The sequence below is a fragment of the Dama dama genome, chromosome 9 (genome assembly GCF_033118175.1).
Source record: "Dama dama isolate Ldn47 chromosome 9, ASM3311817v1, whole genome shotgun sequence".
NCBI lineage: Eukaryota > Metazoa > Chordata > Mammalia > Artiodactyla > Cervidae > Dama > Dama dama.
In genome coordinates, this window is record NC_083689.1 from 42,849,900 (window position 1) to 42,913,435 (window position 63,536).

At 47.3% G+C, this 63,536-nt stretch overlaps 4 protein-coding genes, 1 long non-coding RNA gene and 2 other non-coding genes across 14 annotated transcripts in view; 2 read left to right on the plus strand and 5 right to left on the minus strand.

Annotated features, from left to right (window-relative positions):
• The window catches only part of TRIM41 (tripartite motif containing 41), a 10,525-nt gene extending 7,919 nt beyond the window's left edge, over nt 1-2,606 (plus strand). The window contains exons 4-7 of one of the 5 annotated variants that reach the window (XM_061151103.1): nt 257-279; nt 476-603; nt 1,014-1,195; nt 2,177-2,606. In XM_061151103.1, coding sequence (XP_061007086.1) covers nt 257-279; nt 476-603; nt 1,014-1,195; nt 2,177-2,278 — 435 coding nt within the window. In that variant the 3' untranslated portion in view covers nt 2,279-2,606. Of the gene's footprint in view, nt 1-256; nt 280-475; nt 604-1,013 lie in introns of those variants that run through there. The other 4 variants (XM_061151104.1, XM_061151105.1, XM_061151102.1 and 1 more) reach the window with 4 other exon arrangements.
• A 745-nt stretch (nt 2,607-3,351) lies between these two features.
• On the minus strand, nt 3,352-8,116 carry RACK1 (receptor for activated C kinase 1). Its single transcript, XM_061151128.1, has 8 exons — nt 7,895-8,116; nt 6,561-6,732; nt 5,888-6,035; nt 5,540-5,635; nt 5,036-5,146; nt 4,493-4,633; nt 3,853-3,963; nt 3,352-3,467 (listed from the first exon to the last, which is right to left on the minus strand). Exons 1-8 carry the CDS (start codon nt 8,001-8,003, stop codon nt 3,402-3,404), a joined length of 954 nt encoding a protein of 317 aa, XP_061007111.1. The 5' UTR covers nt 8,004-8,116; the 3' UTR covers nt 3,352-3,401.
• Nucleotides 6,189-6,267, minus strand: LOC133063005 (small nucleolar RNA SNORD96 family). The gene has a single exon (XR_009694319.1). It is a non-coding gene; the product is annotated as a small nucleolar RNA SNORD96 family (small nucleolar RNA).
• On the minus strand, nt 7,589-7,656 carry LOC133063014 (small nucleolar RNA SNORD95). Its single transcript, XR_009694325.1, has one exon. It is a non-coding gene; the product is annotated as a small nucleolar RNA SNORD95 (small nucleolar RNA).
• A 125-nt stretch (nt 8,117-8,241) lies between the features above and the next one.
• TRIM52 (tripartite motif containing 52) lies at nt 8,242-21,823 on the minus strand. 3 transcript variants are annotated; one of them, XM_061151126.1, is made up of 2 exons: nt 20,691-21,823; nt 8,242-8,982 (listed from the first exon to the last, which is right to left on the minus strand). In XM_061151126.1, exons 1-2 carry the CDS (start codon nt 21,498-21,500, stop codon nt 8,899-8,901), a joined length of 894 nt encoding a protein of 297 aa, XP_061007109.1. In that variant the 5' UTR covers nt 21,501-21,823; the 3' UTR covers nt 8,242-8,898. The 3 variants fall into 3 exon arrangements, with proteins under 3 accessions (XP_061007109.1, XP_061007107.1, XP_061007110.1); XM_061151124.1 differs by lacking the exon at nt 8,242-8,982 and adding an exon at nt 13,817-16,119; XM_061151127.1 differs by lacking the exon at nt 8,242-8,982 and adding an exon at nt 16,308-17,590.
• LOC133062297 (uncharacterized) lies at nt 8,990-21,490 on the plus strand. 2 transcript variants are annotated; one of them, XR_009694139.1, is made up of 7 exons: nt 8,990-9,893; nt 10,078-10,146; nt 14,006-14,085; nt 18,136-18,194; nt 20,153-20,204; nt 20,861-20,993; nt 21,363-21,490. It is a non-coding gene; the product is annotated as an uncharacterized LOC133062297 (long non-coding RNA). The 2 variants fall into 2 exon arrangements; XR_009694138.1 differs by having other exon boundaries at nt 8,990-10,146.
• Nucleotides 21,824-29,718: 7,895 nt separating the features above from the next.
• LOC133062820 (H-2 class I histocompatibility antigen, Q10 alpha chain-like) lies at nt 29,719-53,371 on the minus strand. Its single transcript, XM_061152190.1, has 9 exons — nt 53,268-53,371; nt 47,044-47,387; nt 44,730-44,837; nt 39,776-40,036; nt 38,459-38,734; nt 32,878-33,153; nt 32,667-32,765; nt 32,221-32,346; nt 29,719-32,085 (listed from the first exon to the last, which is right to left on the minus strand). Exons 1-9 carry the CDS (start codon nt 53,369-53,371, stop codon nt 32,078-32,080), a joined length of 1,602 nt encoding a protein of 533 aa, XP_061008173.1. The 3' UTR covers nt 29,719-32,077.
• Between the last annotated feature and the right edge of the window lie 10,165 nt (nt 53,372-63,536).

A 63,536-nucleotide genomic window follows, 5' to 3' on the forward strand; every position in this document is an offset into this window, starting at 1 on the left:
GGATCAAGTCATATTGTGAAAATTCTTTTACTGGGGCTGTAAATTCTGTTGGGCTTACAGCAGGATGAGTTAAATTAGGCATAATGAGTCATATGGGTGATTGAGATGGATGCATGTTTATTGAAGGCCTTGTATATGTTTTCTGACTCACTGTTCAGTTCTTTCTCTGGCTGGAATCAGATGGGGAGACGGGAACCATCCCTGTGCAGCTGACTCTCTGTTTCTTTCTCCCTCTCCCTCTTTTTGTTATTCCCAGGACATCAAGGAGACTTTCAATAGGTGTGTTCTCACCCTTTATCCTTTGTGACCCAATGGCATCTGGTTCCCCATCCCTGCATCTCTTGGATATCCCGCTCCTCTCCTTCCTTCCCCAGGACCTGAGTTTCTGCCTTCTGGACCCTCTCCTTCCCCTCAGCTTCTGCTCTTCCCTCTGGGAATATCATGGTCCCACCCCCTGCCCGGTCCCCTTCTCCAGGTGTGAAGAGGTACAGCTGCAGCCCCCAGAGGTCTGGTCCCCTGACCCGTGTCAACCCCATAGCCATGACTTCCTGACAGACGCCATCGTGAGGAAAATGAGCCGGATGTTCTGTCAGGCCGCCCGAGGTAGGGAGGTCACCTGTTCGACCTTCCTTTGCCTTTCCCGTCACAGACCGGAGGCTGGGTTCTGAGGGGAAGTGGGCCCTGGGGAAATGGGTGCTGAAATGGGAGGATAAAAGGCAGGCCTACTGGGGCTTCAAGCCAAGAGCAGCTTTTGTTCTAGCCCAGGTGGGTGTTGGGGAGTAAAAGCCAGGACCGGAGGGAAAACCTGTCTGGTGCCCTGAAAACAGTGGGGAAAAGAAATGGAGCCCCTAGGAACGTGAGCCGACTCTGTTGGGGCAGGGAGCTGAAGACAGCTGGATGGTGGGGCGAGCTGATGAAGGGGGAGGGTAGCAGGAAAGGCCAAACTTTGGAGTTAGCCACTAACAGGGAACAGTCGTTCCAGCCCTGGCGTATTTGTCCTCCCTCCTCCCAAGTGGACCTGACGCTGGACCCTGACACGGCTCACCCGGCTCTGATGCTGTCTCCCGACCGCCGGGGGGTCCGCCTGGCAGAGAGGCGGCAGGAGGTTGCTGACCATTCCAAGCGCTTCTCGGCCGACTGCTGCGTGCTGGGGGCCCAGGGCTTCCGCTCTGGCCGGCACTACTGGGAGGTAGAGGTGGGTGGGCGGCGGGGCTGGGCGGTGGGTGCTGCCCGTGAATCAACCCATCACAAGGAGAAGGTGGGCTCTGGGGGGTCCTCTGTGGGCAGTGGGGATGCCAGCTCCTCTCGCCATCACCACCGCCGCCGCCGCCTCCACCTGCCCCAGCAGCCCCTGCTCCAGCGGGAAGTGTGGTGTGTGGGCACCAATGGCAAACGCTACCAGGCACAAAGCTCAACGGAGCAGACACTGCTGAGCCCAAGTGAGAAACCGCGGCGGTTTGGCGTGTACCTGGACTATGAGGCTGGGCGCCTGGGCTTCTACAATGCAGAGACTCTGGCTCATGTGCACACCTTTTCGGCTGCCTTCTTGGGCGAGCGTGTCTTCCCTTTCTTCCGGGTGCTCTCCAAGGGCACCCGCATCAAGCTCTGCCCTTGATCAGCCTGCCACCCGCATGGGCCCCTCTGGTTAGCACTAGGGGGGCGGGTGGTGGTGGAAGGTGGCCCATAAGTTTGGGGGCTAAAATGCTCCTGTTCCTGCGTTGCTTCATGCTCCTTTGACCCCAGGCCCCTGCTTCTACTTCTAGGAGTCTAATACTCTCCTAGCCTCCAGCTCAGCTTTTTCTCACCTACTGGGTCTGTTCAACAGGTCTGCATGGGTCCCTGATGACAACAGCTGCCTGGTGTCCCTTCCTGTCTGTCTGCCCAGGGATCTGAGTTTTTCAGTAGGGGATGAAGGGAGGTTGTAATCTCATTACTAAACTTCCCTTTCCCCATTCCTGTTCAACTTTCATGTCAGTTCTGAGGCTGGAGGATTTGGGCAAGACTCACGACAGCCCTCATTCCATTTTCTGATGCAAATTTTAGCTAAGGGATTTGGAAGCTTTTTACGGGGAGGCAGGCTGGGAAAAGGGTAGAGCTGGATAATCAACAGTCTACTCTCTGGGGGAAGTAGGAAGGATTCTAATTTTCCTTCCATCCCCAATTTCTACCTCCATAGACTGGCCAGAATTTAGCTTCAGTGAGATCTGGAATGGTCGACACGATGGAAACTACATACATCATCCAATTATTTCTTCCCCCCTTCCTTTTTCAGCACTAATCTAGGAGCAAGGCTCCTCCCCCACCCCAATCCCTCAGGTCTTCTCACTGCCAGGCTCCTTCCCTTTTCTGTAAAATCCCCTTGTCAGTTTCCAGCCTCTCTTCATGTGCTTCGTCCCCTCCTTTTGGTGAGCCCTGGAGGGGGGCCTTGGGACAGGGATTTGAATCCCTAGGAGAGCCTTGGGCAGAATCTATTTTTCTAGTAACCCTTTGCCTTCTGTCACTTATCAGCTTTTGTCCTCTGCTTTGATGGCTGAGGTCAATTTTATGCTCCTGGGAGAAAAGGAAGATGGGTTGTGTTGTGGAAATAAAAACTATTTGCTGCTTTTGTGGAGTCCATTCCTTTAGAAGAGTAAGGTGTTGCTAGTGGTAAAGAATCTGCCTGCCAATGCAAAAGAAGCAAGAGATGTGGGTTCAGTTCCTGGGTGGGGAAGATCCCCTGGAGAAGGAAATGACAACCCAGCGACAGGAGCTTGGGGGGCTATAGTCCACAGGGGTTGGAAACCAGAGTCGGACATGACTAGAGTGTGCATACACACACAAAGGAGATGCCATAGAATGGAGGCGTGGTTAATTAGATCTTCTTTGTCAGGTGTGATTGTTTCAATAACCCTCCATCTGGATCCTCTGCCTAGCTTGTTATTGGCAGGCTCCTCAGGTCTACTTGAAGATGATCTGCCACTTTTTTTCTACCACTGCTTGAGACTTTGGTTTTCCTAATAATCTCTATATACTGTGGCCCTCATGCCCAAGACACAGGCACACTACATCTCCAGTCTTTTTATGTATCGTATCTAGTTGGAAGTCAAAGAAGTCTCATTGCCATTATGAGTTGGAGGGTATATATACAGGAGACCTTCATGTGCCACACATCTGTCATTACCTGCCACCTGAGGAAAAGCCACCATCTCCAGACCATTACACCTAATTTTAAATATCTATGTAAGATGAGTTCGAAGGAGTCCTTGCCTTGAAGGACTAAAAATCTTTTTAATCAAAGCCCCAGTTTGATGCAGATTAAACTAATTTGATGAGTTTCAAGAAGTTTTCAGAGAAAAACACTCACTATAAAAGTCAGAAAACCAGTATTTTTTTTAATTTTTAAAGCTCTGCCATGTTTGTTTCTAGCGGGTGCCGATGGTTACCTGCCACACTCGCACCAGGTTGTCCGTGTAGCCAGCAAACAGTGTCTGCAAGGGAGAAATGACAACATTGTTAGAGCCATGCAATTCTACAATCCTGTTAGTGCCACAAAGATGACCCTTCTTTTAAGATGCCCACTCTTCTACTATTCACAGGTGATTATGTATTCCTAGAGGAAGCAACAGCTGGTCATAAGGATTCACAGGTTGTAAACTGATCAAGTTAATCAAGGTTTTAATTGAAGACAGGTAATCACTGTCCCTCCACAATCTTCCTACTGACATTAGCACATGAAGGGTAGTATGTGTTCACTGGCACAGTTATCCAAGTCCTGCCAAAGGCAATCATTTATGTCACTAGTTTTGTAACTGGCTGACGAGAAGAAAGCAAGAAAGGTTAAAAGCTGAATCACCAGAGGATAGACCCACTTACCTGGCCATCAGCAGACCAGGCCAGAGAGGTACACTGGGGAGGCTCTGCCTTACTGCTGGTGCTGATAACTTCTTGCTTCAGTTCATCTACAATGATCTTGCCCTCCAAGTCCTGGGGAAGGGATAAAACCAGGGTTAAGGACACTGGGCCCTTTCATGCTATTATCAGTTTTTAAAAACCAAGACAGGTCCCTGCTCAAACGCCCCTTTAATTGTAATTCAGTAATTTTCAGCAGAGAATTACTTTCTGCCTCTTCGGGGACGCTTGGCAATGCCTAGAGGCATTTTTATTTGTCACTACAGTTTGCTACAGGCATCTTGTGGGGAGTAGAGCCTGGGATGCTATTAAACATCCTAAATATTAATGCACAAGACTGCCTCCCCTCCAACAATGGATTACCCAGACCGAAGTGTCAATTGCACTGAGGTTGAGTAGATCACTACAATTGGTCTTCCTTTTGTTCCCAATCCCAAGAAGAAATAACTCATCCTTCTTGGGTATCCACTGATGGCATGATAGTTCTGTAGTTGTTTAGGAAGTTCAAATCCCAGCAGTGAGTCAGAAGACACACTGAAAAATTACAACACTGCCAAGGTTTGCACAGCCAGGTATCTAGCCTCAATTGTAGCACACAACTCACCCAGATCTTGATGCTAGGACCCGTGGCAGCACAGAGCCAGTAGCGGTTGGGACTGAAGCAGAGGGCGTTGATGATGTCCCCACCATCTAGTGTGTAAAGGTGCTTGCCTTCATTGAGGTCCCACAACATAGCCTGCCCATCCTGGGTGACAGGAGAACACAAATCAGGGAAATATGACTTCTTCCACGTTAATCCCACCCATCTTGCCTCAAGATACTGCCTTTATTCTTAACTGCCTACCGCAGCATCTTGACTTTACAAAAATTTCACGAATATCAACAGTTATCTCTTTATGTAAGAGATGACACTTCACCAACCCTACAAAAACCTGACTTCAAAATGCATCACTGTAAGCTCCAAAAGCACAGCATTCTAATCTCATCAACAGCTTTAAGAAACCAGCCTCACATAAGACAATCTCTTTAACACCTTAACTATGTCATTTTCAAAATGTTTCTGAAGAAACATTTACCCCTGGATTGCTGTCCCATTAAGTATCCAATTGTTCTCCATTGATTAGAGGACTCCTGTGTCTATGAATACCTTGCCTCCAGAAGCACAGAGGGATCCATCTGGAGAGACGGTCACAGTGTTCAGGTAGCCTGTGTGGCCGATGTGATTGGTCTTCAGCTTACAATTTGCCAGGTTCCATACCTAAAATTGTGGGTCAAAGGTGAAGAACCTGGGCTCTGGATCTATCAAGGTCAAAAGGGCTCAGGTCAAATAAAAGGCATGGCATCATGCTTAAAAGGCATCCCTGGATAGGACAGCCAATTTCCATTCTATCAGTGACAAAAAAGTCAAAGAATTTATCTTGGCCACTTAAGGAAAAAAATGCTTTCTGTGTTGCCACCTTACCAGGGACGCTGGGCTCCCAATTAGCTACTATAGACCAAATATCAAAAATTAATGGCCTGTACTGAGAAAGTATCAAGAGGAAAATGGTCAGTTAAGGGACAAAGCATTCAAAGTTGATTATGACCAACTGGGAGGCAGTGGGAACACATTCTGGTTGGTAAAGGCCTTACACCCTGGCTCCAAGCTCACCTTGACCAGCTTGTCCCAGCCACAGGAAACAATAATGGGATTACTGCTGTTGGGCGAGAAGCGGACACAAGACACCCACTCTGAATGGCTTTCATCCTGCAGATGGAAAGGAAATAAGGAGAAACTGTCTTGTCTCATGAAACTCCAGACCCCCACCTTCCCCCTCAGTTATGTGGGATATATATTCAGTGTGTTGACAACCTGTATTCACACTTCCAGAACCCAAACCTTTAAGATAGAATCCCTTTAGGTTCCAGATGAGGCTTGAAATTACCATATAAAAGCACCACTTAAGAAGGATGGGGGGAAATGTTCAGCATGTGCTCCCTGCATGTGCCTTTACTTTACCTGGACAGTATATTTGCATACACCCAGAGTATTCCATAGTTTGATGGTTTTGTCTCGGGAGCCAGAGACAATTTGCCGGTTGTCAGAAGAGAAGGCCACACTCAGCACATCTTTGGTATGGCCTACAAATCGGCGAGTGGTGGTGCCCCTGAGAGGGAGGACTTCGTTACTCTCTAGACAGACTCTGCAAACATTCTTCCACAGTCACACTGTTTCCCTGGCCTGGTTCCTCACCCAATGGAGCTGTGTTACCCACACAACCCTGGACATGGCTTTGATAAACAGCAAGCCCTTGGCCGAGAATCCCTTCAGAATTGCAGGACATGTCCTCACTCCCACGTCGGGATTGGCTGACAATGTCATCTGTCATCACCAGGATCCTCCATTAATGCCTGACCACCCAAGACTGAGCTCCCAACATACAACATGTTCAAACATGTTGCCTACTCCCAAGTGCAATATCTGATAAAACTGCTCAAACAGACCACTCCTCAGCCATTCTGTGTTATCTAATTAAAAGCAATGGGGAGAGAGGCCAAACAACCACAAATATCTTCTCCAAGTACTCTGCCTTACAGTTCCCATAAGTACCCAATCACTACCCTGGGAAACCTGATGGTATCTACCTGCTTTCTACCCAGCTTCCCCCCAGTGCCCCAGAGCAGCTACTTGCGTTGTGAGATCCCAAAGGCGAAGGGTTCCATCCCAGGAGCCTGAGAGGGCAAACTGGCCATCTGAGGAAATGACCACATCACTAACAAAGTGGGAGTGACCTCGAAGAGCACGCTGTGGGATACCATAGTTGGTCTCATCTCTGGTCAGCTTCCACATAATGATGGTCTTATCTAAGGGCAGGTAAAACAAAAAAGAAGACCCAGTGAAAAAACCCCACAGCTCACCATCTGACCTTCTGGATCATAAATCAAGGGCATTTGGGGTAGGGAAACTACCTAAAGGCTGAGAGAGTAGTTATTAGCCAAGTCCAAATAACTCTAGTCAAGAGTCAAGCAGAGCTAAGCAGCACCCTGAGAATTTAACTCAGGTGTGTGAAACTTTACCAGGTTATGGATGCCCCTTTCGGAAATCCAAAACGATTCCACATCTATTTACTGGGCTTCCCTAGTGGCTCAGATGGTAAAGCAGATGTCTGCAATATGGGAGACCTGGGTTCAATCCCTGGATCTGGAAGATCCCCTGGAGAAGGAAATGGCAACCCACGCCACTACCCTTGCCTGGGAAAATCCCATGGACGGAGGAGCCTGGTAGGCTACAGTCCATGGGGTTGCAAAGAGTCTGAGCGACTTCACTTCCACAATGCATGCACACAGCAGGCTGGATGTGGAAGACTAGCTGTGGGCCTCCTGAGACTACTGCTAAGGGATGCAAGAAATACTAGCATTAGAAAAATCACTTTAGGCGCTAAGGATTGGATGCTTTCACTGCAATGTGTTCTACTTAACAAACTTTCCTATTACGTGCCATAAATGATTGTAGCCTCAGATGAACTATTTTTAAATAGCGTGAACGCAAAAAGCAAGCGACAAAGTCTCCAAATACAGTCAGGTACAGAGAGAATGAAAAGCAAAAAAAAAAAAAAAGGTGAGGGGGCGGTGAGAAAGGGCTGCCCTGAAGTAGCCGAGAGACTAGACACGAGGTCCTCCTTGGAGTCCACTTTTTATAATAAGCAGAGGGTCCGGGCAGCAGCTCAGAAACAGCCTCTGGGTTTCAGCATAGGCACTCAGATGGCATGTTGGGATCATCACCGCGCCGCCCGACCCGAAGGCTCCTGGGCACACAGTCACATACATGGGTTTGAGAGCTAGAGATTAAAAAGGCCCCAGCCTTGCAACCCTCCCGGCAGTCAGCTGTTTCGGAGCGCGCAAAGTGGGGGATGCCTCATGGGTTTCTCCGCGATGAGGCACTCACAGCCCACCTCGCGGCCCACAGGCCCAACCATGTGACGCGCTCAACGACCCCTGCCCCATAATCCAGCACCTCAGCCCGTACCTCGAGAGGCGGACAATATCATGTCCGGGAACTGGGGAGTGGTAGCGATCTGGGTCACCCAGCCGTTGTGCCCCTTGAGGGTGCCACGAAGGGTCATCTGTTCAGTCATGGCGACGGAGAGTGCGGGTGTCGCCGCAGCGACAAGGATGGAACTGGATAACTCAGAGAGGCGACCCGCACACCCGCTTCCACCGCGGCCCTGCAGAGGAAAAGAGCGAGCCGCCCACGCCGGAACCGGAAATACCCGCCCTCCCGAGCAAAATGGCGCCCTCCCATAATTCACTTCTGCTCAAGATGGCAGCGCCATGTAGTTCAAAGGGAGAGATGAAAGAAGACTTCTGGTCCAGACCGCCGTACAACGTGATTTGGTAGCACCGTACAAATCCCCTTATTAAACTAACATGCCCGAGTATTTTAAAAGGTTCCTTATGGTTGGGGCATGATGTCTCAAAAGCGGCAGAAAGGAAGTACACGCCCCAGAGCCTAGTAAGGAGAGCCTAGTGGCTTCATTGGCCCTACGTGGCACAGGCTGAACCCCTCCCTTTCCGCTTGGTGGCTCGGAGGGCATCGCAGAGGGAGCTTAATTTCATGGGCACAATTGTGAGTAACGGTGGGCAATGTGATAATACTATATTAAATTTTCAAAGTAAACTGCGTTCAGGTGAACTATTAAACCCTAACAGATTCCATGCGCGGGCGGCGACTCTTCCCTCAAGAGGTTTATTCACTAATGGTGTTGGGTGAGGAAAGACAGTCCACCCAGGACTAAGGCAGGAATGGGTTACAGAGAGGAAAACCGGGAATGAAGGATAAGTTAGTCTGTGGGCTGCTGGACAATAAACCCCGCTCCCACCTAAGCAGGAGCGTGGAGAGCTCTCGCAGAAACTGAAAGGCCCCAAGAGGAAAGCTGGCTCGGGTAAAACCACCTCGTAGAAAGGTCCTTGGGTCTGGGCGGCCAGGCGTGCGCAAGTATTTCTTTTCTGTTTGTCACATGTATTATTTTCTCATGAAATGAGATCGGGAATAATAATACCTACCTCACAGGGTGTGGAGAGTATATCAGATAGGTAAAACACCCAGAAAGATCCCTGGCAAAGTAAATGCACAGAATTTAGCGAGCATCTCTTGGCTACCAGACGCAATTTTAGGTCTTGGGAACACAGCTGTGAACAGGATAAAAGGAACCTGTTCTTTGTTTTTTGAGCTTACATCCAATGAGATGGGGAAAAGAGAGCTCAAGGGGGAGATTTTTAACAAAGAAAGATATGGGAGAGAGCCTTGGGGATTTATGGGTGGATGTTCCACTCCGAGTAAAGAATTAGTGCCAAAGTCCGGAGCTGGAGCGTTGAAGGCCCTGGGGACCAAACCAATGCGATGGAGGTGGGGGCGGGGGTGGCAGTTGACCGAGGGCTTTGCAGGCTGGAGGAAGGACCTAGCAGACTACTAGAAGGCCTGCCTTTGGGAAGGAACAGCGTGGGACAGGCAAAGCTGCTACGGGCTATGGCTACTCAGATTTGTGAAGAAGGCCAGAATCCGTCCCTTGAAAGCAGCTACTCTCTTGGTGCCTCTGCCTTCCTCCACAGCCAAGTTGGTCTCACCAGGAACAGCCTTTGCTGTGTTCCTGCACAGCCTAAGGATTCTTTTAAGGGTTCTATCATCTACCTTCCTGGCGCCCCCAACTGGCTGTCGTGTAGTTTTTCCAACACTGAACTTTACCCCTGCCTATGCTTTTTTAAAAATATATATATTTATTTAGCTGCATCCTGTCTTAGTTGTGGCATGTGGAATCTAGTTCCCTGACCAGGGATCCCACCACGGCTCTCCTGTATTGGGAACACAAGAGTTTTAGCCACTGGACCACCAGGGAAGTCCCTACCCATGCGTTTTGTTTCTCCTGTGATGGTGGAAGATCCTTGCCTTCACCCATCTTAGTATCCAGCTTGCTGCCCACAACTTGGGCCATGACTAAGCCTCCTTGGGTACTCAGCACAATGGAGAGGTGAGTGATTCTATGGTCATCTCTGTGGAATGTGATGTGTTACACAAAATTTCCTCTGTCCTCAAGAACACTTGCTCCTCCACCTCCTACCTCTGCTCTCCAAAGACACCCTCACTCAATCACATTATTATATTTTTTTCCCCCTTGAAAAACCTCATTTGGCTCTTTCTTGAATTTTGTCCAGGGTACCCCTGTGGAATCTGCATCCTTGAGGCAGGGTGCCAGGAAACGAGGTTTAAAAGAAGCCTGTAAGGTCACTCATACTGGCTCAAAGATGGGACCTTTCTGTAACACCAGACTGTTTTCCAGAAGCCTCCCAGAGGATCCTTGCCCTCCCAGGTTCCCAGCCCTCCCCTGCCCAGCCCCTCCCAGGGCCTCCCTGCCCTGTCTCTGCTCTGAGACAGTTGAAGGTGACTTTCTGAACCTGCAGGCTTCTCCCCACACTTGTCTTTAATCTTAAGATGATTCTGGCAGTAGCCCCTCCTATGCAGTCAAGGAGGGAATTTGGGTTTTGCCCTGGTGCTCACCAGGACTAAGCTGGCAATGCCAGTAGAGGAGAGAGATAAATGGGATGTAGTGGCCTTCCCCATTGACCAGGGACCCTGAGGGATTCAGGCTTCCCACTTCAGAGCTCTTTTACAGCCACCACCTGGTCTCTCCTCTCTTGGAGGGGAGGCTGGCAGGCCACAGTGCCACTGAAGGACAGCCTTTAGCTGAAGGAGGCCTTGCCCTGACCCTGGGAATGCTGGGGACCTCTTTGGCTTTGGCTCTGAGTAGAGGTGGGGGTGGAGTGACCTTTGCAGCACAGCCACATTCAAGCCTGCTTCCCTCAAGGGCACGCTGTGGCTCCCTGCTGCAGTGGTTCCCACCTTTTTGACACCAGGGACCGGTTTTGTGTAAGACAGTTTTTCCATGGACGTGGGGGTGGGTGGTTTCAGGATAATTCAAACACATTACATTTATTGTGCACTTTATTTCTATTACTATTACATCAACTCCGCCTCAGATAATCAGGCATTAGATCCCAGAAGTTGGGGACCCCTGGCATGGAAGCCCTCACTTGGCCCTGGTTAGGGGTCTGCCTGGACTCCTCACTCCTGTTGAGGAGGCTGTAGGTTGTTTTGGTTAGCAGAGGAATCCTGGCCCCTTCCAGCAGTGTTGTCCCTCAGCTGCTGGACAGTTTGAGAATCAGCTGCGCCTTTCTCAACAAAGTCTACTTACTACACTGGCCAGGTTGGGCCAGACCTCTTCCTTCTCATTCAGGGCATTTCTTCTCCAACCTCAGGGAAGTGGAAGGCGGCTGGAGGCTCTCATCTGCCCTTTAGGGAAGACTCGGCTCTCCTCCAAGCTATCTTCCCACTTTTCCAGGCAGCCCACACTCTGTAGGTAGAACCAGTTCTGGCTCCAAGCTTACTGTTGTCTCACCTACTTATTGTCTCAGCCCCTGGGCAGCCCCATCTTTCCCCTGTCCTCATGGGCACCACCTCTAGTCCACACAAGGTAAGAATCCCACAGAAGAAATTGGAGATGCTCTTCTAAGGAAGTCTGTCTCACCATCCCTTTCCTGAAGGAAGCCCCTAGGACCCACACAGCTGGAAAGAGTCCTCCAGATTTCTTGTTGGAGGCCCATGATCTCCAGGAGCAGAGGCCTCCATCCCCTCCTGCCAGCATTCAAGAGGTGGGAGAGGTCTTCCCTTGAATGCTGAGGTGAGGACCTAAGTGAAAGGTGTATGGCTGGGACTGGAGGGCCTGCTGACTGCCAGCCCTGGGCAGATGGCTTCCCTTTGTTTTACTGTCCTTCTGCAGACTCCATGTGGTTGGCTCTGGCATACCCCATACTCCATTGTTATGACAACATTGGCCCCCCCTTGCTCCTCCAACTCATCCATCAATTCTCTCCCATACAGAATATGCATTGTTCTGTCTGGAAGGCCCACCATGTCTTATCACCACCACCACCTCTCCCCCCTCCCCTTAGTTAAATCTAAGCTTCCTTCAAGTCTCAGCTCAAGTTACCACATCTGGGAGGCCCTCTGTGACCCCCAGGTGTATGTCAGGCTCCTTTATTTAATGCTGTCCTACTAGTGGTGCAGTGTGTGTTGGGTCTCTTAAATTCTGCCAGCCTCTCCTGTGAGTGCCCTAAGGATAGGGATTAGGCTGTTTCTGCTCACATTTTGCATTCTCAGCACTAGATAGAGGGTTTCGCATGTGGAAGATTCTAACTTTGGTGGTCAGCCTCACAGGCTGAGTAGTTAGGAGCAAGTAGTTAAAGGCAGGACATTCTAGGCAGAGGGATCAGCTTGGGGAGGAAATATACAAACTTGTGCATGGTTTGCATGCACAAGTTTGAGGATGATTATTTCAAGAGAGAAGGCAGAGTGAAATCCAAGGTAGGCAGTTCACCCTAGTGATTTTGTCCTGAAGCCCAGGACAGTCTCTTAAAGATTATCTCATCCCTCTCCTGCCTACCTGCCTAACCTTGATCTTACTGAAAGGCATTTGTTGTCAAAGTGGAGGCTAGGTTGGAGGAGTAAGACTAGAAAAAATAAGAATTCAGAAGCTGAACCAGAGGGTCTCCTGGAGGATCATGAGACTCTTATAAAGGAAGGAATAGAAGATTTACCAAAGGTCTTATGAGTGAGGGGTTGAACATCTCTTCCAGTCCATCTCTACCCTGCTTCCTCCATTCCAGGGTCTAGAGTCAGGTTCTGTATACAGAAGCTATGTAATGATTGAGGCCTAAAGAATTAAGTTCAAAAAGGCTGAAGACAGGGAAATGTGAGACTATAATTATAGGTTCTGTTCCATTCTTCCTAGTCAGAGGCAGCGATGTGGCATTAAATCAATGCTGGAAATAGATTTATAAAGAAATCACATGCCATTTTTTAATCTCTTGAAAGGTCCCTTGTTCGTCTTAGGCAGAAATCCGAGGTCTAACAGTCCCCCAGAAAGCTGCTAACATATCCTGTGGGTCTTCCCTAAGAGATGGACTGGCATTCCCCAGGCTCTGGGTACTTTAGCACAGTGGTCCCCCACCTTTTTGGCACCAGGGAACATTTTATGGAAGACAGTTTTTCCACGGATGGGGGCAGGGTGGGGAGGTGGTTTTGGTTTCTCTCATCACTCACCTCCTGCTGTGACCCTGTTGGGGACCCCTGCTTTACCAGATGTGCAGAGTCACAGGCTGTGAAAGTGGGCCTGATCTGGGCAAGTGGCTATATTCCAGGCAAGACTGTAAGAAATGCCAGCAAAAGGCAAATTTCTTTGCTTTGTTAAAGGATTTAAAACAGCACTCAGTGGTAGGGAGAAACAAAATGTGATCCAGGGTGCTTGTTCTCAGCTTTTTACCAGGAAGAGAATTTCATATGAACCAGGGTCAGGAGATCGTGTTGAAATGGAAACTTGAGGCTAACCAGCTTACTACACGGAGAAGGCAATGGCACCCCACTCCAGTACTCTTGCCTGGAAAATCCCCGAGGAGCCTGGTGGGCTGCAGTCCCTGGGGTCTCTAAGAGTCGGACACAACTGAGGGACCTCACTTTCACTTTTCACTTTCATGCATTGGAGAAGGAAATGGCAACCCACTCCAGTGTTCTTGCCTGGAGAATCCCAGGGATGGGGGAGCCTGGTGGGCTGCCGTCTATGGGGTCGCACAGAGTCAGACACAACTGAAGCGACTTAGCAGCAGCAGCAGCTTACTACAAAATATGAGGGCTGAGAAGCAGACAGCCCTCAGCCCATGTAACCCTTCCCTGCTCACACCTGGGTTAAACAGCCAGAGCCTGCTGAGAAATTCCATCCTTTGCCATAGAGGGAGAGAAGGGATTTTACACACCTAGGAAATGGTAGTCAAAAAGGGGGTGTGACCTCCAGGGATCTTCTTGCAGACCACCTGGATCCTCCTTTGTTTTTGCAGGGCCCTGCCTGATGACAAGTGGAACTGTCAACCAGGAGGCCCTGACCAACTCTGGATCTGAATCTTTTAGGATGGGGGAAAAGGCAAGGAAGGTCTCAGCCTGAATGTAGCTAGGAGGAATAAGCCTCCTTGTTCTTTAAGGCTATTTCTAATTCAAATCCCTAAGGTATCCATTTTCCCCCTTCTTTGGAAGCAGGAGAGTTGGGGAGAAGAGTAGCAGGTCTGCTGATAACAGGAGCCTTGTGGCATCTCCTCCTATACTTCCCACATGCACAGGTGAGCTGTTGCCCCAAGGCCAAGATTCTCTGAGGGCTCTGATTTGTGGGCAGACACTATCATTAAAAAGTTAAACCAAATAAAAGCTTATTTATACTTAAACTTGTCTTGTTTTGAGGTTCTAGCCCCAGCTCTTTTGGGAAAGCAGGTAATAGTTTTTAGCTACTTTCCATTAGAATTCTCCTCTGTCACATCTCCCACATGTGATCTATATGGATCACAAGTGTAACTGGCTCAAGGCCATTTTGGTCAGATTTAAACAAATAAAAAAAAAAAGCCGCCTTTTCTCCTTTTATACCTAAAACTATAACCTTACAGCCTCTCTCCTGATTGAGAAAAGAAAATTGTCTTTTCCTTTTGCATCTTCCATTTGGACTTTACTACTCTTGAGAGTCCTAGGAAGGATCAAAATTCAACCTGTTTCTGTATAGAACTATACAGTCCAACGTGATTTGATTCCCTTGTAGCTCATTCAGTAAAGAATCTATCTGCAGTGCAGGAGACCTGGGTTCAGTTCCTGGGTCAGGGAGATCCTCTGGAGAAGGAAATGGCAACCCACTCCAGTATTCTTGCCTGGAGAATCCCATGGACAGAGGAACCTGGCAGGCTACAGTCCATGGGGCCACAAGAGTCGGACATGACTTAGCGACTAAACCACCACAAGCCATATGTGACTATTTAAAATAAATGAGTTGTACTAATCACATTGCAAGAGCTCAGAAGTCCTATGTAGTCAGTGGTACCTGTACCATATTGCATAGCACAGATTTAGAACACTTCCATCATTGCAGAAAGTCCTTAGAGCTGGTATAGAGGGCTACTGTCCCTGCCTCCTCTTTGTAACCCAAATTTATTGGTCAATAAATACCTGTGATAATTTCACTATTATAGGATAGCTTCCAAAGGGGGTCAGGGATAAGGGGTGGGAAACAGCACAGAATCTCTAGGTCCTATAAAGGCTTCAGGAGGCATGGCACAGGGACCAGAGGTTGATGGCCAATGGCAGAGGAACCTTAGGTTTTAAAGAAGTGCTTTAAGGGCTGATGGATCAGTCCAGGGCTACTCCCACTCTGACAGGAACAGAGGCTCTGGTATTAGTTCTGAATACTTAAATACTGCCGAATGGCTCTGCTGAAACTAAGGAACAGCTGAAGTGATTGCCTTTTATTATTCATTGTTTGTAGATCTTATTTCATATACTGCTTTATGTTAGTCCTTGATGGCAGTGATATAGGCATCTCAGTTTTAAAAAAGGCCTGTTGACCCTGTTACCTGTATGCCAAGAACTGGGAGAAGTAGGGGTCTTAGTTAATCCATTGATGCTATGACTGCATTTAATAAAATTCCAGCTGGGTGAGGCTATTCTTCCCCGAACACTTTTAAACCTCCTTGCCAGGTACTGACTATATGGCCTAAGTGAGGCTAGTAATGGCAGGTCTGCAGATAGGACTAACTTTTCCAAGACTAAAGCAGTGGTTCTTAACCAGGGATACTTTTGCACCACTCCCTCCAAGACATCTGGCAACATCTGAGACATTTATGGTTGTCACAACTGGTGGAGGAGTGCTACATACATCTAGTAGGTGGGATCCACAGATGCTGCTAAGCATCCTCAAATGCATAGACTATATCCCACCCCCCAAAGCAAAGAATTATCTCATTCAAAATGACAGGAGTGCTGAGGTTGAGAATCCCTGTTCTAGAACACAACATGGATCAGTTCTTCGTGCCAAGACTGATCTTGAGGTACAGGATCAGAAGGACAGTAAGTAAGGCTAGCAAATGTCTGATAAATGGGGAAAGGAAAAAATTAGGAGTCAGTGGAACAGTGGCCTCCATAAAGATGAAGGGCATGTATAACTGGAGTGTGTTTAACTGTACTAGAATGCGAAGAGCTAAGTTCATGGTACAATTGGAGTTCAGGATTTCAGGTGTGTAGCAAGTCTGTGTGAAGAAAAGGTCCAGGGTACAGCCACAGTAGAGAGGAGCAAGTTTAAACAGTCTGACTTGTGATACAGCAGTCAACAGCTGAACCTAGTAGGGAAAACATTCAATAAACAGATGAGCATCTGATGGATTTGGATATGTATCAGTTTTTCTTAATGTTTTTGTAACCCACACCTTTTCTTTCCATATACCTTAACACCTCACATTCTCCTTCCTTCAATGTTATTTAAAATTACAAAATTAAGTTTCATGACTAAAATTAATCAAAGCAATGATAAATTTTGGAAGGCAAAAATTTATTCAAATGATATAATAACCATGTCACTGTTAAGCCTTAACTTTTCTTTCCTGGATGGTGTAGAAAATGCAACAAAACACAAGCTGCTTTGACAACACTTGTGGTATTTTCTCCCACAGTTAGTTATACCAATTTTAAAAAAAAGCTTTTAAGATATAAGGAGGAAAATGGAATAATGTAGGATTAAAATCTGAAAATTTCTAGTCAAAACAATCCAACTTTGAGTTCCACAAACTCCTAAAGTTCTTCTAGTGAGAAATGAACATTAAGTGTGAAACATGAGACATTCTTCCCAAAGTTACCACAGGTAGGTTTTAAGAACAAGGTCAACAAAACATCACCCAGAATAGTTTTAGATTTTCCCTTTTTTTTTTTCCTGGAAATAACATTCATGAATCTGGTTCTTGAAAGATTAGCCAAGAAAATTGACATTTTTCATATGAGTTTGCCATTTGTAGAGATTTTTGGCAAGTGCTTAAAGTGCTCATTTCATAACAAGCAGTGATGTTGGTGTCTGTTCCTTGACATTTCAGGGTCAATGTATTTTAAGCTTCAATGTGTTAAATTCTGCGTTAAGTTTTAAAGTACAGATTCTTTATCATTGGTGTCCCAAAGTAGTTGTTCTGTCCATAAGAAGTTCAGTCAGGTGAACCAAGTTTTCTTATCAAGGAAACTCAGTGCGTGACAGGAAATACTCTGAACAGCATTCAGATTTTTGAAAACCAAGGCAAACTGGGATCAGATGGACTACTTTTCACAACAGTTATGCTGACAGCAAGGCTTAAGATTTCCAGTAGATTATGGGCAGGCTGATGAAGTCAATGCTTGGTGGTGACTGCTACGGTACATCTCTCCAGTTTTCTTCAATTTCTGACAAAGACCCAGATCTAAAACATGCCATTGCTGTAGCACCATTAACATATACTTCTCTAATTTTTTTCTTCCAACTAATTTCATTTCATACAACCTCAAAAATACTGTCTTTAGTGCTAGGCTTAGTGAAAATAGCATTTCCAGAGTTTTTAAAGCCTTACTCTGAACAAAGCAAAGTACAGTTTTCTTCATCAGTAGATTAATCTCAACTAAGAGCAAAGGATAAGCTGATGTTTGTTTTGTTTTTTAAACCCGATGTTTGATAGGCTCAGTCAATGAATTCAGATGCAGAAGTTGATGAAGAAATTCTGGAATTCCTCAATTTCCTCTCAAAGTTATGGCAGCACTCGGGATGCAAGGTTTCACTAGTTTCTCCATTTTTTTCTCCTTTGCAATTAAAAGAGTTATTTATTATTTAGTATTAGGCAGGCATTCATGGCCTTTGAAGATTCTTATTAATATTCCAATACTGTCCAATCTTAAAACTGCAGAGAATTGTGCTTTGCAGAATACTTCACTGTTTTTAGTGGCATAACTTTTAACAGTGTTTGGCATGTGTCACTGCCCAACACTTTCAGATAACTCATCTGAAGGAGCTGACCCTATCTTCTGCATCATTCATGAATACAAACTTGATAAAAGCCTCAAAAAATTTTTTGGCTGCCACCTTTAGCTACCTCAAGGAAAAGAACAGAAAAACAGGAGTACTGATGATGGAAGCCTCTGGTCCCTCTTGCAGAGCGATGAATGATTTTACCGGCGGCAGCTGGGTGGCAGGGCAATACAGGCATCCAGTTATGCCTGAGCCTCAACAAGTGAAATCTTTGTTCATTTTCTTTTTATACACCCATCTGCTGGCTAAAACCTGACACCATTTAACGGTACCCTTGGTCAATCTAAACGATCTTACTTTCATAATCCTCTGATTCTAGCTTGAAGAGTCAAGACGAACTCTAACTCATGGGATGAACAAAATGGAAGATGTAAATAAGTAAGTGTTTCAGAGCTAAAAAAGCCTCTTATACAAAATTAAACATTAAGGAATAGCAGTATGAATGGTACCATATCCACAACAAACATCTCTGGGTATCCAGTTTGTTATATACCTCAGATTATAGGCTTTACTCTGAATACTTCTTGGTCTGCCTTTGTATTCCCACCAGCCAAGGAGTTCTTTCCAATTTATTTCTTATATTATGAAAAATTAAATCTTTTTTTCTTTTCAACATTACAATATTAAGTATGATTTCATAAACTATAACTTTCCTCATAACCCGGCAATGCTGATATAATGTGTGAAGGGAGGAGGACAGAATGCTTTCTTTTCTATTTCTGAAAATCACTAAACTGTTCCCTGAGTCTATGAGTAACAAATTCCTATTGTAGCCCCTAAAACTAAAAAAGCTTGATCACCTCCAAAGGAGATTAAAATTTTGGTGAATTAATAGCTGACAAGAGAGAATTTAATGTAACCAGAACTGTGTGGTGGCTAATGTATAGCAAATTAAATAAACCATTATACAAAAACAGTTCCATATAATGTTAAACTATTATTGTATCATAAGATTCTAAATCATGCTACTATAAGACGCACGTTTACCAATAAAAAACAAACTATAAACCATATAAAGAAGGCCTACACAATTATTACCTCTTCAGTGTAATTCCTGTGTTTGGTATCACCATCAACCTAAGTTCTGGTATATGTTTGAAAAAAAAAGTTTTATTTTCTTTTAAATAGTATATATTTTGAAAGGGATTATCTCCAATTTAACTTGATTGTGCTGTTTATACTTACAAGTGTGCTTTATAAGTAACTTCCGAGGTTTCAAATGAGTGTTAGCTGGCTTCCCAAGATAAAGAGATCACCTCTTTTTCTCTTGTCTAAACTAGCTTTCAATTAAAATTTTGGTTTCAGAAATTCTTTTCAGGAAATCCTAGCAGAGGAATGAAAGGTTACCTCCTCTCCTTAGCTTTAGGTACTAAACCCCAGAAGTACAGGACATAGTTTCTTCTATAGGCAAACTTAATTATTACCCTGGGGGGAAAGCAGATACTAGGGTTTATCCTTAAATCATATGAATATGATGGAATTAGCAATGGTTTTTAATGAAGATTTGTGTCTTAACTGTGTACTTACCAACAGTTAGTGTGAAACGGGGCGGCGGGGTTGCGGGGGAGGGGGTGAGGGATGATAATATCTAATATATAATACCTATAGGGCAGGGTTCTGTTTGTGTTTTGACTGCAACCCAAAGTAAGCAATATGTTTTGTGGCCCAAGTATACACCTGTGTACATATAATTTAAAAGTTTCATAAAACAATACTGACCCTTACTATGCTCCCATGCACTCGATATTTTCTCAGTTCATTTAAAAATAATGCTGGGCATGACCCATTTAAGACCCACTAATTGATCAAAACCCACAGTTTGAAAACCACTGCTGTAGAATATGAGAAAATACACTTTATAAACTGTAAAGCACTACTGAGACATGAGCAACTGCTACTAAGACTTCTATGGACCTGAAGACAACCTTTCTCTCCTTTGGGTACCGCTAGGAGTCATATCCATTTAGGCTTTTTGACAGTCTTCATGCTGTCACTGAGATAATTCTCTAATACTCAGATCAGAACTAGAAAGCAAGGTTTTAACCAAATCAGAACCCAAATAAACTAGAGGAAACTAGAGGAAAGCCAAAGAAACATCTGTTTAGTGCTTTATGGTTTATAAAATACTTTCATATAAGATCTCTTTTCATCTTAACAAGCCTAGGGGAAAAGTAAAGCTAAGAGGTTGAGGCTTGCCCAAGATTAGACAGTAAGTTTTAGAGCCAGGTCATCTGATTCTAAATCCTTAACTTCTTCTGCTATGATAAAGTAACAGGTAAGGAAAATGATCGGGGCAGGTTTATTCTGATGTTTATGTCCTCTGCCTTTCTCTACAGGGGAAATGGGCCCCACTGAAGGCAGGAAAGTAACTCCAGACTTATTAGGCAGGTATGTCCAGCTGCTCTTATTAGCAGGAACCACACCCTGGCTTTTTGGTCTACCGATTAGCCCTCAGTTTTGACACTGCTTGTGCTGTGTCCTAAATGTCTAGTTATCTATAAGCACGATGGCTTTCCATTCCTGTGTATTAAGGGTCCTGGAGTCTTGGTCAGGTATAGACTCAGTACTTATATAAGTGGGAAATTAAGTCAGCGAGTGGGGAGGAGGCTGTCACTTGTACCCCCTTATACTTGGGCAAATTGAAAGGGAGTAAAGACAGTGATCAGCTCCTGATCACTGTCTTTAGTCTTTACTCAGTTTCCTCTGGGGAAGCCAGTCAGCCTCAGCCAATGTTTCTTTTCTCCACATATGTCCATCTCTCTTCACCCTGTGCCTCATCCCTCACAAAAAAAACAGGCTCAGCTACAAAGTACCCAGCTGCCCTGGTTTCTCCTCCACTTCCTTCAAATCCCCACATTCTCCCATGCTGCTTACCTTGTACTCATGTACCACTTCATCTAATGGCACCACACTATGCTGTTTGTGGCTCCTGGATTCTCGACATATCACACAGATGGCCTCTTTGTCCACCTCACAGTAGAGTTTCAGAGCTTCCTGGTGTTTGGAGCAGATGCCCTGATCATTCACCCGGCTCTCTCGATTAGGAGTGGGACACATTTGGCGAATTATCTGGACCATGTTCGCCAGCTGCAAGTTGGGACGAAAGCTGCGACGCTTAAAGCTCTTTCGGCATTGGGGGCAGGTGAACTGCCGTGGAGGGGCTGGAGGCGGGGCCAGGTGAGTGTCAGGGTACAGCTCTTCGTCCTCCTCATCGTATTCTTCCAAAATCTCCTCCTCTTGCAGGTAGACGTTAATTCTCAGGTCATGTCTCAAGCCTCCCAGGTAGTAGTCCGTATCTTCCTCCTCTTCTTCTTGGTCCCACACATAATCCATTCTGTCCCTTATGCCACCGTCACCGACCCAGGGTTCATCATCCTCTTGGTCCTGGAACAACTCCTCGTCAGCATCCCCCTGGTATAAAACCTCCCGAATGGAGTTGCCCCATCCACCGATGGCCCCTACTGCCTCGTCGTCGTCGTCGTCGTCCTCCTCCCATTCATCTTCCTCTTCCTCCCTGTCTTGCTCATTATCTTCCTTGCCCCACAGCTGGGTCACACACCCTCGGCAAAAGTTATGACCACAGCCGATGGACACAGGATCCTTGAAGTAGTCCAGGCAGATGGCACACACGGCTTCCTCCTGAAGTGTCTGCAAGGGATTAGGAGCAGTGGCACTGCCTGCCATCTTAACGCGCTGCCGGTTGGTGTGGATGCGTCAGTTCAGAGCCGAGGAGCAGGGGACGCACCTGCGGACCTGCCTCCAAGCTACGCTGGTGATTCAAAGCTGTCCCCAACTCTGCTGTCCCTCCTCAGGCTCTCAGAGAAGCCTTGCTTTCTTCTCTCAGGCGCTCCCTGAACTCACAGCTGCCCTCCGAAGGCAGTGGGGAAAGAACCAGACTGCGGGCCCCCAATTCCCTTCGAGACTCAGCGTTCAAATTCAGACCACTCCACGCTTATCGCCTGCCTCCGGGTGTGCGCTACCCGGCGGCGTTCTCCTCAGAAGCCGGCGCTCCTCATCCCGTCGTAGGCAACCGAAAATGACGTAGGCACGCTCACACGCGGGAGACGGCGGACTGGGCAGGCGGAGGACCACGTCTCTATGGTGCCCCCGGAAACGCGCCAGGCAAGAACCCCGGCTCCCCATTCCGCTATCACAGATAGGAAAAACTGCCTGGTCAGAATGGGTGGAGGCGGCGAGAGAATCAGTTTGAGCCACGAGTTTTCTAATCAGCCAGACCCAGAGGGTCCAGCAGCCGCTTAGGAAAGCGCGTCCCCGCATGTACCCAAAAGGGTCGTAAGTGCGGCGACCAAGCTCTGGTGCTCTCCTGTATTTCCGACCCCCGTCTACCCAGAGGCTTTTGTGGTAGGGAGGACTCCTGCGAGGCTCCCGCGCTCGAGGGTGTGGTCTATAGGAACCTGGCGGGATTGAGTTTGCTGTGCCCCTGAGTGGTCGTGAAGTGGAAGAATAAACCTGGGTGCTTCCAACTTTCCTTCTCAGATCAATTCACCCCTTTCTTGCTACCTGCCCTCAGAAACCTTAGATTCAGCATACCCTACACCGACTTCGTCTGTGGATCTTTTCACCTCCATCTATAATCCTTCCGTTCAGCATCTTTTCTCCATGCATGCGACTTCCCTGGTGGCTCAGACGGTAAAAGCGTCTGCCTAGAATGCGGGAGACCCGGTCTTGATCCCTGGGTGGGGAAGATCCCCTGGAGAAGGAAATGGCAACCCACTCCAGTACTCTTGCCTGGAAAATCCCATGGACGGAGAAGCCTGGTAGGCTACAGTCCATGGTCACAAAGAGTCGGACACGACTGAGCGACTTCACTTTCTTTCCATGCAAGCACTCATCCACTTACCCAAATAACCATTCGTTTTTCATCCATCCCTCTGCCTTTCCATTCATCCATCATATGCATGAATAAGCCTTCCATCCATTTATCCACCCACTTTCATCTGTCCACATTATAAGAACAATAACAACAGAAAATGAGTAAGGCATGATAGGGTCCTTCAAGGAGTTACAGAATTATAGACGTTTGGTCATCTGTCACCCAAGGTTTACAGGGTCTGTTTGTTTAACTTGGCCCTCATTGAGAAGTATATTGCACATATTGATACAATACAGGCTTCCACATATATGACAGAAACAAAATTTGGGGAAATTGTTCTTTTCCTTGAGGCATTCATATCACTCTGATCTGTTTCAATAAGATGCTGTTCAAGACCCACTGGAGTGATTGCAAATTGACCTCACTAATTGGTCACTTTGGTGTGAGGAACTCCACTTGCCCTAACAGAAACTTCAGACAACCTTGGATCCCGTGTGCTTCCTCTCTGAGCCTGAGCTTGAACACAGAGCAAGAATGATAAATGCACTATTCAACATTGTATATACAGCTCCTCTATCATAGTGCTGAATATACAGCTAATACTCACTATATATCTGCAGAGTAAGTAAATGAAACCCAACAGATTGCTAGGATCAAGTCCTGCTGATTTTTGTCTCCTCAAATCTAGGTCTTCTCTATTTCTGTTTCTTCCAGCCTATATTTTAACCCTATCAGCTTCCAAATGGACAAAAAATTTTCTGAAGGGTCATTTGCACTCATTTCAGTGCATCCTTCAGCCATCAGTACCATTTACCTGAAATGAAGGTCTGACACACTCTTGCCAGGCTGTTGCCTCTGTCTTTGGCCATGTTATTCACTCATCTAGAAGGCTCGCACTTTGCTGCCTCATGTAGGTATAATCCCTAATTAAGCTTCAGGTCTCTGCCTAGGCATAAACTCCTGAAGGAGACTCTTCCCAGAGGATGGCACTGAGAGTCAATTCCTAAGCAGGTTGATAAGAAGTCCAGGGTCCCAGAGGAGGAGGGGGAGGGGGAGGAGGAGGAGAGAGGTGTCCTGAGCTCTCGAGAAGGAGAAAGGGGTCTGGGGCTCTCAAGGAGAAAAGGACAGATGATTTTTTCTATATTGTTTGTCTTAGGCAACATAACAATTTATCTTGCTTGAGGACATGTTTCTTCTTGAGAACCTTTTGACTAACCCTGTCATCTTAAAATGTATGTTATGGGAAGGGGTCTGGTAAGACCTTTATGTTGTTAGTTCTAATCTTGTTAATTTAAGATGTATGTTGTGGACATGGGTCTGGTAAAAGTATATAAGGCCTTGATAAGACTAGCAAGTGGGGGCACTCTCGTCCCCCTTCTGATGTCCATGTCAGAAGTTTTCTGTGTCCCTTTTTCACTTTAATAAAACTTTGTTACACAAAAACTCTTGAGTGATCAAGCCTGGTCCCTGGTCCCGAAGCTGCACCTTTCACCATGAGCTGTCAGCACCAGCCAGTGTTCAGACCCCAACTCTGTTACTCATTTTCTGTATGACCTTGGGTTAGTTACTAACATCCCTGTGCTGCTGTTTTCCCATATGCAACATAAAGATGATAGTAGCACACGCATCATGTGTGTGTCAGTCGCTCAGTCGTGTCCAATTCTTTGCGATCCCATGGGCTGTAGCCTGCCAGGCTCCTCTGTCCGTGGAATTCTCCAGGCAAGAATCCTGGGATTGGGTTGCCATTCCCTTCTCTAGCGGATTTTCCCAACCCAGGGATTGAACCCGGGTCTCCTGCATTGCAAGCAGACTCTTTACTGTTTGAACCACTAAGGAAGCCTAGCACATACATCATGGGTTGTTGTAAAATTGGATTAATTGTAATGGTTAGAACAGTGCCCACTGGAGTTATTTTTGTGTTTTTATCACCTGCCACTATATTCCTTTCCTGTAGTAGATAAGTCTCAGAAGAAACTCTCCCTTATCTCTTATTCTCTCTTACTTCAAGTATGTTCAAGTAATTGGAACCCTGAGGGGAAAATAACCCACCATATGTCATCCTACTTTTTTTTTTTTTTGGTCCTCAGCAAGCAGGGTCCAGAGCAGGGATTAAACTCCTCCCCACTGAAGTGGAGGTTCAGAGTCCTAACCACTGAACTGACAGGGAATTCTCTGTTATCCTAGTGGTTCTGAGAGCCTTTAGCCTGGAGAGGGCAGGAGTTGAAACCCAGGTCTTCCCTGTGTAAAGTGGGACACATATCCATGATGTTTATTTGTTAGAAAACAAACATGTGAGCTCCCATATACAATCTGAGAGCCATCCTGGAGATTATGACTGAGAAGCCACTGTGGGTAATATGTACAACAGGAACTGGAATTGAGTTTCAAGGCGGGAATACTTCCCCATCCCTGAATGCAGGTTCTCCCCTGCACATGGAAGGGGGTGGGCAAAGAGCTGGAGAGCAGACCAAGAGAAGAGGGGCCTGCTTATGAAAGCAAGTTCCTGCTTGCCCCAAGGAGCAGAGCCCAGGTGGGAAGGAGGGAGAGCTGGAGAAAGAGCAAGGAGGAATGAGTGAAAGAAGATGGTGAGAGGAGGCTAGAGGGAGCATCCTGAGGGAACCAACGTGACTTAAACATATAGTGGATACCCATTCTCAAGAATACCTAGCTGAATGAAGACCTAATTCAGTACTTATTTTATCTTGCTTTTCTTCTAAATACCTCCCCTCAAATCTAAGTGGCACCTGAGAAAGGGGCTTTGTTTAGATTCCTTCATGTTGTAAAGCCTTGCTGATATTTTCCAGGGTATACAGGAGGCTTGGTTTTAAGCCCTCTTGCAACCTGTACACCCTCAGCAACAAGGCACACTCTCCTATTCACAGAAGGACTGCTCGCCTTCTCTTGAACTCAGCTGGGGGCTGCGGGTAGTTGGAGCAGACCACTTGGCACACACAGGGCCTCAGGTGTCATTGTCCCAGGGGAAAGAGAGCTGTGAAGGGCACTCAGGAGCTAGGGCTCAGCAATGAAGCTGAGCATTTTTCTCAGGATTCTGATTTCAGAAGATTTATCCATGGAAATTCACATCAGCCTTTTTAGGCTGAAGAATCCCACACAATGGCAGATGATTATATTCCAGTTGATGGTGAAGGAGGCAAGCATTTGTCACACAGACACGGGGAACCACTTTGTCAGAGGTATCCAAGAGGCAGTGTAGCATGGGCTTGACCACACAGGGGTTGGCAAATTTGGCCCTCGGTTTCTTTTTGTAAGGCTCAAGAGCAAAGAGCAATTCTTAAATTTTAAAGGGGTTGTAAAGCGAGAAAACAAAGGTGAATATTTAGACAGAGACTGTGGCCAGAAAGGTCTAAAATATTTACTGTCTGACACTTCACAAGAAAATTTACTGAACCCTAGGATATGGGGTTAGAATGGAAGACCTCTAGAATGCCTTGTTGTTGTTTTTTTAAATCAAAGTATAGTTGTTTTACAATATTGTGTTAGTTTGAGGCATACAGCAAAGTGATTCAGTTACACATATATACTTATATATATATTTTTTCCATTATGGTGTATTAGAGGTTACTGAATATAGTTCCCTGAGCTATTCAGCAGGACTTTGCTGTTGGTGGTGGTTTTTTTGCTGTGCCACGTGGCATATGGGATCTTAGTTTCCTGACCAGGGATGGAAGTTGCAAGCTGCTGCATTGGAAGCACAGAGTCCTAAGCACCAGACTGGCAGGGAAGTCCCCAGAATGCCTTCTAATGTTACAATTCTGGTTTGTCTCTACGCTCTGGGTTCAAGACTCAGGCTTGTCCACCATGCCCTAGCACTGTCTCCTCCCTGTCAGATTCCAGAGGTCCTGGCTGGACAGAGTGAGTATGACCAGTGGGTCAGCCTTGCTTTTCCTTAATACAGGCCCAGCCTCTTCTCTGCCTTGGCTGTGGTGCAGAGAGCTTGGGCTTCCTGGGTCTCTTCCCGATCCTGACTCTGGCACTGTGGAGTAAAGGAACCTGGAGGGTCAGGCCTTTGGCATAGACAGCTGGAAGGTTGACCCCCTCCTCCCTGACTGTTTGCTTTGAGATGAGGTCATGTGGTTCCATTTGTACTGTGTGGCAGTTTGGGGCAAGGAGAGTCTAGAAAGACACAGCTGTTAAAGAGCCTATGTCCTGATTATGCTTTTGATGCCACACTGATCTGTGAACATTTCCAGGAAGTTAGAGGGGAAAAAGAATACCAGCCCAGGGCTGGGCCTTCCTGTTGGCCTTTGTCATTAGTTCCCATCTGACCAGGCTGTGGCTGCTTGGATATCCTGCATAATTCATCATGGTACCCAGGACAGGCATGTCTGGGTCTCTGAGTTCTGGATGGCCTTGGGAGCAAGGGAGGCAAGGCTGGAACTGAGGGAAACTGGGTGAGTCAAGCTGCATTGGAGATGATATTATAAGAAAGCCTTCCTGTTTGGAGAGTTTGGATTCTAATGGTATTCTTTGAATACCCATGATTCATTATTATTTATTAGTGAATTCCTTCATTCATTTGACACATAATCACAGCGCCAGGCCACACTGAACAACCAGAGAATTCTGTTCTGAATGGAATAGCCCCTCAAGAAGTTGTGGTTTGGGACAGGACTCCTGAGTAAGTGGTTAGCATGTGAGATTTGTGCAAATGGGAGTAGGGAGGCCATCAGGGTGGCCTGAGGCTTAGAAATATGACTTAGCACTCCACCCACAGGTTCTGAGCCACAGCCCAGAATGGCTGACAGAAGGAAGCAGTTCCCTAGAGAGGCCCGTGGTCGTGCCCTCAGGACACAAAGTCAGTGCCCTGCTGGATAGGAAGGCTGTTCCCTCAGATCAAGGATTTGAGGGAGGAGCCCTTGCAAACCTGCCATCCTACCCCTGCCAGATTCCCATGCCCTTTGTAGTGCACTCAGAACCCTTGCCTTCCTGCCTCTGTCCACTCCTGAGACCATGGTGTCCATTGGTGAAGCTGAGAGGAACACTCAGGGCTAAGACAAACTCCCTCTGCATTTGCCTTCTGTCCCTTCACAAGTTTCTCCCCTGGCAGCAGTGGCTGGGGAAGGAAGCCAAGAGAGGCAGATGTCCAGGCGGGTTCAGTTAGGCTCAGAGCACCAGACTTTGGTTGAGACCATTGACCAGCCGCTACTAAGCAGTGAAACAAAAAATGGGGGTGGAGGGACTTCCCTGGTGGTCCAGTGGTTAAGTGTCCGCCTTGCAATGCAGGGGACTTGGGTTTGATCCCTGGTTGGGGACCTAAGATGTCACATGCCCCAGAGAAACTGAGTCCGCACTCCACCAACTACTGAGCCGGTGTACCACAATGCATGACGCAACGAAGGTCCTGCATGCTACAACCAAGACTGATGGGGGCAAATAAATAAATAAATAAATATTTTTTAAAAAGCCAAAAAAATAAAAATGGGGGTGGAGCGAAACTGGGTTATGGGAGACAGCCATGCTTTCTAAGCCTGCTCATCCCTTGGTGCCATTAGACCCCTGGGTTCACTCCTACTGGTTGTGGGGTGGTAATTGAATTGTGTTCCTTTATTTCGATTTTTGCAGCTGCACCAGACACAAACCAAAATATGTTGGGGTGTGGATGGGAGATAAAAGAAATGTGCTTGAGAGAGAGCTCACAGCCTGGACAGGAAGGACTCTAATGTGAGAGGCCTCAAAACCTCAGCAGAGGGAAGTAGTGTGATGGGGGTGGGGCAGTTAGTAAGAGGGTCAATTTATCAGGGGTTCAAAGAGGTCGCTTCAGAATCCTTTTAGGTCCAAAATGTATTATTTTATTTTGTATTTATATATATTTTTTGTTTAGTTTTGTTTTCCTAAAATGTATTTTATGGTTCTATGTCACAAAGAGTCAGACATGACTGAGCGACTTCACTTTCACTTTCATGGGCAAAACACCTGAACTAGCCTATAAGGGAGATATGATTAAAACAAAATCGATCCAGTTACCAAAGATTTCATAATCTGTTTATGGAGCAGATACTTCTTGAACATCAGGACAGTGGAGCCACTGGCAGCAAAAAAGCTGGTACGTTCTGCCTGGGGTGTCAAGTTTGGGGTGGGGGCCACTCCAGCAGGGAAGGGTTAGTAGGACTCAGGAAAGGGGAGGAAGGCCCCTCAGGCCAAGGTAGGCAGTTTAACAGCTGTCTCCTTGCCTCAGGCATTTCTATCAGCCCCTTGGTCCCAGAACCCCAGGTTTTCTTGCAAATGTTATGTTCTGATGAGAAGATCAGAGGCTGGGTGGACAGAGTGAGTAAAACCAGCAGGATAAGGCAGTGAGGTGCAAAAACCAGGGTTTGTGGATGGATATCCAGGACAGATGTAGACTGCATGTCCCTTGCCCTCTGGCAGTTTCTAAACCAATTAGCCAATGAGGCTAATGGAAGAAGGAAAGACCATACCCTATAGGGGCAGGTGCCAGGGGCTCTGTTGCTGTCCTACAGGGGCTGTTATGGCACTGTTCTAGTTTATGGCCTCTCTGCCCCTTTTTTCTCATTTGGAGAGATGACCCTATAATTCCACAGTCCCAGAAGTATTCAGGGTCCTAGACACAGGGAAGCCCAGAACTGGACAGGAACTTCCAGCCTATTTTGCCCAGTGTTCATAATTACAGAAGCCAGACCCTATATCTAAGACTCCCTGAATATACCACCCCCTTGCATCAAAGAAGCCATGCAGATTGTCAGTCTAAGGGCTACACTTGGTTGGATGAGATCAAAACTGGGAGGTGGGTCTGGAGGGTCTATAGAGGAGCCTGAAGTCTTGGGGGTATGTGTGGGGTACTGAAGGGTGACCCAGCTATACCAATTCAAAGAGAGAAAGACTAACCAGAAAGCTCCTTCTATCCGCTTCTTCCCAAAAACGTTCTCCCTCCACTCCTTCCCCAGAGAAGAAAGTTCCACTTCTTCTCAGGAGGCCCTAAGTATACCCAGGGCTGAGGGAGTCTTGAGGGTCCACCTGGGCACTTGTGCCTCCCATTGGTGGGGACCAAACCTGACCTTTGTTCTAACTTATCTCACCATACAGCCAGAGAACTGTAAAAATAAAACACGTTTATTACCACAAAACCGTATTAATACAGGTCCATAATCCCTTACCCAAAACCCTTAGAGCCAGATATAGTTTAGAATTTAGAATTCTTTGGGCTTTAGAAAGATACCAAGATGTGAATACTGACTATTATATAATACTACCAGAGATGTCTGGGGGTGACATCCAATAATCCCCCAAATCAATATTTCTGTGAAAAAATGTGAAAAGGCACACTAGAGGAAGTAAATGAAGAATATGAATAACCCCACTTGATTGTTTTTCTTTTTTGCTCCATAGTGGGGCATGTGGGATCTTAGTTCCCTGATTAGGGATCAAAACTGCCCCTGGCAGTGGAAGCACTGAACCTCACTTCACTTTAGGATTTCTTTTTTTCCCCTCCTGCCCCTCTCCCAGGTCATGTTTTGATGACAAACTTGGGAAGACACTTCTAGCTTCCAGAGGTTTTTGTAGATTTGCGATAGGGGATTGTAGACCTGTACTTACTTGCCCTTTTACAGAACAGCTCAGTTATTGTTGAGGCTTTGGTGTAGTGGTGAGGTGGCCAGGCTGCAGCAGCCAGACTGCCTGTCCTCACATCCCAGCTCTGGCATGAATCAGCTGTGGGACCCTGGGCCTCAGTTTCCTCACCTGTACCACAGAAGTATTCATTCCCCCCCACACTCATGCTTGGAAGACTAAATAGCTTAGTATACAATAAAGTACAAAATAAAGGGCTTCTCTGGTGGCTCAGATGGTAAAGAATCTGCCTGCAATGCAGAAGACCCAGGTTCGATCCCTGGGTCAGGAAAATCCCCTGGAGAAAGGAATGGCTATCCACTCCAGTATTCCTGCTTAGAGAATTCCATGGACAGAGTAGCCTGGTGGACTACAGTCCATGGGGTCTCACAGAGCTGGACATGACTGAGAGACTAACATACAATAAAGTGCCTAGAACTCTGCTTAGTATGTGGTTTGCACAGCATATATGGGGCATGACAACATCAGTGAGAAAGACAGACATATAAGACACGTCTTCAGTACAAGTCAATCATTACAAGCTCACTGCTTAGGTCCTACAGGCCACCAGGGTAGGTTGATTCTTTTTCTAGTATTACAAGTGTTCACATCCTTGGCCTTTGAGCCTCCCAGGGCTGTAGACACAGAAGTTTCAAACTCCCCACAGGAGGCTCCGTTGCACTTTGGCGTCAGCTGAAAGGGAGGCAGCGGGTGCTCTGGAAGGGGTCTGACCTTGTGTCCTTATGACAGCGGAGAGCGCTCTCTCCACCTCGGCTCTGGAGTCCCAACTGCTAGCACATCAAATGGCCCTGAGACTGGATTCTTGTTCAGAGAGGAGACAAGGGGTTTCTGCTCCACTGAACGTGCAAAGGTGAGGCTGGGCCTTCTCCAGACATATCCTTCACAGGCATTTTCATGTGACACAGAGAAAAGGGGTCTTTTCCTACTCTATCAGTAACCTGTGCCTATTGTAAAAATTCAACCATTCAAAAGGATAGGACATAGGGAAAGTATGGTCTGAATTGTATCCCAACCTTCAGTTGCCTGGGACTAACTAACAGGTCTCCAGGTACCTGTCTTCTGAGCTTCTCCTCAAATACAAAAGGATACCACACACCACACATACACTCCCCCTCACATGCACCCCATATATCCTCTCACCCTCAAACATACACACCCACACATCCTCACCCTAACACACCTCCTCAGTTTCACACACCTACCCTTACTGCCTCTCCTATACCCTTACACACCCAACACTCTAATCTATACAGAAGGAGATCATACATATATATAGAACACACCTATAAAAGAAGCAGGCAGTCAGTCATTTCTTTCTGATGCTAGCAGGTTCACACAGGATGCTGCCCCTATAACTCTTGGATACTTTTCTGGTTTTTCCCTGACTGCCCAGACCCTTGGTTTTCAGGTTGGGCAAGTGGGAATGAGAGTAACATTGCCAAACTCATAGAGTGCCTGAGAAGCTCAAGTGGGATTTACAATTAACATGAAATCACTCTGCAAATTGTCAAGTGTAAGAGAAGCTGAGGGATTACTACTGCCCCCCTTCCCACCCCCCAAACGGGAAATAATTAGACTTTTTAAAGGGCTTCAGGAAGAGGGTAAAGCCATCTTAGTGGCACAGACTGCTTTTAAGAAGGCTGGTGGGGATGAAGAGGGCTCAGTTTTGGGTTGGGTGGGCCCTTCACAGATCACATGAGCCAGCCAGTGCAGGGGGGCCTAATATGCCACAAAACACAACCTTGATTTGTGACAGTGACTTCTGTCAGCAGTTGAGTTGAGCAGCTCCTGATCTTGCTGGGCTTTGATAATTATGGGTGTCCTATTCACCTGCAGGAAGAAAGGAATGGAGGTGACCCAATAGGCTCCCCAACCCTCTTCCAAACCCGGATGGTGGCTCTCAGGAGTGCTCCCTACCCCCTCTGCCTGGGGGCAGGGGACTGAGGCCAGGGAAAGCATACACACCATGCTCCACCCCCATCCTGAGTTCTAAGGCATCTCTGCTGTGTTGGGAACATCTGGGGTTTCCTCTCCCCAACTGATCCATACCACAATCACCTGGGGCTTGCTCGTAAGGTTCCTTATTCCTGGCTGTGGAAAAAAAGAACACAGGAGACCCGGTGAGTGGGTCCCCACCATCCCTCTTCCTCCCCTATCTGGGCCTTTTCCCAAGTCAGTCCCAGGTCTCCCCCGACTGTGGAATCCACAGGGTCCTCCTGGTGGTGTGCAACTGGGGTGGAGTGGGGACATTTGGGCTTTTCTACATGTGGGGGACAGGGGGCAGGACCTCAGCAGTAGTTGCTGCTCCCAGGAGAAAACAGTTCTTGCTGCGGCAGGGAAGGATACATTCCTTCCCTAAAAGCCCTCTGCAGCCAGAGGGCTTCCCACTCCTTTGTTCCTTACCCACCTACCTTGAAGGCACTTGATCAAGCTCACAACACCGCCAATCACCAGCAAGATCAGGATGAGAGAGATAACTATGGCCGTAAGTCCTGGATGAGAGGGCATTTCTAAGAAAGACAGAGAAAAGTGGGCACTCCCAGATCATGGGACTGTCTCCGGTCCCCTGGGACCCTCCCCTACTTCCCCCTCAGCCCCTCCCGGGCAAGCCCAGCTTCTCACCCCAGGACGCAGTGAGCGTGTGATTCAGGCTGGAGTGCTGCACATGGCATGTGTATTGGGTCTCATTCCCAGCCGGCACCCACACGGCCATCCATGTCTGATAGGTGCCATCTCCACTGGGGCGTGTCTCCACATACTCGAGCTTTGAATTCAACTTCTTCTCACCCAGCCACCAGCTCAGTGAGATGTCTCGTGGATAGAAGCCCAGGGCCCAGCACCTCAGGGTGGTACCCCCGTCCTGGGCTGAGTGCTTTGTCACCTGGACTGTGGGTGGTTCTGCGAGGAGAGGAGGAGGGAGGAAGACTGCTGAGTGGCTGCTCTCTGCCTATCCCTTAGGCTTAATTCTGGGCTCCTCCAGCATCTTCCAGGGTGGAGGACAAGGAAATGGGGACGAGGTCTCTGTCTAGGGGATGTACCCAATTACTGTTGTAGGCAGGGATGACTGATTTCCAGCTGTTACAAAGGAGCATTGACCTATTAATTGCCATGAGGGGGACTGACTTTCTGTCCCCAACCTCCAAGGAGCTTCCTCTGGGGGGCTGTTGGGTCCTAGTCTGACATACCCCCTTCTTCCTACAGAGATCCTAGGGTTTTCTCAGTGACTTTATTTACTTCCTCTTTGACTTTGTGCATACAGTAGGTGCCTAATCAGTTCAGTTCAGTCACTCAATCATGTCCAACTCTTTGCGACCCCGTGGACTGCAGCACTTCAGGCTTCCCTGTCCCATCACCAACTCCCGGAGTTTGCTCAGACTTATGTCCACTGAGTTGATGATGCCATCCAACCATCTCATCCTCTGTCATCCCCTTCTCTTCCTTCCTTCAGTACTTCCCAGCATCAGGGTCTTTTCCAGTGAGTCAATTCTTCCTATCAGGTGACCAAAGTATTGGTTTCAGCTTCAGCATCAGTCTTTCCAGTGAATATTTGGGGTTGGTTTCCTTTAGGATGGACTGGTTTGATCTCCTCACAGTCCAAAGGACTCTCAAGACCAACAGTTGGAGAGTCTCAAGACTCTCCAACACCACAGTTTAAAAGCATCAATTCTTTGGTGCTCAGCTTTCTTTATAGTCCAACTTTCACATCCATACATGACTACTGGAAAAACCATAGCTTCGACTAGATGGACCTTTGTTGGCAAAGTAATGTCCCTACTTTTTCATATGCTGTCTAGGTTGGTCATGGTTTTTCTTCCAAGGAGCTAGTGTCTTTTAATTTCATGGCTGCAGTCACCATCTGCAGTGATTTTGGAACCCCAGAAAATAAAGTCTCTCACTGTTTCCATTGTTTCCCCATCTATTTGCCATGAAACACAGCCCCGCCCATCAGCAGAAAATTGGATTAAAGATTTACTGAGAATGACGCAGTAGAAGAGAGTTCCAAAAAAACATCTACTTCTGCTTTATTGACTATGCCAAAGCCTTTGACTGTGTGGACCACAACAAACTCTGGAAAATTCTTCAAGAGATGGGAATACCAGACCACCTGACCTGCCTCCTGAGAAACCTGTATGCAGGTCAGGAAGCAACAGTTAGAACTAGACATGGAACAACAGATTGGCTCCAAATAGGAAAAGGAATACGCCAAGGCTGTATATTGTCACTCTGCTTATTTAACTTATATGCAGAGTACATCATGAGAAATGCTGGGCTGGAAGAAACACAAGGTGGAATCAAGATTGCTGGGAGAAATATCAATAACCTCAGATATACAAGTGACACCACCCTTATGGCAGAAAGTGAAGAAGAACTAAAGAGCCTCTTGATGAAAGTGAAAGAGGAGAGTGAAAAAGTTTCCTTAAAGCTCAACATTCAGAAAACTAAGATCATGGCATCCAGTCCCATCACTTCATGGCAAATAGATGTGGAAACAGTGGAAACAGTGATAGACTTTATTTTGGGGGGCTCCAAAATCACTGCAGCCATGAAATTAAAAGATGCTTACTCCTTGGAAGAAAAGTTATGACCAACCTAGACAGCATATGAAAAAGCAGAGACATTACTTTGTCAACAAAGGTCCATCTAGTCAAGGCTATGGTTTTTCCAGTGGTCATGTATGGATGTGAGAGTTGAATTATATAGAAAGCTGAGTGCTGAAGAATTGATGCTTTTGAACTGTGGTGTTGGAGAAGATTCTTGAGAGTCCTTTGGACTGCAATGAGATCCAACCAGTCCATCCTAAAGATCAGTCCTGGGTGTTCATTGGAAGGACTAATGTTGAAGCTGAAACTCCAAAACTTTGGCCACCTGATGCAGAGTTAACTCATTGGAAAAGACCCTGATGCTGGGAAAGATAGAAGGCAAGAGGAGAAGGGGATGACAGAAGATGAGATGGATGGCATCACCAATTCAATGGGCATGAGTTTGAGCAAACTCCGGGAGACGGTGAAGGACAGGGAAGCCTGGCATACTGCAGCCCGTGGGGTCGCAAAAAATCCGAAATGAGTGAGCGACTGAATAACAATATTCCACTATATGTATGTACCACATCTTCTTTACCTGTGTATCTGTTGATGGATGTTTAGGTTGCTTCTGAGAGGAATAGAATAGAATAGTTATACAAGTAGCTATAGATGTCCCAGTAAGGTACTATAGATAGAAGGGGGAACCTAGGAAACTTTGGGAGACCACTCTCAGTTAATGATCACTCAAGAAAGCTATTGGAACATCATGAAATGAAGCAGGCTTGCTTAACTACAAGCATGAGATATGCCTTGGGCCTTTAGGTGGAAGAAAAATGTCACCACCCTTCTACTGATTTGAATAAGTGCTATGATAATCCTAGTTTGACCTCATGGGTCAGACAGTCTCCTGCCTGATACAAAGGAGGAACTACTGATGTAAATCTCATGTCTACTCAAAGAAGGTGGTACTTTCTCCCTCCCCCTTTCCTTTGACTATAAAATTGTAGCCCACTTAATCCTTAGGGTAGAGCTCCCTGGCCTGCCTGCTTACATCTCTTCTAAGTGTCCTATATTTATATATCTACTGCTAACCCATCACTTTGCCTCTTGCTGGATTCCTTCTGTGCTGAGACACAAAGAAACTGTTCCTCATTAAGTCCAGACACCAGGTGAGTGATTCTAATGAAAAGATCATGGTTGGAGTCCCATGTGGGGTTTCGGCTGTGTTCAAGTCCTGGCCATGTGACTTAGAGTCCCAATCTGAGGCGAATGGTTTCACTTTCATGTCCTGGCTATTGTAAATAGTGCTGTAATGAACACTGGGGTACGTGTGTCTTTTTGAATTGTAGTTTTCTCAGGGTATATGCCAAGTAGTGGGATTGCCGGGTCATATGGTAGTTCTATTTTAAGGTTTTTAAGGAAACTCCATATTGTATTCCATGGTGACTGTATCAATTTACATTCCTACCAACAATGCAAGAGGGTTCCATTTTATCCACACCCTCTCCAGCACTTACTGTTTGTAGATTTAAATATATATATATATATTTTTATTTATTTATTTATGGCTGCACTGGTCCTCCGTTGCGGCAAGTGGACTTCTCTCTAGTTGTGTTGTGCACATTTAGTTGCCTCGCGGCATGTGGGATCTTAGTTCCCTGACGGGGCTTGAATCCATGTCCCCTGCCTTGCCTGGTAAAGTCTTAATACTGGACCACCAGGGAAGTCCCTGTTTGTAGATTTTTTGATGGTGGTTGTTCTGACAAGTGTGAGATGATACCTCGTTGTAGTTTTGATTTGCATTTCTCGAATAATGAGTGACACTGAACATCTTTTTATGCATTTGTTGGCCATCTGTATGTCTTCTTTGGAGAAATGTCTACTTAGGTCTTTACTCATTTTTTGGTTGGGTTATTTTTTTTTTTTTAATACTGAGCTGCATATTCTGTTTGTATATTTTGGAAATCAATCCTTTGTCTGTTGCTTTGTTTACAAATATTTTATTCCATTCTTAGGGTTGTCTTTTCATCTTGTTTATGTTTTCTCTACCATGTAAAAGCTTTTAAGCTTAATGAAGTCCCATGTGTTTATTTTTGTCTAGGAGGCAGGTCAAAACGGATCTTGCTGTGATTTATGTTGAAGAGTATTATTTTGTCTAGGAGGTGGGTCAAAAAGGATCTTGCTGTGATTTATGTTGAAGAGTATTCTGCCTGAGATTAACATTTGAATCACTGGACTCAGTGAAGCAGACTGCTTTCTGCAGTGTGAGTGGGTCCATACACTCAACTGAAGATCTGAACAGAACAAAGAGGTTGAGTAACGGAGTTCCTCTAGCATGATTGCTGAGCTGGAACACTGGTCTTTTCCTGCCTTCAGACTCAAACTGAAACACTAACTCTTCTTGGGCCTCAAACTTTCTAGCATTTGAAGGAACCATACTACTAGTTCTCCCAGTTCTCAGGCCTTTAGTCTCAGACTGGAACTGCAACATTGGCTCTCCTGGGTCTCCGGCTTGCCAACCACAGATCTTGGAACTTAGCCGCCATAGTCACATGAGCCAGTTCCTTAGAATATAACTCTTTCTCTCTCTCCATGTAGCCTGTTGGTTCTACTTCTGTGAAGAATCCTCACTAATCTCCCAGGGGAAGGACATAGGACAAATGAGTGCATTTAGCACATAGGTGCTAAATGAGAGTTCCACAGTACTTATTTAATGCACACCAATATGGTGCTTTGGAGAGGCAGGAGCTACTATTAATATCCTCATTATACTGATGAGGAAACTAAAGTGCAGAGAAGGCAAGTAACTGGCACAAGGTCATACAGCCAGTTAATCCTGGATCTGGGATGAGTTATCTGGAGGCTAGGCTCCAATGCCTGAGCTCTGAACCACCATGCTCTGCTCTCACAATCACATCTTCTACTCCTGATGTGATCTGTCCTTTCCTCCCTTTGAGGAATATCCTCTCTATTACCTCAGCTGATTCACGTCCCACCATTCAATTGCCAGACATCCATGGTGTCCTGGGTGTTCTGATCAGCTCCACCCCTGGCAACCTCAGCCAGAAAGGCTTTCACCCTAGGCATTCCCAAGCACCTACCTTCCCTAGTGTCCACCCCAGCCTTTGTGTCTCTAGCCCTGGTTGGCTGGGGTCAAGAGAAGTTTATGATGCACCTGGAGTCTGGGGAGCACATTTATCATGAGGGGTGTCGGGGAGGAAAGGGGAAAAAAGCTTCAGCTTCCCTGTCAGTCCCCAGTGGTCTAGGGACAGGTGAGGGCTGCTGTTCTCCTGGAACCTGAGATCTCTTTCCCAAGGAGCAGAGTTACAGGCTGGTAGATCCCCAGAGGACTTTAGGAGGACCTAGTTTAACCCACTTGCCCTGCAGATGAAGAAAATGAGACCCAGATTAAGAGACTTTATTCCCAAGACCACATTGGAACAGGGGAGACTTCAGAACTCCACACTCTATCTTATTTGGAGCAAAGACCTGAGGTCTGGGCTTTCTTCTTACTCTGCAGCAAAAAGCTGTTGGCTAGCTGGCCATCTTTCTGGACGCCAGAGGGCTTGCCTGAGCCAGGGGGACACAGCCTGGGGACGCAGCCTGCCTCCTCATTTCCCAGAGACTTATCTGTCAAATGGGATGGCTCTTGAGAATGGGAGCCACAGGTTGAACCTTACCTCTCCGGGTGAATCTCTGGCCTCCCAGCTCCAGGTATCTGTGCAGGGAGGTGAGGCAGGGGCCTTCCAGGTAGGCTTTGTCGTACTCAGCATAGCAGCGCTCTGTCTGCCACCAGCGCTTGGTCCACAGAGCCATGGGGTTAGCTGTCACCCAGTTCAGGGTTTCCATGTCCAGTGACAGGTGGTCTTGCCCATCATAGCCAAACAGCCAGAAGCTGTTGGAGTGGCCATCTTCCTGGATCTCACAGCCAAACATGCGCTGAGTGCTGTGTATGCCTATGAGTACAGGTAAGAAAGTTGTCACTAGTGGGGACTGGGGGTCAAGTCCCTGAGAGCCAGGGAGAAGCCCACCACCCACAGGGATGTCAAAAAAGTAGAGGGACGGGGCATCATCATTTAGATAAAAATCTCCCAAGTAATTTTCATAAGCAGCCTGGGTTGAGAAACCTTCTAGGCTTCTCATGTGGGACAAACACCCCAGTTCATAATTAGACACATCCTTATATCACATCCCACACTATGTGAAAGTTGCTCAGTCGTGTCTGACTCTTTGCATCACCATGAACTATACAGTCCATGGAATTCTCCAGACCAGATGCTGGAGTGGGTAGACTTTCCCTCCTCCAGGGAATCTCCTCAACCCAGGGATCAAACCCAGGTCACCCACATTGCAGGCAGATTCTTTACCAGCTGAGTCATCAGGGAAGCCCACCTGTGGGTGTAAAATGTTCTCAACGGTAAGACTAAGTCATGCCATGCTTATCCCGGGGGCCTTTGGCTGATGCACAGCCCTTCTCAGTCTCAATCCTTTATATCCTTTGTATCTACTGATTCTGAGGCCTCTGGGGACCTGAGGCTTTTAGTCTGGGCATTTGGGTATCCAGGCACAGACAGGGACAGTGTTGTGTGAACAAGCTGTGCTCCATAAGCACTTCATTCAGAATAAGCAGCAGCCCTGGTGGTGGGCTCAAGCGCACTGTTGCTGAGAAGGAGAAGCTGAGGCAGTACCAGAGGGCCTGGGGGTACTGCATGAGTGAGGATGAGGCAGGGAAATCCTCTCCCCATCAGCTGAGTTTCAGAACCCAGGTTAGCTAAGGGGCATGCAAGGGGTTAGGGGGAGACATCATGGGCCCCCAGCTCCTATGATGCTTGCTGCACTGTTCTGAGGCCCTGAGGCCCCTGCTGGACTGTGGGGGAAGTGGACTGAGAAGAGCCAAGTGTCAGAGGCTTGCCCCACACCCTCTGACAAGCACAGCTGCCCAGAGAGTGAGTGTGCAGAGGGTGAAGGAAGGAGCATGGGGCTTCCACCCAACGCACCGGTGCTGTGGTTGTGGTAGCCCATCTCTATCCGTGTCTCCACCTGATGAATCTCTGCCCATTTCCTCTGCTTCTTGGTCTCGTCCTCCCAGTATGTGGCATTCTTGGATGAAATCCATGGAGCCTGGGGCTCAGCTTTGTCCATACGGCTGTCATACCGGATAAAAGGCTGATCATCCACGTAGCCTACAGCCACAAACTTAGGGAGGCTTGGGCCCGGCTCGGACAGGTACAGGTAGTGGTAGCGGAGGGAGTGCATCCCTGTGGAAACACAAACTGGTCTTGGGTTCACACAGACCACCAGGGTCTGCACCAGGCCTCAGTGTGCTGGGTGAGGTTGGCTGTAGAAACTTACCCAAGAGAATTCATCACGAGCAAGAATGTGTGTGCGTGTGCTAAGTTGCTTCAGTCATGTCCAACTCTTTGCAACCCCATGGACTGTAGTCCACCAGGCTCCTCTGTCCGTGGGATTCTCCAGGCAAGAAAACTGGAGTAGGTTGCCCCTCCTCCGGGGGCTCTTCCCAACCCAGGGATTAAACCTGAGTCCCTGTGTTTCCTGCACTGAAAGGTGGGTTCTTTACCACTAGCGCCACCTGGGAAGTCCATTAGCAAGAGTGAAGAAGTGAAGTGAAGTTGCTCAGTCGTGTCCGACTCTTGGCGACCCCATGGACTGTAGCCTACCACACTCCTCCGTCCATGGGATTTTCCAGGCAAGAGTACTGGAGTGGGTTGCCATTTCCTTCTCCAAAGGATCTTCCCGACCCAGGGATCGTATCCGGGTCTCCCTCATTGTAGGCAGACACTTTACCATCTGAGCCACAAGGGAAGTCCTATTAGCAAGAGTAAGCACTAGCAATTTCAGTGAAAAAAAATATATAAGGGCATCCAAAGAGATTAAATATAGACAGCACCAGTTGAACACTGAGGCCAAAGTTCAGGTATTAAGGCTTATGGACTTTATTCTCAGAAAGCTTCTCAGCTCCTCATGCAGGGCCTACTTACTCATACTTTGTATTCATCTCTAGTGAGTGTGATTGTCTGGTTTCCAATTTCTCACAAAAAGGGTGGGATATTTTTAAAAAGTTGGTTGCTTGGGAGCTCAATTGATGTGGTTAATTAAGCTTAATTCATTTCCTGGACATGCTTGAGAAAGGCTGGACATCATTCTTAGCTTGAACCATTACTGCCAAGCTGGTGGCACCTTGACTCCATTCCCCACTCCCTTCTGTTCCCACAGCAGACATTACTGTGTGTTAGTCACTCAGTCGTGTCCGACTCTTTGTGATCCCAGGGACTGTATCCCACCGGGCTCCTCCGTCCATGGGATTCTCCAGGCAAGAAACCTGGAGTGGGTTGCCATTTCCTTCTCCAGAGGATCTTCCAACCCAGGGATCAAACCCAGGTCTCTGGCATTGCAGGCAGATTCTTTACCATCTGAGCCACCAGGGAGGCCCAAGACTAGTTGATCTCTTATCTCTTTGAGTCCAATGCTGCCTCTCTACCATAACTCCAAACTCATTGATTTAACTTGGTGCTGGAGATGAAATCTACTTAGCAGTCAGTCCTGACTCAAGCTATTCAAATAAGCGCTGTATGTTAAACTCAGGTCACATTTCTGAGATATCCCTGGCTTACTTTCGTACTTAACTTTTAAAAAACTTTTGCTCAGAAGTTTTTATCCCCTAACACTCCTGTCTCTGTGTTATTTTTCTCCAGAGCACTGGAGAGAGTATGCATTTGCACTGACTAGAGAGTACGCATTTGTTTGTCTTGTTAATGGACTCTCTCCTCTGCAGTGTCAGCTCTCCAAGGGCAGGGATTCCTGTTAGATTGTTCTGTTTCCCCAGCACCTAGAACAGCTTCTGGCATACAGTGGGTGCTCATTGGTTGAACATTCACATGTGAAAGGAGTCAAACACATCTCTATACTCACAGCTCTCTTTTTACTGCCTCCTTGTTAATTCAGGCTATACCAAACTCTGCCCAGGTCCTCTGTACCTGCTGTTTCTTCTGCCCCAGGCATCCCCCTTTCTGTTTTCTCTCAGCCACTCTCCACACCTCAGGTTGCAGTCAGGCATCCCTTCCTCCAGGAAGTCCTCCTGATTTCAGCCTGATGTCTCACAGAGGGATCTCAAGAGTGCCCTGTGCTCCCTGTGAAACTATGGATTTCATGAGGGTGGGAAGTCCATCTGCCCTCTATTTACCCAGGGCCTAGCACACAGCTGGAAGTTGCTGTACTAGACAAAAAACAAGAACATGAATGGTATGAGGATAATCAAGAGTTGCCGTTTTTGGAGTGACCATTGTATCTGCACTGGTTTAACTCCTCCTCATTCACTATCTTACTTCATCCTTACAATAAACCTAAGAGGTCAGTGTGATTGGCCCCATTTTACAGATAAGGGAATCAAGGCCCAGGGGAGACCAAGTGTAGTACTCAAAAGCATGCACTAGAACGAGGGCAGCCCAGATTCTCTCCCCAGGGACTGCTGCCTTTTTCTAAACTGATAAAAGGGATGCTCTCTTCTCATGCCTGGAGAAACCTCCTCATGGGAGGCAAGAGTGGTCAATGTTAGGAGTGTTTGAGTAAAGGGTTAACATCAGGCCTGAACTGGTGTGGGCCTCCTGGGAGATGACTGAATTATCTCTCATGGTGCTGTTTCCTTGCACATCTTTGAGTTAAGATCAGTGTGGGGGTACTCCTGTGCTGGCAGCTGCGAATGGGCACAAAGTTCTTTGGGGGAGAACAGAGGCTATGATTTCTCCATGTCAAGGTGATCCACTCACTCCTTGGCTCTGATCTGCAGCAGCTCTACCTGCCCTGGAAGTGAGGGACAAAAAAGATCCTGTGTCTTTGGGTAGCTGCTGGGACTCCTGGGTAGTGAGGAAGCCGTACAAGCTGGGCCTCCGGTCCTGCCTCCTTCTCCACAGCTCAGAAAGCATAGTGGGGTAGGCTGAATAATGCCCCCCAAGATATCCCTGCAACTGTTGAATGTTAGTTTATACGGTAACAGGAGTTTTGCAGATTAAATTAAGGGTCTTGAGATGAAGAGATTATCCTAGATTGTCTAGGCAGGCCCTAAATGTGTCCTTAGGAAAGGGAGGTAGAGGGAGATTCCAAGAAGGTCAGAGAAGGTGATGTGAAGATGGAGCACAGAAAGATGCAGGAAGGCACTATGTGCCAATAAATACAGTTCTAGAACAGGCAGGAAAGGCCTCCTCAAAAAGGGATTTCCTTTTAAAAGACAGGAAGGATAGCCGAATAGCCATTTAAGGATCTGACAGTATTCCAGGTCTGCAGAGGGGACAGCCAGTGCAAAGGTCCCAAGTTAGAAGCGTATGTCAGGTGTCCTGAGGCTGCTGCAAGAAGGCAGGGAAAAATAAAATGGTGCTGTGATTCAGTGTAGCAGATGTGGGGGTGAAGGAAAGGGCTGAATTCTGAATCCTTCCCAGGCTCGTCCAGATCCGGCCTGGCCCTCCTTGCCATGAGGGCTCTGGTTCCTGGCATCTGCTCTGCCCTGGACTACTTACCATGGCCTACATCCTGGCATCTGGTACCCATCCTGGGAATCAGGGACCTGCTTTTTAGGACAAGTTCATGACTGTGGCCTGCCTCAGTTGACTTTCAGGTACTGCTTCCCATGTACCCAGTGAGGCACCTGTCACCCTTCCCTCCCTGAAAATCCCACCAGTTTCTGCTCTGCCTACCAGATAGTCTTGAGAGTCCAGCCTGCTCTCTGTGGGGGCTCACACACTGCTCATTGCCATTTTTGCCTAGGAGAACGATCTCAGCTGGAACTAGATTCCCACCTGCTAACTGGACCCAAGTGGGATCATCATGCCTTGGGCTGCAGCCCAGAGTGAAGCAAAAGCAGCTGAGGAAGGCCACCTCCCTGGCTTTGGAGGCGATACCACCTGCCAGGCTGGGGTCAGTGCCAGGCACTGTGGGACCAAGGCAGGAAGAAGTGGGGGCTACACGGCAGGCATCCAGCAGTATCTACTCCTGCAGTGACATGGCCTAAGGAAGTTGCTACATGTCACTGTTGTTTCAGGGCCTGCGTGAACATTAGTTTTCCCCCGCTTCCACCCTAACTCTCCGCTGCTGTTCCTAGTCTCTTGGCCACATGGCTGGTCTTCAAAAAGAAGCAGTCCTGCGCCCCATTAGCCTAGCCTCCTTCTTCCTCTGGCCATGGTTGGGGAGGGAGGAGCCAGCCCCTTTCCCACCCAGGCCAGGAGACTTTTTTGCATCTGCCCCACCTCCCCTATAATCCATATGGCACTGCCAGTCCCTAGCTGCATGGCTCTGAGGAAGTTATTTCAATTCTCCAGGCCTTGGTTTCCTCATCTGTAGGCAGGCTCAATTAACTGACCTGCTCCACAGTGCCTGAGCATCCAGTGAGATAATGAACATAAGGAAAAAGTACAGGCATGGGGCAGGCTTCCCAGATGGCTCAATGGTTAAAAAAAAAAATGCCTGCAGTGCGGGAGACTCAGGTTAAATCCCTGGGGCAGGAAGATTCCCTGGAGAAAGAGATGGAAACCTACTTGAGTACTCTTGCTGGGGAAATCCCATGGACAGAGGAGCCTGCTGGGCTGCAGTCCATGGGGTCACAAAGGGTCAGACGTGACTGAACGACTAAACAATAGGCATGGAGACAGCACCTTCTCAGGCTCAGTCCTTCCCTATTCTGAAGGGAGAGGTGGCCTTGGGAAGGAGAGAGCTGGAGTTTGGGGTGAGGTGGGGAAAGATGCTTGGGTCAGCTCTCTGGAGGCCAGGTCTCAGCCCCTGGGACACTGTCTGGAGGCCCTGGCCTCTGTATCCTCATCCTGGCAGAGTTTCCCCACCCCAAGACAGTCCTCCAGATTCCTAGACAGTGGACACGGCCTCCTGCAGGCAGGGGACTCCTGGCCTCCACCATCCTATCCTTTCTTCAGCAGGCGGGCAAGGTCTTACCTCTAGGCCATGACTTGTTTTCCACCTTCTGCTGTGCCAGGTCTGCCATCACCACCTTTGCCATGGAAACTGGGTCATCGGCCAAGAAGGGCAGCCCCCAAGGACTCTCTGCAAGGGGAAAATGGAAAAGGATAGTATGAATCTTAAGGCATAAACATCCTTCCCACCCTTGTGTTTGCTGGGAGAGATAGTATGGAATGACAACAATGAGAGGTACATTGGAAGGGAAGAGGATCATGGGGGTCTTGCCTCAGGAGTGATGGAAACTTCCCCAGCAGGCAGGCACAAAGCCAGGAGAGCAGCCAGGACTGGGATGTCTCCATCTGGCTGCCTAACACCACCCGGCAGCTTTGACAATCCTGCCATTGACATGGATTTAGTTGGTTTGGAGGTAAAGGAGGGCTGGACACTGGTAGGCGTTGAAACCTCCCAGGTGATGCTCATATGCTGCCAGAAGGAGAACCCATGCACTCCTGCCTGGCTCAGCCCTGCCCCGCTGCTCAGCTAGGCAACCCTGACCTCTCCCTTTGCAATATTACTCATTTGACAAACATCTGTTTGTTGTTTAAAGAACACTGGAATGGGTTGCCATTTCCTTCATTAAAAAAAAACAAACAGATTATATATTTAATAGGAGAAATGGAACATGCATATACATCTTTGGAGAAATACATATTCATTTTCTGAGGACAGATGTATATTTAGTATATGAAACAGAACACCCAGATACAGAAATCCTCCCCTACATTTTTTACGTTCAAGGACATTTATTATACCATTCTTTTTTAAAAATTAATTTAATTGGAGGATAATCACTTTACAATATTGTGCTGGTTTTTGCCATACATCAACATGAATCGGTCACAGGTATACATGTGTTCCCCCCATCAAACCCGCCTCCCACCTCCCTCCCCACTCTATCCCTCTGGGTTGTCCCTCTTCATGCATCAAACTTGCACTGGTCATCTGTTTTACATATGGTAGTGTACATGTTTCAATGCTATTCTCTCAAATTACCCCATCCTTGCCTTCTCTCACTGAGTTCAAAAGTCTGTTCTTTACACGTGTGCCTCCTTTGCTTTGCAGGTGAATTCTTTACCACTAAGCCACCAGGGAAGCCCTGAATCCTCCTATTGCATTCAAGAGCCTCAACTTGGAGGAAAAAAATAACCTCTTTATTTTCACTAAGCTCTAGCTGAAGTTTGGCCCATCTTCCATGCTGAATGGAAGTTCAGCAGGATTAGCAGAACCTGTGCAGTGGTCCATGATAGAATCCACAGATGTTTTCCAACCACAAGACAGTGGTTTCAGACACCTGTAAATATGCTTTACCCTCAATACTTACAAATTCTGGGAATTGTTGCTATCTAATGGCTGATTTTAATGTGTTATCTTAGAAGCACATATATTACATATCACAAATTTATATTTATAGCTAAAATTTCTAATAGCTTATAAAAATATAATTTGGATCCTTTGGAATCATATGTATTTCACTTATGTGTAAAAGGCATTCTGAGACAAGGCCCAAGAACAAATATGGTTAAAAACTGAAAAAAAAAAAAAGGAAAAAAAATCTCCGAATCTGGATCCCAGTGTTGCCCCCTAGCGTCCTTTCCGGGCCCTATTTTAAATCTGTAAATCGTACATTTTGAATTTTCTACAGCCGAAATGGCTTCTTGTACTTGAAGCCTTTAGTACAGAGCCTGGAATAAAGGACATCAGCTATTATTACTGCCATGACGGTGGACACTCCGGTCTGTGCTAATAATCTTCAGGCCTCTGGGCAGTTAGGATGGGTGGTGCTCGGTGGGGGTGGTCGGGAATCCGGCAGGGGAGGGGCGGGGAGAGGATCAGCCCTGCAGTTCTGCGTGCAGAATGGAAATTGGAAAAGGATGGAAATTCCTCGCCAAGTCAAAAAAATCCTTGCTGCTCCCTTCACCCGCTACCTCAACAAGGAGTTGCCCGGGCCACCCGAGATAACCTCTGCAGGGAGCCAGGGAGACCTATAGCGATGGGCAGGTGCCTCGTCGAGCAAGCAAGCAGAGGCTTGTGCAGATTCCAAGGCCGCACTCAGATTCCTGCCCTCGAGGAGCTTTTCCCCGGGGCCATCCTCGAGGACCAGGTCTGGGAGCCGAGTGCGAGCGGCGTCCTCCATACGGGCCAAGGGATCCCCGGGAAGCTGTGGCTTCGGCTATCTTGGGTCAGCTCTCCGACTGACCATGCTCTCCTCGCCTCCAAACCCGGAATGGCCTCTGTATTCTTGGAGGATCTTTCCCTAGCAGCGCCCCCGGCCCCCGCCGCCCCGGGTTACCTGCCGCGCCCTTCAGCACCAGTCCGGACAGAAGTAACAGCAGCCGCAGCAGTGGTGGCGGCGGCGGCCGCGGGTGCCGCGCCCTCCCGGATCTCCGAGGCCACCTGGTCGCCAGCCTCACGCGCCGCCCGAGGGCGCCGGTCCCCGGGGGGTCCGCCTGCAGTTGTGCTAACGCCGGCCCGTCCCCTCCCGGGTGCCCGGCGGGTGAGCGCTCAGCTCCCTCTGGGCCGCGGAGGGTGCGAACCCATCCTGGCTCAGGCTCAGGCTCTGACCAGGTTCCGACTGCGACGCCACCGCACCCCTGGGACCCGCCCGCCGCTCCTCGATGGCTCCCTCTGCTGGGCCTCGTATGAAAAACAGGAACGAAACCCCATCGATTAATTGTGAAATACAGCCTTACAGCCTTTCGTGTATACCACCTCACGAAAGGAGATCAGGTGGCGAAGCTCAAGTTACAGCCGTCTGGCAAGTCGAGAGGTGTCTCCGACAACTCTGTCGTGATTCAAAAAAACTCTTGTGGTTTCTGCTGGGGACCCAACAGCTCCTGCTAACCTCACTGAGCTTTCTTACCTCCATCCATCAGGGACGAAAGGCTAAATCTCAAATAGAAGTTAGTGAAAATAAAGGTTATTTTCCTTATCTGGGTTCACAGAACCCCTGAATTTTCACCAGGGACTCTCATGTTCAGAAAAATGGTTTTCAGCCCAGCATTCTCTGATATTGGAAAATTCATAGGGAAGGCTCTGGTGATCCTGATTGGGGTTAGTGAGGGGAGAAATTTTCACATCACAGGGAGGCAGCAGGAGTGTCAGATGTGCAGTCCTGTCTGGGGACCACCACACAAATGGTGTCCTGCCAGCTAACAGGAGGAAAAGAACCAGACTGTAATGATCTGAGTCTAGAATACAATGTTTGTTGAGTTTTCATATTGTCAAAAGAACACATGGAGTGAAAAGAATAGAGGAAGGTGGGCATCAGAAAGTTTAAGCAAATAAAAATATGTATGTAAAGGAAAAAACCTACAAAATTAATGAATCTGCATTATGATATGATTATTATATTCACAAAGATTGTGACATAGCTGCAGACATTGTTGTTTTTCTCTTGTTCAGTGATGCCTGACTCTTTGCAACCCCATGGGACTGTACCTCTACAGACTTCCCTTTCCTTCACCATTTCCCAGAGCTTGTTCAAATACATGTCCTTTGAGTCGCTGATGAAATCCAACCATCTCATCCTCTGTCACTCCGTTCTCCTCCTGCCCTCAATCTTTCCCAGCATCAGGGTCTTTCTCAATGAGTTGGCTCTTAATGTCAGGTGGCCAAAGTATTGGAGTTTCAGCTTCAGCATCAGTCCTTACAATAAATATTCAGGGTTGATTTCCTTTAGGATTGACTGGTTTGACTTCCTTGCTGTCCAAGGGACTCTCAAGAGTCTTCTCCAGCACCACATTCAAAAGCATCAATTCTTCAGTGCTTAGCCTTTTTTATAGTCCAACTCTCACATCCATACATGACTACTGGAAAAACTATAGCTTTGACTATATAGACCTTTGTTGGCTAGGTGATGTCTCTGCTTTTTAATATACTGTCTAGGTTTGACATAGCTTTGAAAATTATTTTTCTAGATAAGCCAGGTTTATTTGGGGGGCCAAATCAAATAAATCAACCCAGTTAGCTTTCGTTTGTTTCAAGGTGTAAAGTGGGGTAACCAACTGTCCTGGTTTTAGTATTGAAGGTTCTGCATCCCAGTAGACCCGTCAGCCATGTACAAACCAGGACAGTTGGCTATAGGACATGATGGGCCTACTGATAAGGAAGCAAGTAACTGTCATTTTTGCTTCCTTTGTACACACTGAATCTTTCAGGAAGGCAGCTGTGCTGCAGATGAAAGAGAAGTTGTACTTTGTGCTGTGGGGTACTTTACCAAGAGAGGCTTTCTCTAGAGCTGTGTTACCCTCAGGGATGCTCCACATTGTCCACACTGCATACTCAGATCAGTCTGCATTTATAGCTGTCATATTTACAGAAATTTTTTGCGTACATGTAACTACCTATGTCATCAGTTTATTTTGTATAGTCAACTAAAACATTTAACTATTCAAACACATGCTATTATTTTACATATTGTAGTTTAATTTTTAATACTTTTTGTTATAATTACAGCACTACATTGACTCCAATTTATAATTCTGTGGGTTGTTGTTCAGTGGCCAAGCCGGACGCTACAACCCCATGGACTGTGGCACGCCAGGCCTCCCTGTCTCTCACCGTCTCTCAGAATTTGCCCAACTTCATGTCCATTGAGTCAATGATGCCATGCAACCATCTCATCCTCTGTCACCCTCTTTTCCTTCTGCCTTCATAACTCACAGCCTTGTTGTGGCAAAGGGGCTTGGGTAACTCAATGAAGTTATGAGTCATGCCATGCAGGGCCACCCAAGACAGATGGGTCACAGTGGAGAGTTCTGACAAAACATGGTTCACTGGAGGAGGGAATGGCAAACCACTTTAGTATTCCTGTGGTGCGAACCCCTAAACTGTATAGAAAGGCAAAAGTTCTATGGGTATACAGATTAAATTATCTTTGAATTTCTCTTCAGAAAGAAAATGATGTTATAAAATATTTGTAACAAGGAGAGATATTCTGATGGGGCTTTGATACCCCCCACTGGTAAGACTTGGATCCTGAGCAGGAAGAGGGGCCAGGCCCTTAGAGGTGGTGAGAATTGACCTGGTTCTTGACAAAGGGGGCAAGGAAGATGAAGGTGTAGGATCAAAGGCAATTCTGGGCAGGGAAATGCAAGTAGAGTGGTGTGTGGGGAGCAGTGGGAAATGGGGAGGAGGGTGGTGGAAGGAAAGATCACAGAGCTGAGGGTTGCTGGGGGCCTAATCACAGAGGGTCTTGAGTGCAGAACTAAGGAATCTGCATGCTGGCCTCAAGGTGTAAACAGTCAGATCCAACCATCCATTCAAATGCTCTGCAGCAGGTACTTGGCACAGGCAGGAACCAGGTAAGGTTACTGCCAGGAGAAAGTCCACAGTCTGGAAGAAGGTGATTTACATTCATTATCCTAGTAAACAGCCAACACCAACGCATAAGTAACGGAGGATGGATCAGACAGGTCCTGGTCCAGACCCTTTACTTACAGCTGCCGTTCATTCCACTCAATAACCTCTGAGGCAGGACCGTCATTATTTCTCCATTTCGAAGATGGGTAAAGTGAGGCAGATTGAGGTTAATTCAGGCAGCTTGTAAGAAGCTGAGCTAAGATTTGAACCCAGGCAATCTGAGTCCAGTCTAGACTCCAGGCTCTCAAGCACTCCTAAAGTGCATAAGGACCACAGGGCACTCTAAGTGCTATGATAGAAGTTTAGAGGAGACACTGGAAGGGATTGGCCATTGCCTAATGGGAATTTACAGTGAGTACTGACAGCTGTCCCTGGGTCCAGGTAGAGGGTAGGACACTGGCTCTGTGAGGGAGGAAGAGAAAGACCCCAAGAGGCCATCCTCATCTAGCACCCCCATGGGAAGGGCTTTCTGAGAGGTCTGGGCACCCATCCAGCACCCTGCTATGTACTTGCTGCTCACCCTGGGATCAGCAGTGTTTCTAGAATTTCCCCTAGACCTCCTCTACTTGCCTGGTTACTTAGTCTTGGTTCAGTGGCCCATTCACCTAAGGTCCTTGTTTTAGGGACATTGGCCAAACTCCCTGGCTCCATTCTCTCCTCTGGATCTCCGTCCAGACATCCAGGGATGATTCTCCATCAAATACTTCTCATGAGAGCTGAGGGCTGAATTCTCCTGGAGGTGCATCTGAGACCCTCAGAATCCCTGATCCCTCGTTGTAGAACAGCTCACCATCAGGGCTGAGCACCCAGACGCTGGAGCAGAATCCCAGGTCTACTCCTAGAAGGATGGGAGGCTCACCGTCAAAGTTAAGTTGTCAAAATCAATTACCTTCTATCTCAGTCAGTTAATACAATAATCAACAATTCTGAAATTAGCAACATTAGCATAAACAACATTCATTACTTCTGTGGTGTGAGTCTGGGCCAGGATTTCTACAGCCAGGACTTCCACAGGCTCTTGTAGTATATGTTGGCTTCTACAGAGAGAACCCAGGCAACCTGGATTTCATAGGACCTCATTTGATTGCATAAACCCCTTGTTAAAGGAAGAAAGGAAAACTTAAAAGCTGAGATTAAGCATGGACAGCTTATAAGACACTGTCTCTTTAAGCAAAACGAGAGTGATTGATGTGGGTTTTGCAGAAGCACAGTGCTCAGAGGTTGGGGATTTTCAGAGTTGAGAGTGTTTACTTTCAGGGCTCTGGCTGACCGGCTGACTTTTAGAGCTGTGGTCACAGGGAGAATGGTTATAGTTTGGTGATCACACAGGTTGTAAACAGCTTCTGGTGGTTTCTTTTTACCATGGCTACATGGTAAAGGCAGTGAGAGCTTTTCAATTCTCACCCTTCACAATTTTATCCTTCACTACCCTTCATCCACCATAGGCTCCCTGATCAAAGTCTTCACTGCTCTGGCCTGAGATCTTTGAGGAGAGAAGGAAGAAAGAAAGTTGGTGAACAGGTGGGGGAGCATTGCCTGAGAGCAGGAAGGAACCTCAGAGTGCTCCAATGTGGAGGTCTTGCCCTCTCTCACACTTTTCCCACCTTTCGAGGTCTGCTTAACTCACCTTTAGAGTAAGATGAGGCAAGAGAAGAGATACTAAAGGTGGTCCAGGTTCACAGTCAGGAAGGACCCTGGGGTATGTATGGGGCTGGAAGGAGAGAGAAGAGTGGAAATGGATGAGGACTCCAGGCCAGTAAGCATGAGAAGCTAAAATGACCATGGTCCTGGCAACTTTATCTGAGAAACTTGCTTTATGGTAGCAAACCCATGTGTGCGTGCATGCTAAGTCACCTCAGTCATGTCCGACTCTTTGCCATCCTGTGGCCTGTAGCCCACCAGGCTCCTCTGTCCATGGGATTCTCCAGGCAAGAATACTGGAGTGGGTTGTTGTGCCTTCCTAACCCAGGGATCAAACTCATGTCTCTTACATCTCCTGCACTGGCAGGCAGGTTCTTTACTACTAGTTCCACCTGGGAAGCCCAGCAAACCCATGAAGAGGGTGCTGATGGAGGGAAAGAGAGGGCTACAGGTGGGATGCAGGGTGCTGGAACTTCCTGCCAGAGGGTCTTAACATCCACACCTTGGACCAGGAGGAGCCGCATGGGGTACCCAAGTTTGATTAGGCCTTTTATCCTTTCCAGGGTGAGAGCACATTCCTTGTCCCTGTTCCCCCCACCCCTTATTTCTGGGGGGCAAACCCTGAGCAAGGAATACTTGTAGCCTAGGGCTTCTGCTCTGGGAACCCAGAACACCTGGGTTTTCACACTTGCCATCACCCTGCCCTTGGGGCCTGAGACTTCTCTCTGTGAGGTGAGGACTCCACTCTACCCTTGCTTGAAATGCTTCACCTGGGTGGCCTCTACTGCCGGTCAAATGACTCTTCTATACATCTGATTTTTGACGTTCTGGAAATTCACTAACTGCAGAGATAAACTGTAATATGCTGAAGAGTTTAGCAAAGAGTTTGCTTAGAGAGTGTTAAAAACCACAAGGAAAGGAAGGAAGGTTGGTTAGCTGAGATCACACACATTTGAGTGTGGGGTGCACAGCAGGTTCTCCATCATGTTTGGTGCTAAATTACTCTTACTTTGAACTTTCTGTAAAACATGATGCTATTAATGGAGCTGTTCCTTATATGTCAATGGAGTTATATGAGATTGATTTGTGGTGACTTCAAGTTTTCAAAAAAGGCTCCAAGAAATAAATGCAACTTGTCCATTAAAAAATTTACCCTCATTTTCCAAATGAAGAGATGGAGATATATATGGGTGCCACTAGAAATGGAATCAAGACAAGTGCTACATGCTCTTGCTTAAAGTTAATTTTTTCAAAGTTAATTTTCAGCCCTTCCTGTAGAAGGACAACCTCTGCCCAGGAGACAGTAAGGCCCCAGTAGGCCCTGGGATATCCTCAGCGTCGTATCCCCAGAAGCCCTGCATGGGGAGGTGCTTCCACATTTGCTGAATGAGGTGTTGATATTGTGGATGCACAGCCTCTAATCACTGGAAAAGCAGTGAGCAGCACAGCTTGGCCATCAACTATACAAGGGCACAGTGGGCTGCTGTGATGAGGGGCTGGAGGGACAGGTACCGGTCTGGTCCATAGGCTTGCTCTTGTCCTTTAGGAACCTCTTCATGGAACCTCTTCATGGACACACTCATGCTCCAGTCCAGACTTTGCTTCTCAGCGGCCATATCACCTCCCAGTTGTACTTGGTAATGAGAGTGACATGGCAGACATTGGTCTCTAAGTGATGCAGTAGTCCTTCACAAACTGGCAAAGCCCTTGGATGCTGCCATCAGCCAGGATCTAGAATCTGCCCATGAACTGGAGAACATGGCCCTGGAAGGCTCCAGCCTTATGGTTTCTCTGGGGCAGGAGGTAGGATGGGGTATAAGAACCCAGGGAGGCTGCCTCACAAGACTGGCTTTCTGTGCAAAGCCTGAGGATCCTTTCAGGTACACATGAACTTGTTTACAAAATAGAAATAGAGATACTGATGTAGAAAACAAACATGGTTACTAGGGGATGATGGGTGGGGAAGGGATAAATTGGGAGATTGACACTGACATACACACTACTATGGAAATGATAGATGACGGATAAGAACCTACTGGACAGCACAAGGAATTCCACTCAATGCTCTTAATGACCTGTACGGGAACATAATCTTAAAAAGAGTGGATATATGTATACATATAACTGATTCACTTTGCCGTACACCTGAAACACAATATTATAAATCAACTATACTCCAATGAAAATTTAAAAATAAAACCAGAAGGTTCTTCCCTGGTGGTCCAGTGGTTAAGAATCCACCTGCCAATGCAGAGGACATGGGTTCGATCCCTGGCCCAGGAAGATTTCACAAACTTCAGGGCAACGAACCCCATGTGCCACAATTACTGAGCATGAGCACCTACAGCCTATGTTCTGCAGCAGAGAAAAGAAAGAAAGAAAGAGCTAAGTTGTGTCCAACTCTTGGGATCCCGTAAACTGTAGGCTGCCACACTCCTCTGTCCATGGGATTCTCCAAGCAAGAATACTGGCGTGGGTTGCCATTCCCTTCTCCAGGGGATCTTCCTGACCCAGGAATTGAATCCAGGTCTCCCACATTGCAGGCAGATGCTTTACTGACTGAACTACACAGAAGAGAAGCCACTGCAATAAGAAGCACCACAATGAAGCCCTGCTTGCCACTACTAGAGAAAGCCTGCACAGTAATGAAGACCCAGCACAGCCAAAAAAAAAAAAAAAAAAAACTAATTAATTAAAAAAAGCAAAAATAATGATGCATATTCAAACACATTGTCATTATTAAAATTTTATTATTAATGAGAATATTTACTGGGTGAAAAGGTTTTGTGTATATTTAATATGCAAAATAAATGTTAAAATGTAAAAAATAAAGCCTGAAGACCCTTTCAGGATGTGCAATTTGTATTTGTGCTTTTTGGTACATTGAACATGGATAACTGGAAGCTCTCTGAGTCTATTTTATGATTCTCTCCTCCACACAGTGCTTTTATGTGGATTGCCCTACTTCAGGGCTGCTTCCACCACTCCAACCTTGACAGCCTATTCCTCCCCAGGGTACCAGCACTGGTCAGCCAAGCAGGGGATGTCTTGCTGTCCCCTGACCTGCTGGGCGAGATGAGTAGTCCTGGACCTCAGGTCTGGGGTCTCTACAGGGTGATGACGTGCTGCTTCCTGAATCACTCACCCTGGCTCTCACTGAAGTAGCCCATCATGATAAGCAGGCAGTCTTGGAACCAGCATGACTCCATTTTCCAATGCTCAGTGTCAGCCTGGGTGACCCTTAGGTCCTCCCGGCACATGAAGGCACTGTACCCAGGGATTCTGGGCTGAGCCTGTGATACCACATGGCAAGAACAGCAGACAGTGGGATCCTCGGAGGGGAAGAAGTTCCTGTCTCTAGGTCATGATGGAGCTCAGTTGTCTTGACTTCACTGGTTCAAGCCTTTTGCATGATCCCCACTTTAGAGATGAGGACACAGAGACACAGAGAGGTTAGTCTTCTGCTCATGATCACAGAGCTGGGAAGCAGATGAACTGGGTCGGAAGCCAGGCTGTGAGGTTCCAGAACACACATAGGGTCCCTGCAAATCTGAAGGGAAAACCCAGTGACCTTGCCACCACACTGCCACCCTTCATGGGCTCAGAAGCCCTGGGATCCAGCTCTGGGTTGGTCCTTGCTAACTGTGTCACTTGGACAATAGTCTCTGCAATGGAAATATTAAATCTCTTTGTGAGGCAGGAGAGTGGACAGTGACATGGCCTGGCTGGGACTGGAAAAGTTGGGAATACATAGGGCTGCACAAAAAGAGGTATGTCATGTCACTAGTAGAAGAGCTGGGCTTTAGGGCTTCTTTGGGAAGTAGGGATCCTGGGTAATCACACAGGGCTCCACAACCCTCTACATCTTACTGTACATAAAATAGGCTCAGAAGGAAATGAGACAGGGAGGGGAACAAAAGCCACACTAGGAGGGTTTGGACAAGGGGAAGCAGAGGACAGGGGTCAATTCAGGTTTCTTTCCCTAGAGATGGCGCCTTCTCAGGGGCCACTAACTGATCTTGAATTGCTTTCAGCTCCTGAAATCTCCATCCCCACTACCCCCCTAGTGTGGGCAGTGCTGTAAACCCTCAGGAGATGATAAAATAGAGGTGACCTGGAAAACCTAACTGAGGTAAGTTATACCTGGGAGGAGGAGGAGGAGGATCAGGGAATAGCCAGGCTTATTTGGGAATGGCATTCTAGGGACAGATTCATCATCACTGGGAAAGAGTCTTCCAGATAGGGATGTCCTGGAGACCTAGGAACAGGTGTTGACAGAGTGGAATTTTAGAGAGAGCCATGGAAACTAGCTGCTGGTTGGAGGAGCTTGAGCCCAGGATGGAGTAGAGGAGGCACTACTCTGCTTCACCCAAGACCCCTTTTCTCCACTGGACCTTCCTGGACCCTCTGTCATGTTTTTCAGGCAGTGCAAATGAGGCAAAAGTTGGGAAAGCAGCACCTTCCTTTCTCGTGTTGCTAAGTGTCTGCGTATAGCTGGTCTCTTGGTGCTGTAGGTGCAACAGGGGTGGCAGCTGGTGTAGGGAAAGTGGCAGGTGTGTAAGCAAGTGCTTTCTAAGTGTTAGAGCCAGCAGATAGCTAGAAATGAGCGGAGTAAAGGGGGCCATGAGCCAGGTGGCAAGAAACCATACATCTTGTGGTGACAAGGGTCCTAGAGGCAGACAAAAGAGACAGAATGGTGGGAATCTCTAGCAACAGACTGTAACTTTCTGCTTATTATGCCCTCATGACAATAGAAGTAGCTTTGCAGATAAGAATTTGCCATCATGCATTGACACCATGACACTTCCAATCAAGACCAAATATGAACAAAAATCTCTTCTCACCTCCGGAAGGTGGAACCATAGCAGAGGGACTGCTGCTGCTGCTGCTAAGTCGCTTCAGTCGTGTCCGACTCTGTGCGACCCCATAGACGGCAGCCCACCAGGCTCCGCCGTCCCTGGGATTCTCCAGGCAAGATCACTGGAGTGGGTTGCCATTTCCTTCTCCAGTGCATGAATGTGAAAAGTGAAAGTGAAGTCGCTCAGTCGTGTCCGACTCTCAGCGACCCCAGGGACTGCAGCCTACCAGGCTCCTCCGTCCATGGGGTTTTCCAGGCAAGAGTACTGGAGGGGGGTGCCAGTGCCTTCTCCGCAGAGGGACAGGAGAGAGCTATCAGCCCTGCTCAGCCATTGGTCGGTGCCGCAGTGGGCCCCTCCCCCAAGCAAGCAGCTGTCAGTCAGCGACTCAGTGGTTCCACAACTGTCAAAGGGCAACCGGCAGTGGTCCTGCTCAGCCATTGGTCGGGGAGCAGTGGGACTCTCCCCCCTTCTGTATAAAAGGAACCCGAATGGGTACTGAGGAGAGATGGTTTGTTTGTGTTTGTTTACTATTTATTTATGGCTGTGCTGGGTCTTCATTGCTGCGAACGAGCTTTCTCTAGTTGTGGCGAGCAGGGGCTACTCTGTAGTTTCGGGGCTCAGGCTTCTCACAGGGGGGGCTTCTCTTGTCGAAGAGCCTGGGCTCTAGGCTGTGTTGGCTTCAGTAGTTGTGGCACCCCAGCTTAGATTCCCCTTGGTAGGTGGAATCTTCCCAAACCAGGGATCCTACCTGCATCCCCTGCACCGGCAGGTGGATTATTAAACACTGGACCCCCAGGGAAGTTCAAGAGGTGGTTTTTTGGTAATGTGCTATCTTCCTGGTCTGCTAGCTTTCCAGTTAAAACTTTTATTCCTGTTCCAACAACTTGTCTCCCAATTGATTGGTCTGTCTATTTTGAGAGAGGCAGAGAGGGCTTGGGCTGGGTAATAGAACTAGGATGAAAATCAGGAAACACGATCCAAGACCCCTCTTTCTTCAGTGACTATTCCACCCAACCATTTTTATACCCCGTATCACCAATTTGCCAAAGGAACTCAGGGCAGTTGTTCACATGAGCCTGCTCACTCTTCCTTCTGAGACTGTGCTATCACTTCATAAATCCTCACTTTGCTTTCTTGGCCTCCATGTCTTGTCTCTAAACTCTTTCTGTGATAAAACACACATAGCATTAGTGGCACAATGCTATTTACACAAACACAAGGTTGGATTTATCATCCTCTGGCTCAGGAATCATTCTTTACTGATAGAGGGGATGCTGTGGAATGTGGGTGACTGCAGTAATAACTAAGAGCAACTGCCTGAGATGACAGTTTTGCCTGCAAGGACTATTTTACTACTCTAATACAGAGTCTATGTAAATTGGTTTAGATAATGAAGAAAGAGACTGAAACTAAAATCCTTCCCAGAGAGCTGGGGGGACCCATGCAGATCTGATCAGACTACAGCAGACTGTCACTGACCCACAGATTCCACTCTAGTATTAATGGACAAGATGCTGGGTCATCTGAGAGGAAACTGGGCCCCTCTCATTTCTCAGCCCTGTGCTGAGGCCAGGCCTGGATCCTACACTATTGGGTGCAGGACCCCTTGGGTTTGTGGGACAAATGCAAGGCTGGCAGGTGAAGGGGTGCAGATCACACCTCCTGGAGAGGCTTAACTGTATCCTTTGAGCAGCTGTAAGCACTGGAGGCAGAAGAATAACAACTGATTACAACTTGAAGTTGAAGTCACTTGTGTTGTTGCCCTAAGTCTGCCTTCCTAATGTTGACTTAAAAAATAGTCACCATCTAAAACTTGAGTTATGTTTTTTGGTGGGAGTTTTTAGGACTTCAAGCTTGGGAGACATCATCTCAAGCAACCTGAGAGAACTGCTTTGAGGAGGTTGGGCCAGAAGGAATCAGTTTACACAGAAGTTTGCAACAAAAGGTAGGTAGTCTGAACATCAAAAGATTATGGTTAATTAAGGAAAATCAGATATCTCAAGGAATTTAGCACTGTTTTATGTATAAGAAGATGCAAGAATCTGGGTTCACTAAAATAATTCATTTTATATGCAACTCAGCTATCTGTGGCCAGTATCCTGTGTTTTTCACATCCCCCTTTCCCCTAGGTGCTCACTGTGGAGAATGGCTGATGGCTGCCAGATAGCAGGTATTGTTCTTCCTGGGCACCCTCTGAACTCAGAAATTCACATTTGGAGGTCTGGAATTGCGGAAGGCTGTGACATCCTTGTTTACTGAAATGGTGGGAAATACTCCATTGCTCACTAAAAACTATCTTTACTTCTCAAGAACATTTGTATTTATGAACATGTCAAACACACATTAAAGTAGAAAGAAGAATATAAAGACCTCTCCTTATACCAACTGTTCAGATTGTATAACCTGCATTTTCTTCACCTTGATGCCAAAAACTCCACCTTTGTGCACTGGTGTCAAACTGAATCTTGGAGACAGAGTTTTGGGTGAAATAGAATAGCTTTATTGCTTTCCCAGGTAAAAGGGGACACAAATGGGCTCAAACTCCTCAAAACTGTATCTTTCAACCTGGGAGGATTTGGTGGAGTTTTTATAGCAATGGTTCAATGGTAAGATTGCTAGTAAAATTAGAGTATGTGCAGTGCCTGCACATTCTTTTAATCTGGTCTCTCAGATAATCTCTTAACATGCTTCTGTGGTTCTTGAGGTTATCAAACTGTGACCTTCTCTCTGGAGTGAAGAATGCTCCATCAAGTAGTTAACATCTTCCATTCGGTGGGAGTTTTCATTTGGCAGAAGAACTTAAAGATATATTCATAAATATCCCTTCAGGGGAATGAGGACCCTGCCTCAAGGCTGCACTATTGTTTCTTGACTGTCTCCTCCCTTGTCCTCTTCAGTCACATCTGACTCTTTGCAACCCTATCGACTGTTGGCTCCTCTGTCCATGGGATTCTCCAGGCAAGAGTACTGGAGCGGGTTGCCATTTCCTCCTCTAGGGGATCTTCCCCACCCAGGGACTGAACTCACATCTCTTAGGCCTCCTGTATTGGCAGGCGGGTTCTTTACTGCTAGCGCCACCTGGGAAGCCCCTTGTCCCTGCATTCCCTCCCTTCTCTGATTTTTATTGTTCAGTCACTAAGGCATTTGTCTTTCCTATCAGCTCAACATTTCAAATTTTACTGACTGAAATGTGTCCATTTATGTGTTAATTCATATGATGGCTGAAATGCGTCTTTTTCATGAAAGAGCTACATGTTCATTTACAAGTTCAAAAGGGTTATGGTTCAGTCACTCAGTTGTTTCTGACTTTTTGTGACCCTATTGACTGCAGCATACCAGGCTTCCCTATCCTTTGCTGTGGAGTTTGCTCAAGCTCATGTCCATTGAGTTGGTAATGCCATCCACTGAATAGTAACTGTTTGAATCTGCCCTTTAAACTTAGGGAAGGTCTTGGAGGCTGAATGAAACCTATTTTCTACAAATAAGAAATGGGGGACACAGATTTTGTGCCCAGGAGCCCCTAAGGGTCCTCCATGTGAAGAGGAAAAGTTAAATTTTACATAACCTCCTGCTCATTCTGCCTCTGTAACTCAGCTTGTTCCTTGCAAAGTCTGGGTCACGTGGGTCACGTAGTCTCGGAAAGTGGGGACTTAAAACAATACTAGGAAATGGAGCTTATCTCACTCACCTCTGTCCTGCTCTTTGGAATTGTCTAGTCCCTGCCATCCTGCTTAATCATGCCTGTCCATGTAAAGGTCAGGCATCCCCCTCCCCATCTTAACCACTGTTCCCGTGTGCGTGAAACTCCTTCGTTTAGACCAGTCTATTAGCAGCTAGTGTTTCCCACTATGAAGTGAAGTGAAAGTCTCTCAGTCATGTCCAACTCTGCGACCCCAAGGACTGTACAGTCCATGGAATTCTCCAGGCCAGCATACTGGAGTGGGTAGCCTTTCCCTTCTCCAGGGGATCTTCCCAACCCAGAGATTGAACTCAGGTCTCCCACATTGCAGGCGGATTCTTTACCAGCTGAGCCACAAGGGAAACCCACTATAATCTGTCTATAAAAACTCTGTAACCCCTTTGTTCAGGGCTCAGAGCTTGCAGTGGTAACTCCTCTGGGCCCACCGGTGTAATAAACCTGAGTTCTCCAGCTCTCTGAGGGTGGTGCTTGGTTTCTCGATTACTGGTTTCTGAAACATTTTTGGAGACCCCAGCAAGACGCCAACCACGCTGGCCCCTTGAGTTGCCAGACTGGTGGCTTGGCTAGACCAGAGTGGAGGAACCCCAAGACGAATGAGGAGGCACGCCACCCAACAGTTTTCTGGGTTCTCTTTTGGACTGGCATTCCGACTCTTCAGACGGCTGAGCCCTGATGGGACTCATTGGAGTGATGACCAACTCACCAGGAATGGCCATAGGATAAGGTCCCCCCCCAGGGCCAGTCCCCAGTCAGATCCTACCCCACCGGGTAGAAGAGGAGACTGATCATCTCCTTGGAGCTCCCAGGAAGGGAGCATCAGATAGAGAGACCTAGGGACTCAGGAGAAGGGAGGCATTGCGATAACCTCCGAGTGATTGTGTTTGCGATTGATGACTGAAGGGAGTAAGAGCGAGCTCCACCGTCCTCGGACTATGGAGCCTGAGAGGGTCCAAAACCTGTCTCTGTGATGACCTGATAAGGCTAAAAGTCAGTGCCAGTCTCTGGGGGATTCTATCCCTCCCTATCAGGCTGGTCGGGTTGGGGGTTTATACCAGTCTGCCAGTGCTAAGAGGCATCTTAAATCTCCCTCAGGAGAATGGCCAGGCAGATGAAAAATGAATGTGAACAAGTGTGTGGCCTGATTTGCTTATGCTTCAGGCTCGATTGTGTGGCTTCATGGCTACGGAGTCTGAGCTGACCCTAACTTGCGGTTCTGTGGTGACCTCATGGCTCAAGGCGGTGTCTGCCTCTGGGGAGACCCTGTCCCTCCCTGTGAGACAGATCCAGATCAGGGGTTTATACTGATCCACCAACGCTAAGAGGAACCTAAGTTCCCCCATGGGATGCAGCCAAGCGGGCACCTGAATTGTCTCCTCTCTTGAGGGAGCACCCACCCTTGTTTGTCTCTGCAGCACCGATTCAGGGCGGGATACACAGGGAGGGAGGAATTATTGATTACTGTTTATCCTTCCATCGACTGACTCCTTGAGCTGATATCTAAGAGATTAGGTTTTCCTCGAAACCCTGTCAGGTGGATTACATTGTCAACATGGGGGGCAGTTCCTTTAACCCAACAGTTTTAGATTTCATGATAAAGAACTTTAAAAAGGGCTTTGCTGGAGATTACGGAGTCAAGATGACCCCCAGGTAGCGTCGTAATTTATGCGAGCTCGATTGGCCGGCCTTTGATGTTGGATGGCCGCCAGAGGGCACGCTTGACCTGCCCACCATCTGCGCATGCACCAGGTAGTCACTGGAAGTCCAGGACATCCAGATCAGTTTCCCTACATAGACTGCTGGTTTCTAATTAGCACAAACCCTGCCCCCATGAGCAAGATTTTGCACAAACAGACAGGGAGAGGGTAGGGTATTTGTGGCCCAACCACTCATAAGGAAGAAAGAAGAAGGGGGAAAAAAAAAATCTATATTATAGGGAGAACTGGCAGAAGATCCACTGCTGTCCCCACCACACATTCTCATGGCTCCACAGGCCCTGGCACAGCCAGCGCTGGACCCATTGCAAAACACTGTCCCCTGCACCACCTCATGAGCAAGACTCCAGGCCCGAGCCGGTGGGGAAGCGGCTCCACTCGGCCAAGCAATCTAACCAGCTGGCTGCGGCCTGTCAGATGCCGCTGTGGGAAACTCAAGGTCCTCAACAAGTGTATGAGGATGGCTCAGTTCAGCCTGGTTGCTCCATCCTCTATTACCAGCCCTTCAGCACTACTGATCTAAATTGGAAGCACCATAACCCAGCATACTATGGGACTCATACATGGGACAACTGTCATCAATTCCTTATGTATCTTTTGACCACTGAGGAAAGGCAATGCATCTCAACAGAAGCCCAGAAATGGATCCAGGGACAAGTCCCTGCAGAAGTCTTAGATGTGGAAGGATGGGTGCGAGAAGCGATGCCAGAGACGAGACCTTGTCAGGAAGCATTTAACAGGAGGCTTCCTGTGTGCCGTTTTGGATCTGTCAGGAATCCTCTGGTCCTTATTAATTCTTGAATATTCAGGAATTAAGAGGAGAGGCACGGCATACTTTTCCCGCCTTTCCCCGGGCTGAGGAATCCAGGCATTTTCTTCCTTAGTTTTTCCATATGGTGAAAAGTAACTATTTACGACCCTCTTTTCATATGGATTGCCTCTTGGCCTTATGGCCTCTATTGCTCCTTGCTTCCTTGGTAAACTTGTAAAGTCTGGTCTCTTGATCTTTATCTAAAGAAGCTACTGTCATATATACTCTTACAGAATTCAATAAAGCACCTTTGCTCCATCAGAGCTTGGGTCCCGATGTCTTTCCTTCTCTCTCTCTCTATATATATGTATATATACATATATCTATTTCTGGCTGATTCCCTGGCGCGCAAAAGCCAGCTGCGTTAACCCAGGGAATATTAGCCTCTTTCCTTTCACTTTCTCATTGTCGACTCCGGATCACCAGGTTCCGGTCCATTAAAGGACCAACAAGATCTAATTGGGATTTCAATACCAGAGAAGGATAAGAAATCCTGAGCCGCCACCATGATGCCCTTCCACATGAACTTCGATTGGGAGCCAAAAAACCCATCAATATGTCCAAAACTACATTGATAATCCAAAAAGTGGGTGAGACCCCCATCGATTTCTTTGAAAGACTGTGTGAAGTGTTCCTGACCTACACCCTGCCTGTTGGACCCTGAGACACCTGAGAATCAACAGATGATTAATGATGCCT

What these genes read in the sequence shown, in the direction of transcription:
- RACK1 (XM_061151128.1), bottom strand. Translation starts at nt 8,003, where the DNA reads ATGACTGAACAGATGACCCTTCGTGGCACCCTCAAGGGGCACAACGGC. An exon ending in GATATTGTCCGCCTCTCGAG is followed by an intron (nt 6,733 to 7,894) that starts GTACGGGCTGAG and finishes ACCTGCCCTTAG; the next exon opens with ATAAGACCATCATTATGTGG. An exon ending in TATGCAAATATACTGTCCAG is followed by an intron (nt 5,636 to 5,887) that starts GTAAAGTAAAGG and finishes TTCCATCTGCAG; the next exon opens with GATGAAAGCCATTCAGAGTG.
- LOC133062820 (XM_061152190.1), bottom strand. Translation starts at nt 53,371, where the DNA reads ATGGCCGCTGAGAAGCAAAGTCTGGACTGGAGCATGAGTGTGTCCATG. An exon ending in CAAGCCTATGGACCAGACCG is followed by an intron (nt 47,388 to 53,267) that starts GTACCTGTCCCT and finishes TTTTCATACGAG; the next exon opens with GCCCAGCAGAGGGAGCCATC. An exon ending in CCAGAGATTCACCCGGAGAG is followed by an intron (nt 33,154 to 38,458) that starts GTAAGGTTCAAC and finishes CTCTCCTCGCAG; the next exon opens with AACCACCCACAGTCCAGGTG.
- TRIM52 (XM_061151124.1), bottom strand. Translation starts at nt 21,500, where the DNA reads ATGGCAGGCAGTGCCACTGCTCCTAATCCCTTGCAGACACTTCAGGAG. An exon ending in AAGTGGTACATGAGTACAAG is followed by an intron (nt 16,120 to 20,690) that starts GTAAGCAGCATG and finishes TTTCCCTACTAG; the next exon opens with GTTCAGCTGTTGACTGCTGT.